Genomic DNA, 68,333 nt, shown 5'->3' on the forward strand with positions numbered 1-68,333 from the left:
GTCAGCTCCAAGCTTCACATGATCAGCACCTGAAAGCCCTCAGTGTGATGGTGATGACCCACCCTGCAAGGTGACATTACAAAGTGCTGCCTACCTGACACAACAGCCCTCCTCCACATTACATATGCTGTAGTCACAGAGTAAACCTAGAGCTGAGCAAGCTCTGTCCTGGTCCCCAAAAGTTTGGGAACAAGCTGTATATATTCCTTGTTTGCCATATCCCCCTGTGACTACAGGGGAAATTATAATGCAGACTGACCCTTGCTGTTGTTTTAACATCTTATCAGAAAGTTGTATCCAAAGGTTTTAAGAAAGTACTCAACTATTCTATCCTCACCAAAAAAAAAAAAAAGGCAAAGTATTTCCTCTAGAGAAGGAAGTATTAGAGTCACCGTATAAGACCTTGGTGAGATCTCTGAGCAAACTGTGTCCATAACCAGCCACCCAGCTTCAGGAAAGAATTCAAGTGAGCAAGTGCAGACCAAGGCTGCCAGCAAGGGTAGAGGAAGGAGGAGGCCACCAGCTAGGAGGGAAGTAGGAGAGCATGCCTTGTTTAGCCTAGCAAAATGAAAACTAAGAGGAGGTATGATGGCTTTCTATAAATACATCAGAGTAAAAACAGCAACAAGAGACAATAATTATATTAGCTAAAAGAAAATGTTGGCACAGGAACAAATGGATGCAAGCTAACCTTGAATACATTTAGGCTGGTAAAGAGGAGATGGTTTCTAACCATCAGACCATGGAGATTTTGGAAGAGCCTCCCAGTGAGCACTGGAGGGCAATGAGACTTTAAGAAAAAAGACTGATCAGTTTACAATAGAGATTGAATGACAGTGGGCCTGTAACAGCAGGGAGCAACACTTGTGACCCTGACAGCATTGCAAATGACCTGCTGTGTAAACAACTGCAACGTACAAAATGTCCTGCAACACCACCAATTTCCCCCAACACATACCACTCTGCAACGTGTGTGGGTATACAAGGTACCTTTTGTTATTCCTCACCCAGTCCCAACACCAGTGCATGTTCTTGTTGCCTCTGCCATGCCTCCAAACTTCGGGAGTCTGAAGTCCTTCCCACATGTCACCTCTTGACCATATTTTTGCAGCAGCTCCATAGATCACGGCACACCACAGTCATGAAGTTGGCATTAGCCCAGCTGGCATCCCAAGAGTTTTGCAGGCAGTACTGTCCTGTTGCCAGCCTCTGCAAACTCCACTGTCACTTTGCAGCTGTTCAGCGAACAGTGAAGTCTTCTGCTATTCCTGAAAGTTCTGCTCTCCAGATCTGTAGCCAGAAGCAGAAGCAATATGCAGGCTTGATCCACAGAAACAGCTATGACTCATCTACATTATTTGAAGAGAAATTTTAGCAATATAATAATTTCTGCAGGACAGATGCTGAAGCTGTGGTTCTGTCATAAACAGAAAACTGCAGGAATGAAGTAGCCCAGAGTTACAGGCTTTTTTGCACAGGTGAAGGATCATGTCACTCTGTCTAGAGAGAATCAGGTCAGTCTGGCCTGCACAGAAGAGGGCTGTAACAGAGAGTCAAGGTACGAAGAGGAGGAAATGAAATAAATTACCAGATCCAAGGAAAAAAGAAAAACGTAAAACAGGAATACAGATAAGGATGAATGCCTGATGTTTTATGGGACCAGGGCTGTGAAGAATCATGGTCAGCAGAGACCAGCAAGGTCCCCAGAGACAGCTGAGCACTGAAAGCAGTGGCATAGGCCTCGTATGGCTCCATGAAACCAAGATCAAACCAATTTTACCTCCCTGGCAGGTGGTGAGGAGGAGGAGATCAAAATCAGTGAAACGAGGCAAATCCAATGCTGACTAGTTGTCTGCATTTAGCCTTTTTTCTATGCATATTGCCCTGGTATCATCCCTTTCCCTTTGCCTACCCACATCCAGGAGCATGCTCTTCCTCTCCAGAACCCAATAATCCTGCAGTAATACATGGTACTGTTTCCCCACCAGATGGATGAGGACACTGCCTCCCCACCTCATCTTACCCCTGTCAGCATGTGAATACAGAGGGTGCAGCACTAGAAGCAGGGGGAGAAGGTGGGTCCCCACTGTGACAGACGCTGTGGCTCTGGGGAACATTCAGGCTGTTGTACTGACATTATAAACAAACGCACACACCTTTGTGGCTTCATTAATGACTATATTTTTAGTAAATCCCCAACACCGAAACAGTGCACATAACAAACCTTTGGAAGCTTTGCTTCTCTAAGGAAGCAAGTCCTTGTATTCAAACAGGACTCACTAGCTTTGTTTATAAATAAGACTAAGGAAATTATATGGCTGAGGTAATTGGCATGCAAAGTCCATTTCACCTAAAGTCCACTGTAACATTGTGGTCACTTCCTCAATATGCATAGCCACAAGCCTTTTAAAATATATTTATTTTTCATAGAACCTACCCAAACGTAACAAGCCATGCTTCCTTTTTAAGGGCAGCTTGGTAGCTAGTAACATACAAGTGTTGCATGCACAGAGAAGAGTAGCTCTGCCTGTGCAAAACAAAGCAGGGTTTTCATGGATAGATGGGCATCAGAGGGTTTAAGCCAGGTCACATTCCAGTTAAGGACAAATCATCTTGGAATCTAGGAAAAAAATATGGAAAAATGGGGTGGGAGTGAAAAGAGGTTTGCAAGTTGCAAACTGCAACAGGGAGAACTGATGATGGTTCGTACAGCCCTGAGTGCTGTATTTAATACTGTACATAACTTGGCTGCAGGCTTGTGCTCATGTTACTATTCATTCCACTTGAGACCCCACTGAACTAAGTACTAAAATACAATGAAACAAAAAGAGGGCTACTAAATCTAGAAACTTGCACCTTAGTGCAGGCAGGAGAAAAATGGCAGACAAAGGTTGATGGTGGACATAATGTGGGGAAAGCAAGACTATACCGGGTGGCTCAGTGGGCAGTAAGCCCTTAGCACACAACTAATCTTGCATTAAGCATAAGAAAGTATATACACGTTCTAAGACGTTCTGCACTCGCAAGTACAATACGTATCTCACTGCCAAGAAGACACCTGAGGGAATATACCATGTACCCTTTTGCAGTTTCTCTCCCTGGCATGTAGGCAAAAGAATGCAAGATGCTCTGAACAAAAGGAATAAGCAATATTCTCACAATAGTCTGAGGCTGACTGAAGCTGCGCTTTAGGTCTTAAAAACAATGGAGACTCTTCGATTTTCTGATTCCCTCGCTGTGACCTCTTATATTCAGGAGTAAAAAGAAACAATTCTGTCAGGTGTTAAGGATTTGAAGGGGTTGTGACTCTCTTAAATTTGCTGTCAGCATCCTGACATTTTCCCCACCTGACCTGTATAATCTAGGTGTACGCTCTAAAGGAATCCCTGGATTTTCTAGAAAAGAAGGGAAAAGTTAAGCTATTTGAAAGGACCCAATAAATGTCTGTGGTTTGTGCTGGTTGGTTCCCTTTATTAGCTCTGAAGAATGGGAATGATTGAGATGACTTTTTCTGAGCATTTCTTCACTGATGAAAAGTGCGGTAGGAAGGACTACATGTTGTTGTTGTTACAATTACTATTATTATTATTATCATGATTGTTATGTGGGAGGAAAGGAGCATGGATAGATCTCACCAGGGGAAGTCTGAATGATTGGTGCTTCACTGGCTTTATGTGCAATATAAATTTATCTGCTATATGCTCATTTTTGCAAATTCACCTGCAAATTCATTCTCTCCTCCACACACAATCACTGATACAATCTAATACCAGCGCTAAAAACATTAAACTGTAGGGGAGCTAGAATCCTTTCTCATTCTAGGGTCCAGAATATTAAACATACTATCCCTACACATTTACTAACTATCATTATCAAATGCTTACCATCATCAAATACCAGGCTAATGTAGGCTTTCAATTGTCAAAGCAATCTGTATCCTTGTTCCTTTAGGCTACACCTAGCCTCTCCCAACCACGCTAATGGCTTATTCTGACTTGCTCCCATTCTGCCTCCACCTGACCCGTAGGCCAAGTGGTCCCAGGAGTTAACTGATGTTTCCAAACAGTTCCTAATACAAGCAAGAAAGATGGAGACTGCAAAATCCTGGTGACAGGAGCCGTGCTTTTGTTGTACTGTGCGTTGACGAATGGGGTATGGATCCATCACCGGGACGCCTAGAAACTTCATCAATAATCTGAGGTAAAGAGCAGGTCTCCATGGGTTCAACTCTGGCAAAGTCCTGGTCATAAATTTGGAGAGGCACTTGTCCACCTCCCTGGGTTACAGGTTGCAGGGCAAGGAGTGATTTTAGAGAGAGTTTCGCCAGCAGCAGCCACAAAAATGTACATGCATGAGCACATCTGCAGAGGCTTTGTGCTCAGCCTGAGGGCTAGTGGTCTTACTCTGATGTGTTACAGCTGCTGCACTTGCAGATATCGATCTGTGTGTAGAGACTGTACCCCTCACTTTGGATCAAACTATACTTTCACACAAAGGAACGGGCATAGGCCTCTATCCTCTTCTAATTCCTCTAGGCCCTGCTGTACCACAAATAATTATTGTCATCATTACATACTTGTTAGGACAAAAAAGCATCAGCAGGACCAGAAGGTGGATCTGTAGGTGCTGGGGAACCAGCATGTCTGTGATGGGTCAGGTTTATCCTCAGGCATGGCCAGGAATTGTAGTCTGCAGACAGCATGCAACTGCGAGCAGCCTCTGAGAGAGTCATATAAGTGTTTGACAGCATCTAAATCAAAAGACTCCTACATCAGCAGAGCTGATGGGATTTAAGGTAAGAGTTAAATGAGGTTTGTTGAACAGAGACCTCCTGAGCACTCAGAGTGAAGAAAGGCTAACCTTGTGGGAAAAAAAAGAAAAAAGTTGTCTTTTGTGACCAGGCTGTTTCTTGAGCTTTTTTACCTCTGTCTTAAATCCTTCGCAGCAATGAATGAGCCTTTTAGAAGATGCTGGGGGTAATTTGCTTTTCTCTTTCCACCTTTGGACAGCTGATCAGAGAAGGTGTGAGGGTTGCACGATGCCTTCACAGGTAGTAGCCCCAAGTGTGCTGTTCAGACACGCTTATCTTGGCTTCGGGTGGTCCAGGCTCTCCACCTGTGCAGTGCAACCACTCAGTTCCTCAGGCAATCAGATAGGCTTACATGAGACGTGCCTATTCATGTGCATGCATGATTAATCTCATGAAAGTGCTGGCTCCCTTAACTGCTTGAGAACAGGGTTTCACCCTTCCCCATTGACCCACATGGCAGGGATAAGCAGCCAACAACTAAGCCACGCTGAAGCCCAGCCAGCTAAGACTCATCTCCTAAAGAAAATGATAATGGGCGGGAAGCTGTGCCACAACCACATGGGACGCACACACACAAAGAGGTTGTGCCAAAGACAGGGGAAGGTGGCCACGTGCTCTACACAAGGTGGTCGCGGGCAGAGCCGGGGCCAAGCACAGGCGCCCTGCGTGGGGCCCACTCGTGGCTCCTACACCTCTGAGGGGGCACATGGCGCCCGGGGAACCACGCTAGGGTGCCTGGGGGCACGGTGGGCGGCCCAGCCCCCAGTGCGAGCAGCAGCGCGCTACAGCCCCTCACTGGCCCCAGCACTGGGCCCGTCCGTTTGCACCAGCGGAGCACTGGGCGGGAATGGCGAGGAAGACCCAGGCCCGGCCCCGGCGCCAGGCCGCTGGGCAGGCCGCGGCGGAAGGTATTCCAAACCCCACTCGCGACAGGAGAGGCGGACCGTGGCGGGGAACGCTGAACGCGTGGCGGCTGCCGCCCCACGGCCGTACCGCCCGGGGGGGGGGGGGGGGGGGGGGGGTGGCGGCCCCGCTGAGACCCCGCGGAACCGCGCTCCCCGCCCGGGCCCGCCATCGATCCGCTCAGCAATCTCGCACCCCGCCTTCTTCCCCGCCCCGCGGGTGCCACGTTGGAGGTGCTCGGCGCTCGGCTGGCTGCACCTAGCCCCGGCGCCGGGCGGGTGTCCCTTGTCTCCCTCTGCAAGATGGCGGCCGCGGGCGGCGGCGGCGCGGCGGGAAGCGGCGGTGCAGAGTGAGGCGGCCTCACCACCCTGTGGCTGCGGCACGGCACCGGCGGGCCGGCAGGCCCTGTCGCCGTTGGGCGGCCCCGCTGCCCGGGGCACGCTCTGGCCTGCTGCAGGGGCGGAGCCGCGGGCTGGAGTGAGGCCGGAGCCCGCTCGGGTGAGAGGGCGCGCAGGCGGGAGCGGAGCGGCCGAACCCGCTTCAAACGGAGGCGGCGGGAGGGGCGCGGGCGGTGGCGGGGCCGGGGCCCTGAGGGTGTGGGCGCGCATGCGCAGGGCTGGGCCGCGTGATGCCCCGGGGGTGCGGGACGGGACCGGATTCCCGGCGGGGCCCGCTTGCCTCCGCACCTCCTCCAGGTCGCTGGGAGCGCCGGCGGGAAATGGGGCGAGAGCCGCTACCGCCCCCCCCCCCCCCGCCCCTGCTTGCACCCACCGCGGTCTGTCGCCAGTGGGATGTGCAGCCTCCCTTGGGGGACCGAAATCCGGAGATGCCCGTGGGTCCGCGGAGCTGCAGAAGAGCAGTGCTTGGCCTTGCTCCCACAAGCGTGTGCTTTAAGGAACGGGAGACGCGAAGAGAGAGCTGCTCCACTGAACCTGTGCGATTACCGCTGAAACCAAAGAACTGGAAGCAGGGGAACCTGATTAGGATTTATAGGACGAGACTAGTTAAGAATCTGTTTTGTATTTGCAGGGTTAGAGGTCCAGCTTGCAAGCCCCTTTGGGCATTATCTACCAGCCTTTATACCTGCCAAGTAGATAAGATTTAAAAAGAGGGTGAAAGGTACACATGTAGCTATAAACAAATCTTAGTTTCTCCCAGTCACCCGTTCACGAATGACTGTCCTCAGCTGAGCAGTATCTAGATTAAGCCCTTGTTCTCTTAAGCACAATGCTTTACTATCATGTGTGCGGCCACTGAAGTCCATATGACAACTGAACACCGTGAAAAGACCTGGTTCAAGACTGTGAGCCCACAAGTGGCAAGATGCTCCTGTTTTACTGCAAAGTGCAGTGCTCTAGAGTGTATCCATATGCAGTACTCCCATGTGTATACATAAATTCTGCCTACAAATTGCTGTGCTTGCTACCAACGATGTATAGTGGTCAGAATACTGACTTAGAACATTTTGTGGCAGATGGTTTCCCAAAACTTGAAGAAATAATGTGTATTCCTATGAATTTAAACAGAAATATCTCGTGGGCAAGCTTGATTTAGTTGGGACTTTGTTATTTCACCTAAGTAAACACTATAGGATGAATATGTTTTACATCCTTGGCCCCAGCCAATTATTTATAAGATTGAGGTATGTGCAGGGATGTACAAGCACAAGTTCCCTGCTCTCAAGGTACTCAAATGTAACTTCACTGTGGCAAGATTACCGTGAGAGCTAGGATGAACAAGCTGCATGGTCTTTGTGGCTGGATGCTTACACACATGTGCACGTACACACAAAATCAGTTAGGCGACATTGATTTAATAGCTTATGAGCAGAAGTTCCATCTTTTCGTGTTAAGCAGGTCGCTAACTGAAGAACAAAAGCTGTTTGCTCTGAGGGAACCAGAATGCAGCAGTTCTGTAAGAGCACTGTCCTGGTCTACGCCAGCAACGGTAGAACAGAATGACTCAGTTAGAGGAAGCTTGAAACCCCGGGGGATAACAGGGGTTGGGGTGCTGTGGAAGGCCTAGTGAAAAGGAGTACTTTCTTCCGTTCCCTCTCCCAGGCTGGCATTCAGAATGGCTGCAGTGGTAGTGTTGGGAAACATATGAGAAGGATGCACACCTTCACTACAAAATGTGCTATCCTGTAGTTAAAAAGATTTTAAATAATTATTTTGTAGTACAATGATTTCTGCTCGGTTCCTTTTCCTTCACTGCATCTGAGATTCAAGGGTTTGAAATCTCTCCTTAAACATCCCACTCTGCTACAGTGGCTCCTGACAAAACATGGCTTTGACACAAGTTTGGGTGCAGTTTTGTGTGTCATGAAAGTCAAACTCAGCTGTCTTTTTACCCTCTTTCAATTTTTGTAAATAAATTACTTCAGTGATTTGGAGATTTTACAAGAAAGAGGTGGTCTTTTATGTCTTTAAAATAATAGAAGAACAACCTCCAATTTAATTTTAAAAAAATATTCTGTCAAGCCTGAAGAGTGATTATGAACAGACCAGAAGGTAGACTCCTTTCCTTTCCCACTGTCTTCCAGAGAATCTTCACTTGGTTCAGAGGAAGTTTCCCATTTTACATCATGATTCATCTTTATGGGAGGGTTATTTTCATTCTCTGTTTCTCAGACCTTTTCCTGTAGATGGGAACGGGGGAAGGAGCCCAGACGTGGCAACACATTCTCAGGCTCCTGCAGGACCACCATGGCTTATGATGACTCCAAGAAGAGAGAAGGTATGACTGCTTCATAATCTCAGAGGGAGTTGCCAAAAAAAAAAAAAAAGGGTACCTTCTGCAGCCCTTACTAGGTCATGCAGTCAGAGTGGGAAAGGAAAGTGGAATGCTGTGGAGCCCTTAAATTTAACCTGGCCAAGTTGCTGGAGGATCCCAAGCCCTTGACTTCCAGGTGTAAAGTACTGGGATTAGAACTGGAGAGAGATGGGTGGTATTTCCCAATTCAAATACCTTGATTGGAAACTCTGCCACTGCAGCTTTTCTTCCTGCTAGGTCAATGGAACAGGAGACCAGGGATAAGGATACCTTTAGTCATGATAACATATCTAGCTCTAGTTGTCTTTAGGAAGAAATATACAAGGGTTAGAAATGAAATCTTGAGTGGTTGTGTTACAGCATTAGAGCACTGAGCCCCATCCCTGTGGTCAGAGTGCAGATTGTTATCTCTTAGCCCACTGTGCCTCCTGGGTTTTGTGCATCACTCTGTGCCGTTGTCCACTTACCTTTTGTGCATAGTCCACACGCCTATCGTTCCTTAACGGGGTGTTTCATTTCTTCCTTTTTTCCCATTTCACATAAATCTTAAGAGTTCCTAGAGCGTGACCGAAGTGTTGATGACGGGCTGGCAGCTGGCAGGATACAGCGAGAGAAAAAGCGCTCTTACAAGGATCTGCTGCAAGAGGAAGACGAGATAGCAACTCAGGTCAGGAAGCCCTCAGAGAAAAGGTTTGAAGGTGTAAGGATATGTGTAAAGCTACTAATGGAATGGGATGGATTAGTTTATTGTTCTTTTTTATATAGAAATGCATGTAGAAGGCAGCAAGAGCAGCTAATTGTATTCTGTATCATTCAGTAACTTTTCTGGGAAAAGGAGGGGGTCAGTCCCAATTATAACTGGTTCTGATTTTTCTGGCCTCAGAAAATTGGGTAGTAGAATGCTGTCCTAGTCTTGATGTAGAACCTTGCAAGTCATAAAATAGCATGAATAACTTTTTACACACACAAAAAAATAATAGAATTTATAGTTGTATAAATAGCCAGCAAAGGATGAATATAATGTTAACTGATGTGCTATTGTCTTCCTGATTCTGCAGACAGCCTGAAACGATAGCTCTTGAGAGGTATGAACTTGCCCTATTCACCTCTTTGGGGCCTTAACTCTGAAATCATGTAGTGACAAGTTTCTTTAAAACTTTCCTCTTTGAGCTAAAATTTCTGCTGTTAGCTCAAAGGTGACTATCATGTGATTTTTTTTAGTTGTTTTTTTTAAATCTGGAAAACAAGTTCTAGTTTAAAATGAAAATCTTCTAACATGCAGATGGAATTCTGTAGAGGAGCTTCATTTTCAGACCATAAATTGGTCAAGAGAGAAATAATAATTGAGTGACATGATGTATTAAGGACAATTTTCTGGCCTATCATTTTGTCACCTCTCTGTACCTCCTTTCACTTCTTTTACCTTTTCAGCATATTAAACATGAACTGCTCACCTTCATTTTGAAGGCTTGACAGCCTATGCATGCTTAGTTATTTCTTAGCTTTATTAAGGGGTAGATATCTGTCTTTTATCAACTCATCAGCTTATCTCCAAGTGCTGGCTTTCACTGCCCATTTCTTAACACTTTCAGATGTGCCTTTTAAAGTTTTCTTGCGTATTGCTCCTCTTACTTGGGGGGAGCCCCCTGTAGAGATCTATCTTTCCATTCCCTTGTAGCCCTGTTGTGCTGCAACGCCTACAGAAAGCTTGATGCCGGTTAGGTGGCTGATGTGCTGAAACCAATCCTGACTAATACCATTTTTTGTATCCTCCCACCTATCCATCCCTACCATGCTTTTTGTCTCTTGCCTTAAACCTACACTGTGGGCTCTTGGGGACAGAGTATGTTTCCTTTGCTCGTTTTAGCACCTGGAATAGTGATCCTCGTTCATAGCCAGGGTTCCTTGATGTTACGGTAGTAGAAATAACTCTTGATATCTCCTACAAATTATTATCTATGTCACTTGTCCACATGAATCTCCTGTATTATTTTCCTCTTGTTTGTCAGCAACTTTTTTCTTCTTATTCTAGGACAGTGAGCTTTTTCCAGGGACAGAACCTCACAAAAAGAAGAAAAAGCACTCCTCCGATGAGTTCTGCTACAGAGGTAAGACAGTAATCAAGCAGGGGAAAGGGCTAATAGATCATGACTTTGAGGAAAGGATGCTGTTAAACCAGTGTTGTCAAGCCTTGTGGTTAGCACTTTATGGGGGGAGAGTACACCAGCCTGTCTTGGGACAAGTAATCAGAAACCTGACGCTGATCAGCACCAGACAGTGGAAGATTATTAGGGAATGATATTTTCAGAGTCTGGCTTAACAAGGTGCCATTGTTGGGGGTGGAGATCTTCCTCCCCCTTTTCATTGAAAAGTTGTAGTTTTCTAGCCTGTGCCTTCCCTTTTGGCATTTGGGTTTCTTCTTTTTCCTATGGTATTACAGACTGTAATTTTACTTGCAGATAGTCTTAGTTTCTCTGATTTTATAAAAATAGAATGCATCAGGGTGAAAAGTAAATGCTTTTGGGTTGAGTTTAAATACAGAAACATTATTCTCACAATTAATAAGCTGGCCAGAAAATGACAGTTCTGTTCATAACAGCTTAACAGGTTTAAGATTTACTTTGGGCCCAATGAAAAGAGAAAGTGAAGCTGAAATTTCATTGAAATCTGTTTTCACAATGAAAAAGCTTGTATTTTCAGTTCCTTGGTCTCACCTTGGCTAAAAATGTCGCAGAAAACTTGCACTTGAGATGTAATTTCAGGCCCAGTAAGATACATTTTCATCAAAATACGTTACTTCACAATAGAATACAGAGTTTGACAAAACTTCAAGAACTTTCCTACTCTGTCTTCCTGCCTTAAATTATTTGACCAACTCGGGCATTACAGCTCCTGAATTGTATCAGTAAGGCTGTGCTGAGCTGGCTACAAGCTTCAGAGATCTTCTGTTTAAGCCAGGATGTAAACAGCTGTAATCATAAGTCTTGCAGGATTCCCACTTCACTTCTTTGGACTAGTGTAATGCTGTCTTTAAGGGAATAATTGATATGTGTTTCTCTTGATCTTTTTCAGGTGTTTCGCCTTTGGATCTACCATCAAAGAAGAAGAAAAAAGCAGTTTCTAGCCCATCCTCAGCTGATACAACCATGGATTTACTCAAGGCTATCACCTCACCTTTGGCCACAAGCTCAAAGTCTTCAAAGAAGACCTCTGAAAAATCTTCTTATTCTTCCTCTGGCCATTCTGAAAGCAAAAAGGAGCACCACAAGAAGAAGCTGAGTGGGAGCAGTGGGGAGCACTCAGTGGACGATGGCAGCTTCCACAAATCTAAAAAAATGAAACCTCTCTACGTGAACACAGAGACACTTACTCTTCGTGAACCTGATGGCTTGAAGATGAAGCTCATCCTTTCACCAAAAGAGAAAAGTAGTGCAGCAGATGATGATTCTTTCTCCTATTCTTCAGCACCAGCAACTGCAAAGAAATCTTCAAAGAAATCGGCTCGAGATGAGCAAGGCTCATTCCTGCTGGGTCACGAACTGCAGAGCTTCCTGAAGTCATCCCGGAAGAAGCACAAACCACCTCCAGACTCACATCCACCTTCTGAGAATTTTGGTGCTGACACCTCCCTTTTTTCAGAGGGCCATGGGAGCGAGTATGAGATTTCAGGTATGGAGGCACCACCAGAATCTGGTTCCTCCTCTGGTGGGGAGTTGGAGGCTGGAGAGCTAGTGATAGATGACTCCTACCGGGAAATCAAGAAGAAGAAGAAGTCCAAAAAAAGTAAGAAAAAAAAAGACAAGGAAAAACACAGAGAGAAGAAGCACTCTAAGTCTAAAAAGAGTTCTGGGCACACTCCTGTGGCAGTAGCAGAAGTAACAGTGTCACCACCACCTCCTTCCAGTACCCCCTATGTTCTTCCTCCACCTCCTTCTGCTGTTTTTCACTCAGATAGTCAAGGTGAGAAGAGGAGGAAAAAGGAAGACAAGGAGAAGGACAAAGCTGAGAAATGGGAAAAGGAGAAGGAAAGAGAAAAGGAGAAGGAAAGAGAAAAGGAGAAGGAAAAAGAAAAGGAAAAGGAAAGAGAAAAGGAGAAGGAAAGAGAAAAGGAAAAGGAAAGAGAAAAGGAAAAGGAAAGAGAAAAGGAAAAGGAAAAAGAAAAGGAAAGAGAAAAGGAAAAGGAAAGAGAAAAGGAAAAGGAAAAAGAAAAGGAAAGAGAAAAGGAGAAGGAAAAGGAAAGAGAAAGAGAAAAAGTAAGGAAAAATTGGAGGGGAAAACAGAAATTGGGTGGTGGGTAATGATGAATTAGGAGCTCCATTACAAAGGCATGTGAAATTGAAACGGAAGGATAACTAATACCAGGATCAGTGGTTTCACTGAAGCATGTTTGGAAAAATGTGTCAGCCACTCTGATTTCTGTTTGTAGCAAAAGGAATATATATCGTTGTGGTTTTGTGGCACAGGCAGTCTTTAGCTGATAGAGGTTCTTTGAAAAGGTTATACTTAATTTTCTTGGTACAGGCAACGTACCAAGCAAAACCGCAGCATTTTCTAAGATTCTGGCTATTGCCAGGCAGACTTTTGGACTGGTGATCTAGTCCGTCATCACAGTTCCTTTAAAAAGGAATTGAGCTCTAACCTGAAAAATGAAGATATTTACCCATATACTCCTGTATTCAAATTGAATTCTAATTCTTACAGACTACCACATTCCCTGTTTTGTCCTATATTCATAAATTCAATTTCCCATGGTTAGTGTGTAAAAATACGAGATGGAGAAATGGTAGCTAGCGTATGAATGAGTTCACAGGTAGTGTAACTGTAGCTGTGTAAGTATGTAAATGGGGAAAAGCAGTTTCTGTGTGTTGAGACAGACAAGAGTTGCTTTGTGTCAGGAAATGGGCAGATGTAGCCCAAATGTGTTCAGCCATTATTCTGTTCTATTTGTTAAGTTTTTTGATTATAGCTTGGCAACCTCTTATTAAATTCTAGTAGATCTCATCATAATTAAAAAATCTTTGTTTCCTTTACTTCTTCTGACTAGCCAAAGAAGAAGAACATGTCTGCCTATCAAGTGTTCTGTAAGGAATATCGTACAACTATTGTGTCTGAGCACCCTGGAATAGGTGAGAGAATTATCTAGCCTTCTCTTCTCTTGATTATACACCAGTCAGACTAGCTAGCAGAACGTATCATCTCTGTTTCATACCAACCTCTTAGTTTTAACAGAATGCAAAGAATCTGCCAGTTTTCTTTGAATAAGAGGTGGCAAAGGGGACAGGAGTGGATTTCATTATTATATTTCATTGCGTTTTAACCAAGCTGTGAATCTGGATAAAGAAATTACTAGCTCTTTCTGTCTTTCTTTACTTAAGAGTTACCTTCATTGTTGTCGCTTTCTTGTATATACACATGTGACTTTATATTCCCTATATCAGCTTTTTTTCATTTTAAACAGTAATGGGAATGCACACTGGCAGTCATTTTCAGGACAGTGTGGAGAAGTCCCGTTGTGGAATGGGCTGCTTCCTAAATGTGTATGCATGGGCCATTAAGTAGCCTACGTTTTCTCCATGATTTTATGACTGAATTTGTTTTAAACCTTTTTTTTAAACATTTTTCTTTTTTCCTTCTGCCAGATTTCGGAGAGCTAAGTAAAAAATTGGCAGAAGTGTGGAAGCAGCTACCTGAGAAGGATAAATTGGTAAGTGTGTGTGAGATGTTTTTGTAAAATGACTTCTGTAAACTAGGTGCTTAGGTGAGAACATGCTGGCAGCATTGCCACCATACCTTGAAAAATGCTACCTATGTCCCCAAAGTATGTAAAGATGGAAAGTAGGAAACCTTGCCCTTGTGATTATAAAAGCATCCATTTTCTTCTCATGGTATTGCTTCACCAGTTAGCTACATAACGTCATTCTGCCTCCAGGTCCTGGCGCCAGGTAATAGAATTACTTAATGTTATTATCTCTTTTCATACCATGGTAACTGCAGATCTGGAAACAGAAAGCTCAGTATCTCCAACACAAGCAGAATAAAGCAGAGGCCACCACCGTGAAGAGAAAGGCATCGTCTTCAGATGGTGCACCAAAAATAAAAGGTAATCGTTGCACTTTATTTGCTCTGGTCTTCTTTCTTGGACAGGGAAGACAATGTTGCCTGTGGAATAAGGAACAAAGGTCCTTTCCTGCTTCACACCCCTACCTGCTTTTTCACAAGTCTTGACATTTAACTCATCATATTACTCAAAAAACAATGTTTCTGTGAGAGTGAGGATGATGTCAGCATTTTTTTAAAAAAGACTTCCTTGTCTAATCTCTAGAATGGTGGTGGTTTTAGCGGTTTAGGGATTGAAATGTAAACCAGGAAGAGGCAGCAGGGAAGTTCTAGTAGGATTAGCTTGCTGTAAAAGGAAAAAGGGTGGTTCTTGGCTTGGTATCTCTGTTTACCCAATATCCCAAACCAAATCACCCACCTTCAGCTGAGGTAAATGCTTTGCACACATAGAAGGAAAGTTTTGACTCCGAAGACCATAGGACCAGTTCCACAGAGCTATTTAAGCATCTCATGCCTTTGAGATTTGAACTTTACTAAGTAAATAGGCTTGTAAGTAAAAGAATGAAAGAAGAGAATATGGAATTTTAATTTGTATGTTTCCAGCTTCTCCAACAGGAGTGGTTTCCCCTCATAAGAAGTCCCCCACCAGCACTGTTGTGGTGTCTTCCTCACCAGCCAAAGTCCCCGAGACAGATCCTATTGATGTAGCTGCACACTTACAGTTGCTGGGTGAATCTCTGAGCCTCATTGGACACAGACTGCAGGAAACAGAGGTGAGTTTCTAACCAGCAATGTCACAGTAATGTCGTGTAATCACACAGGATTGGGGGACATTGTTATTTTATTTTACTGAAAAGTTTAGCCAGTGCTTGTTAGGGAGAGAAATAGAGATGACACGTTGTGTTTCTTTGCTGCATTGCTGTTTGTCTTCAGTGAAACAAAAAGCCTTGTTTCTCAGTAAACAGTAGGCATCAGACAGGTCCTTTGCAGCCTTAGGTCTTTCAAGGCAATTCTATTCTTAGTTCAACAAACTCTTCAGGCTTTTCTCACGATATGTTCACCTTGGATCTGGTGCTTCCTTGCTATCTTTGCCAACCTCTGGTCCAGTTTCTGTAACTGGCTCAAGACTTCTTAGAAAACCACCAGAGAAGGCCTTTACCAAGATGTTTTTGTGTGTCCTGTTGTTTCCTGGTGGTATCATATTGGCAGTGCTTTGGATAGGGGCTGCTATTGTTTCAACTTATGGGTATTATATTGGTAATATAACGAGATGTTGTATTTTAATGGTTTCCTACTGTTAGATGGTAGTGATTGCATGTGGGGGCACGCGCGTGCGTGCACACACACGCATGTACACAAACACCCACTTGCTTTCAGAACTTATCCCAGCCTGTAAGGAGAACAAATATTTGGCTCAAGTAGTATCACTGAATTTTATGGCTAATGTGATCATCTCATCCCATTATCAACACTAACATAAATGTGCTTGCATTGTGTTTCTGGTATGACCAATTGAGGTCATTCTTGAGAGGAACAATCGCAGTAATATCTCCCCCTTTATGGAAGTGCACACAAAAAAAACTGCCTTTCCTGAAAGTATGTCAATAAAACAGGTGTTACAGACTTAGCATTTCTTTAGACTTCACTGATAAAAACAACTGTTGCCTTTAGGACTCATGTAGTTAACAAAATAGACGTATGAAGTACTAAAGCAATTCCTTTACAAAAATGATGGAATTAAGTGTTTTATGCAGCTGACAACTTTCTGACTTTTTCCGATGTTCCCTGCTTTTTTCCTACATAGCTGAATGTTGCCTACTGAATTCTTCAATGTTTTGAGCCGGCAGTCTCTCTGTGAAGGGCATGGCATAGTTTTGTTACTGTGTAAATAATGAAAGTGGACTTCAGGGGAGCGCAAGAGCGAAGATACTGTATCCGCATGAGAATACAGTTGTGAAGGAAACATAATTTCCACTACTCCTCCCTATTGAATTTTTTCTTTCCTTCTTACAGGGAATGGTGGCTGTTTCAGGAAGTTTGTCAGTACTTCTAGATTCAATCATCTGTGCTTTGGGCCCGTTAGCATGTCTAACCACACAGCTACCTGAGTTGAATGGCTGCCCTAAGCACGTTTTGGTGAGTTCCTTGTGGTTATTTCCGTTCTAGCACTGTTAATTTCAGTAGAGTCCAGCTAGAGTTTTCTGATGAATCAGTCTTATGATGTGCTTATAATTCCAGTGCAATGAGAAAATTGTCTGGGGCATACACTTTTATAGAGGAATATTTCTTGAAATTCTTTCAGATGTTACTGTTGTACAATATTGTGCAACTTTTTTTCTCCCAGTGGCAACTAAGGTTATTTGTAGCATTGATTGCAGCGTGTAAGTCCTGTTTTAGTGACTGAATCAATCCATCTGAATCAAATAAAAGTGCCTGTACACAAAACAGTATTTTTGAAAGTTCTAATTTTCCATAAAATGGAATGCCTTTTATATGTGGCTGTAACCTTCTCCCAGGAAAGAAAAATAGTCTCTGTTTTTTAAGGAACTGCATAACTACGGGTTCTTTTCCGCTTTAAACTACATTTGATATTGAACCCTGATTTAGCAACAGCTTGTGGCCTCTGTGTAGCATGATGTGAACATAGATTAAAATGGCAGCAGCATAAAAGGAATCAGGAGTCACACCTCCAACAGGAGACATGAATAAATCAGTGAAGGAGAGGAGCAGAAATTAAAAATATATATATAGTCTGCAAAAGTTAAGAGTTTAATAACAAATCTGGCAGAGAGCACAACAAAATTGAGATGTGAATTGGCATGTTCTACTAGGGCAGCCCAAACACTGATTCATTCTGAGAACGGACTGTTAACAACAAGAACAAAGTTGACAGCTTAGGCTGTGAGCTCCCGCAAGCTGGCTGTCTGCACAGAAGCTGAGTCAGCGGGGTGTTCCCATCCTAAGCCTTGGAAAAATATCCTATGCTTTTTTTCCTTCTTGCTTGCCAAGTGGGTTCAGAGCAATGACACCACATGACTGATGGTGCCTATATTGGAAACTTGATCAACTTACGGTTACAGGGAGCAATGGGGCTTTCGGCGGATTGAGGCACTTACCTTTCACTTCTGAAAACTGGTATTCGGACTTGATAATAAATAAATTATTCTGATTTTTGCCATCAGATACGTAATGACAGCGGTATTTCAAGACACCGATAAAATTGTCAGCGGTCATGTTGCGTGTAGAATGCACTTTATCTTGTCAGTCAGTAGGTGGCATTGTTGAAAGCTAGAATCGCAACCGGTGCCGATCCAGCTCCTCTGACTTCAGCAATTAAAAGGTGGCATTCCTAAGGCCTTCTTCAGCCATCCAGCCACAGGCTTGAGCTTACTGAAATACTGCATTTGAAGGACATACAGATAACATACTGCTGCTTCTTGTTATCTGATGAGCACGAGAAGGACTGTTACTCCCAGAATTCTATTACATTTTGCAAGGAAAACTGGAGGGCCCTTCTTTTTCCCATCTGATGCCCCATTAGTGGGCGTGTGTAAAGGTTTTTGTTTTTACTTTTACACTACAGAATTTCATAAAGGAGTTGTGAGCGTGAAGGCAGGTAATTTTTTTTTATATGCTAGGACTTTGATCAGTTTGCTCAAGTCCTGCATCACTAGTCTTTCCTGGGGGTGATGCGATATGGTCAGTGTGGCTTGTTTCAAATTCAGAGATAGAGTATGAGTTTCATAAGAAGGTCGCTTGAGGAAAGCCTCAAGCATTTTCATTGTTTCCAGGTGCTTACTAATACTGAGGCTACCTTTACGTTTAGTTAACTTACATTTCCAAAAACTTGAAAATAAGCCTAGCAGTGGTGGTGATGGCACCATGCGATACCATATGATAACTTGTAAGACAAGTGAACATGCTTAGTACTCTCATCTGGGTCATTTTTTAAGGATTTTGAGTCATTAACTGACACTAAAAAATACTGAATTTCTTTTCCCAGTCAAACACACTAGACAACATCGCCTACATCATGCCTGGACTTTGATGGGAAAGGATCCTGGGATGTACTCAACCTCTGCATAACTGACTTGTGTACATATGCGCTACGCCGGCACTCCCGAAGGGCTCCGTGTGTAGGGTTTTAAAGTTTTATATCTGTATAGCATATACATAGGATTGGAACTGTTTGACTTGTATTTTATGAAAAGTTGTGAAGTTAAGCTGAGAAAACCTTTTTGTATTGGTGTGTGAAATGTCCTCCAATCTGAAAGTGTATGAAGAATTCAGAAAGCTTGTGAGATACTCGCCTTAAATTCAGAAGCAGCCAGAAAATGGATACAAAGAAAAATACGTCACCACGAGGTGGGTCATTGAAACAGGTGGCCCAGAGAGGTTGTTGACTCTCCATCCTTGATGATATTCAAAAACTGAATGAGGAGCAGCCTGCTCTAGTTGGACTTTCTTTAAGCAGGTGGATGGACCAGATGACCTCCTTGTAGCCCTTCCAGCCTAAAGTATTCTGATATTCTATGGGCAGGTAGAGATGATAATATATTTTGGACCAAGGAATAGAACTGAACTCTTTACCAGCCCTATTTCTAGCTGGTTTTCAGTTTAAGGTCTACTGCTTGAGGGGAAAGCTGATAGCTGATCAAAGATACAGAGGTTTTTGCCTCCTGGTCACTTCTTCCAACTGCCCCTCTTCAGTCAGTAATAACTGAAAGTTGTCAGCATCATCTGGCTGGTCTGGTAGCTGGCATTTTGTAAGTGAATGAAGTAAAAAAGTGGAAGATGACAATGAATTTAATCTTTTCTTGTGGACTTGTACCCAAGTCATCATTAGCATGATGTATCAACCAACTGTATTGACTTGAGAGAATGAACCTCCTGCTGATTTTTCTAGGGCATGATCAGCCTGGTTTGATGGAGAGGAGTGTGGAAGCAGATGGGAAGAACTGGGATTGCTTCTGCCCATCTTGCACCTCTTTTGTGAACAGACAACAGCTTTGTTTTCTGAGATCGCTCATCCCCCATCCCTTTTCACCAGCAGTAGTCAAAGAGCCGTGGTGCTGCTGTGAGGCAGTGACTAATGACCAGTTTGAAGCAGTTATGGCTGAGTAAGGCACATGTGGGTTGATTGGACCGATTCCCCTTCCTTCCAGCCACCTACTTGGTGTTTGGTGTTCTGCTGCTCTAGAAGAGGAGCTGCAGGAGAGTACTTGATTCTCATATAGGCTTTTCTGTGTCTGTATGTACATGTATGTGGTGTTCATATCATATGTATTTAACTTTTACCAATATCTGTAACAGATTTTAATTTATCCTGTATATTTCTGCGTGTGTATGTATATATATACGTAATTTAAAAGCAAAGACCCCTCCCTTCACCAACAGTGTGTGGAAAATACGAATCAAGTTTGCCTCACCCCGCTTCCTGCAGGCATCAGCTGTATGCGTAGTAGTAAGCGTTGGCATTGTGTGGGGCAAAACCGGGAAGATGTTAAGCGTTTGTATAAACAGGCTGTCTTGTGAAGGTAGGTGGAACAGCTGAAATATGATGTGATTTTAGCCTTTCCAGCCTTATAACATAGAAGTTTTTAAATTACAGGAAGCACTTTTTTACTTCCAATCTGAAGTCTACCTTCTGTTTCTCGGGGCAGTTGAAAGTGAGCTGTCCTTTGTTGTGGCTGAGCCCCAAATCATGTTTAAATTAAATCCTCATGTGTGCAGGAGGGTTGTTCTCCCCATTCCTCTTTACCGTGTATTCCCCAGCTGTGCCTGTACAAGGTAATCTGTCTCCTACGGAGCTTTTCTCAGTGCAGTGTTATGTTTTCTCAGTTAGTGGAGGAGGCAGAAGGTTCTCAGACCACCGTACAAGTTCTCAACCCAAGCCTCAGACCAGAGCGGACATGTTTTAACAATATATGACTAATCCCAGTGAGCCTGGAATTGGGAAGGGCCCAGGAGGGGTGCAGCCTGATCCCGCTTCAGATCCTGGCCTGTACTAAAGCATCTGCTGTTGGGAGTGGCATGAAATCACCGGCTTTTTCCAGCCCTTGACAATTGAGAGCACCACGGTGAAAGGGTAGATCTGCTCTGCAAGGAACAGAAGGGGATCAGCTTTAGCTTTGTCATCTGTACGATGGGAAACTCGTGAAGAGTGAAAAACCCTAGTGTATTGTATTTTTATTAAAATTTGTACACTTTGTATAATCTGTATCTTGTGGTATTTGGTACTAGAGGGAAAACTTTGGCAAGACTTAGCAGTTTTTATATTTTTGTTATTGTTTGATTCAAATTACGTTACAATTATACCGAGACACTTTTTTGTACTGTACTTACAATATAATTTTTTTTTTAACATTTGGAGTATTGTCATTTATTTCTGGCACACTCTGCAGCCGTTGTTCCTGCTACTGTTTCGGGTTTGTCAGCAAAACCCCTCCAATCCCGAGTTCGCTGACCCCCCTCAGTTTGCAGGCAAGCGGCACCGTTTCCAGCAGCGCCGGTCACCCGGAACACGGCTCGAAGATGACTGACCTCCTGCGGGCCCTTCCGAAGGGAGACGGGCCACCGAGCACCACAGGTACCACCGGGGCCTTTCTCTGCCCTCGGTGCGGGCTCGTGGCGTCACGCTGAGGGCGGTGCCCGGGGCTCGAGGCGAGCCTGTTAACGCGGGTGTCGGGCGTGGCGGTGTTAGGGCGTGACGTGCGCTGCCGGGTGACGCCTCCCCGTTCCCAGCGCCCTGTATTCGGGCGTAAATCCGGGCCGCGGTTTTTCTGCACCAGCCGAAGAGCAGCGCGGTGGCAGATAGCGGCGGAGGCTCTGGGTGGCGGGAGCCCCTCCGTTCCTGCGGGTCAGGGCTACGGGCCGGCTGCAACACCGCCCTGCCCCGGCGGCTGCCGCCCCTCCCCGGCCGCGCTCGGGCCCGGCGAGCGGCTGTGTGGAGCCGGCGGGGCCCCGCCTCGCTCCGAGCCGCAGCCACACGGCGGGGCCGAGCCGGGCGCCCCTCCCGGGCGGCGACCGCTGGCGTCACAGCGGGGCCCGGGCGGGGGCCCGCCCCGGCCTGGCGCGCGGGTCACGTGAGCGGCGGCGTCAGCTGATCGCGGCGCGGCGGCGATGGACTTTCTGCTGGGGAACCCCTTCAGCTCCCCCGTGGGGCAGCGCATCGGTGAGCCCCGCGGCCGCGAGCCCCCGCGACCCTCCCTCCCCACCCGCCCGCTCGCTCTCCCTCCCCCGCGCCCCCGGGGTCGCTCACCCGCCCGCCGGACCCCTTCCTCTGGGAAGCGGCGGCCCCCGCCTCCGCGGCGGGACGGAGAGGGCGTCGACCAATGAGAAGAGACCTCCGCTCTGACTGACGGGCGCTGCCGACCAAATAGAGAACGCGGAGCCCGAGGCGGCTCCGTCTGCGGCCCCACCAGCCAATCCGGGTGCGAGGGGGTCTTGAGGTGGCGAGGTGAAGTTTCCTCGCTTAAAGGGGCCGCAGAGCGGTGGTCCGAACCACGCCCCCCGGTAGAGCCGAGGTCCGTGATTGGCTCGGGGCCATTCCCGCCCGCACCTTTTTGAGGGCTTCGCGGGAGAGGCAGGGTCCTACAGGGCGGGTGCAGCGGGAGCTGCTCATTGGCTGGGCTCCAGCTGCAGCGGCCTATTGGATTCTGGGCGGGAAGGGGCTGCACTCTCCCTGAGGTGACAGGGTGGCCGGGGGCAGCCATTGCTGCGCTGGAGGCTCCCGGGGGAGAGGGGCTTCAGGCTGGGCTGGCCTCGGAGCGTCACAGCTCACCGAGTCGGATCAGTGTTCCCCACCTGAAGAACGAGTGCTTTGGGCACCCTGGGGGTGGCCACCCGCCCTGAACGTCCCAGCAGAGGGGTCTGGGACAAGCAGGGTCTGATACGGCCATGCCGTGGCTCTGTGGAGAGCACCTCCCCTGCGCCATGCCCCTTCTCACAGGGCTGAGGACCAGCGCTGTCAGTGAAATCAGCAGCAGGAGTGTAGCATCCACTGTGACCTTGCAGGCCCACAGACACGCAGTCTCTCTTGGTCCCCGTGCTCAGGTCAACTAGATGAACGCAGGAGAAGGATGTAGTCTGAGAAAGTGGAGCAAAGGGATGCTACAGCTAGAAAGAACAAGGCCATCACTGGTCTCAGAACAGAGATGCAGTTCTCAAAGCACTTAGAATAAGGATTCTTTTCTTCCCACTTTGGATAGTCTAAATGCTTTCAAGTTGTGCTTGAAGGTTGATGTTGCCCATTTAAACTCTCCAGCTCGTGCAACGGCCATTTGTAAGTTTATGCCCTTGCTCAGTCTTGCTTTTTGTCACTTGTGCAGACCTTTGTTTTTTGCTGTGAACATCTGGGCCCTGATTCAGGAGGTTTTGGTGTGCCTGCATGAGTGAATAGGCTGCTGTGGCTGGGGTGGGAAGGGACCAAGCAGCTGCTTTTGGTAATACTTTTATAGGCACTGCTTATTTTAGAGCCTACCCAAAGCACTGTCCGAATGATGTGGGTCGGGGGCACTGTGATGTGCCGCGCTCTAGTGTTGGGTGAGCTAGGTGAGACACACTACAGGGGAAGGATCACCAGGGAAGGTTTTCTGTAACAAAAACTTGCAGATGATCTTTGATGTTTCCCCAGATGAATGTCACATGTTTCATCACGCTTTCCAGGAGAAGCCATCTCCTGCCCTTTCCGGAATGAATACTCTTTGATTCCCTCAGTGAGCGCATCAGATACGTTTTTGTGTTTGTTTGGGTAGAGGCAATCTGAAGTTATCTTTAGATGTCACAGATCACTTCTTGCCCTCTGGAACTTCTGATCAGTATAGTAGCCACATTGTAAGTGCGTTCCCGCTGGGCTTTGCTTCAATTAAAGAAGGGATTTTCAAGAGACAAACCAACAGCAAAGAGGAAAAAAGTGCTTCAAGAGTGTTGTCAAACAGGAGTTTAGAGTCCTTAGTACCAGAGGTGTGACAGTAGAGAGATCTTAATGACTGGGGTTGATTGAGGTTATGGGAGTCCAAAGGGGTGGAGGAATTGCAGCGTATGAGAAAGGAACTCAGCGTGGAGGACTTGAAAGGGCTGGTGGCTGAAAATATGAATGTTTTCTCCTTTTTAACGTTGCCTATCAACATCCTGGGGACATGGATAAATGCTATCTTCTCTCTTTAATCTGAGACGCGAACATGACTTACCCAAACTTGTTTGGTAGGTCCGTGGCAGCTGAGCCTGATCACCAAACCTGCATAGCGCTGCTGCTTCGGGCTGTCTGCAGAAGGCTAATGCTGTGTCCTTGTAAATTACTTGGGCAAAGTCATGTATGCCTGATACCGCTTACAAAGTCTAAAATAGCTTTAGGTGAAGGCTAAAGAATAAAATAAAATAAAAATCCTCTGTGGCACACTGCAGCGACATTCTCAAATTCCTTCCTTAATGTTGATCTAGTAAGTCCCAATTATTTTGCTGACAAGGAAACCAATGCTCGGATAACCTCAGTGATCTGTCACAGAATGAGTCAGTTGCCGAGGAGTAGGTTTTCTAGCTTCTTACTCCCGGTCTTGAGATTTAGTCACAAAAGTTGCCTCTGTCCTGGTTTTGGACCGTGATGTCTCTTCCCAAGTAAGATGAATACAGACTTGTTTCTTTGGGGTTTTTTTTGCTATTTTTTTTGTTGTGTGGGTTTGGGCTGTTTCGAACACAGTACTTCTGACCACTGGGAAAATTTCCAAAGACTGTTTAAGCATTGTAGTTTGGATTCCACCCTCAAAAGGGAAATCTTCTGTGCCTCCATCTAGGAGCTAAGAGAAACTTACTGAATTTCAAGGAGGTGCTCTGGGTGAGAGAATGGAGAGGAAACCGCAGGTGCTCTCTCCTGACCCTGGAAGTCTGGAATAACTAGTAATTATTGCAATACTAAAAGGGATGGAGATGGGTTATTTCAGTGAGTGAGAGCAGGCAAGGGAGAGAAGTAACAGTGTAGCACAGAGATGAAGAGGATTTTTTACACTTGGGGGTTGGTTTAAGCATGAGAACCAGGAAAAGTTGAGACTGTAAAGGGGGAGCAGGTAGGAGAGACTCATGGGTGAGGAAGAGGGGCAGACACCACACAATAAGCCAGAAAAATCCCCACAGCCATTTGGATCCCACCTTGCAGATGTCCCTGCACCCCCTCTGTGAGTTGGGAGCTGGTGGGCAGCAGTTACCAGCTGTTGTCAGTATCGCTCCCCTGCCGGAGCTCAATGGGTCCCCGCAAGGTAGTGCTTCTCAAAAAGGCGTTGCCTTCTCTTCTGTGCCCCCTCTGTCTGGAGGAGAAGCAGGCAAAGGCAGCAGCTGAAGAGTCGTTTGATCCCTAGGAGTTTGAGCTGATTCACAGGAAAGGGACAGGAGAAGTTCTGAGACCCAAATACCCACAGCACTATGTCAGCACAAGTCTGTGTCCATCACCATCCTTGAATTAGGTTTGGAGCCATATCTGTTCTCTCTAGAAAGCACGCTGTCCCCTCTGTCTTTGGAGGAGCAATACAGCTGAACGGTGGAGTCCTGCCTGAGCTGGTGCTGAAGTTTCCTCAAGGGAAGCGAAAGCATGAGGCTTAGCAAGGAGACTTTGTACAGGATGCTGCTTTGGGCCAGGGGCTTATGAATTGAAGGGAGGTTGGGAGAAACATCTGTCACATTGCTTTGTGCCGAACGTGCACTCTGTCATGCAATGAAATGCCGGTGCCCTCAAACACCTGTTGAAATGGGTGGGAAGGTGCTTGATGCTTTGCTGAGGAATTTAAAGCCAGCAAGACTGGCTGGTTAAATACTTGACTTGGAGGAGGGGCACACAGTCTCTGGTGAGCTGTGGCAGAGCATGTCACGGGCAAAGGGTTTCTGAATGGCACCTGGCTGGTTATGGGTGCTTCAGGTCTGTGATGGGGAGCAAAGGGGACAGGAGCCTCCAGCGTATCTTCTGTCCTCAGCTCCTGTACTTCCCTGTGCTGTTGACTGTAGTGCCAGTGTGCTGCTGCAGGGACGGCTGGGTGGGATCGCCAGCCCCACAGTGAGCTCTCCCCTGCCAGGAGGGCAGAGATAATGAACCTCAAAAGAAGCAAAGCTGTGAAATTTACTCATGGCACAACGCAATGTACAGCTCCGTTGTGTCAGTTATGCCAAGCTCAGAGTTCTTTCTTATCTGATGGTTCCATGTAACTTTTATAACCTAGTTGCAGACAGCAGGAGCACATCAAATGCCAGGCAGGAAAAGAGTCGATGCTCTGGTTCAACCCATACCACAGTCCCCAGCAGTCCTGGGTTGATCCGAGCAATTTGTGAGGCAGCAGGCTGGAATCAGACAAACCCCAATGCTGTCACACCCGGGAAGCCGGACTGGCTGCCAAAACAATGTGGCTTTGAAGCAGCCCCATGAAGAGCCTCCTGCACATTCAACAGCCAGTTGGTTTCAGGCTTGGAGGGAGACAGCATTCACATGCTCTCCGATAACCTCGGCCGGGGGGCGAATTCTCGGCAGCAGGTCAGGCTCAGCTCGTTAGCACGCAGAAGTAGACACTGCCTGATGAGCCTCACCAGGCAGAGTGCCGGGCGGGCGGCGGTGCCCTGCCTCCTGTGCTCACTGTTTTTAGGGACTTGTCGCTGTCCCCAGCCATCTAGAGCTCAGATTTCATGAGGGGCAGACAGCTCATGTGCTAATTACGGCTCGTGAAACTGGGCCAGCCACACTGATCCTTCATGTGACTAATGAATAGACTTTGTTTCCTTCCCTTCTGCAGGCTTTACTAAAAGGCTAAAGTTCAGGACTTCAGAGAAAACTCCAACATATCTTACTAGGCTTGGACAGTCCCTTAGTGCTTGGAAGCAAGCAAGGAGAATTAAAAGGGCATTAGCTCCAGCTGTCCCAAGGCCAGATAGGACAGGCCTTAATCTGTACTGGGTAAATTCAAACACTTTGTCCTTGGAAATGCCTCATGGTCACATTCCTGTTTTCCATATGCCCTAACACTGCTCTTCCAGCTTTGTGGGTTTTGAGCCTATTTTGCATTTATGGCAGTTTTGCTGCTTTCCTGCAGCTCTGACGGTAGCATGATGACCACAGCATGGTGGGGTAACAGCGGGGTGGTGTGTGTCATTTCTGAGGAAGCCCCGTTTTCCTGTAAGTGGCCAGTCAGGTGAAGGAGCATGTGTGGTTTGTTTGCATTCCAGTCTGAAAAACAAACCTGCTGCCTGACCTTGGTATGACTGGTGTGTTCGGAGGCAAATTGGTGGTGGTGGGGAGCCAGTTGCAGGGTGCCACCAAACTTAGGGAAGCGAGGCAATGGTGTTTGCAGACATAGTTCATGTTAATGTACAGTGAAAATGAGGATGAGGAGGGTTGGGGAGACTTGAACAGCAAGGACTTGATGGTTAAAAGCAAGTTCCGTTTCATCCTTGGTTTCTTCTGTAGCTCAGAGCTTCCCGGGAGGCTCAGCCCCTGTTCCTGTTTCAGTTGTGGGTTTTTTCCTTCCATATGCAGTGTTTTTCTTCAGGGGTGAGAAGAGTGGTTGTGGGCTTCCTTTCGGTAGAGCAACCTTTGTGTGATTGATTTGTGTGCTTCATTGCCAGAGGCAGCAAACAGGATGGAGAAACTCTCTGGCTAGGCTGGGGTTCAAACCAAGGTGTGTCATGGGCAGGGGATGCTGTAGGAGAGCACAAGTGAAGGGTGGCTTTGTGACCAAATCCATCTGACCAACCTGAGCTGCAATTTGACTGCCAGCAAGGTTGGCCCTGTGGTGTCCCAGAGCAGGAGGGAACCTGGAGCTCTACTACTGTCCTGAGTCCTGATCCCAAAGGAGCCCCAACGGAAAACATTCCCCCACGTATTAGCACAGCTTCACCCACTCATTGGTATATGCCCTGGTGCACCACACATGCTCCCCTGTAGCCCACTGCACTGGATATATTCTCTACCACATTCACCCAGTGCGATGCTATCTCCTGTGCTTCACTGAGGAAGCTTAGATCAAGAGACCAGGATTCCTATGTAAAATTAATACTCAAAGTGACAAAAGTTCACCTGAATCAAGGGGCCTTCAGGATATCGCAGTAGTAGCCAAACCTTCAGAAAGGTGAAAGAGCAACAGGAACGTTCTGCCACTCACCTTCCCTTGTTTGCCCTCTTCCATCTGGCTGTGGCCACAAGGTAATCAGCGTAATCACAGTGTAATCAATACATCGTGCAGTCAACAGAAAAGGTGGTGGCTGGATTGCGATAAGGTGTGGATAGATAGATTCACACTGTGGTGTGTCATCTGAGGGAGGGCCACGTGTGTAAGAGGCTGCATTGCGCAGTGCTGTGAATAGCTCTCTGCCCGACGCTTAAAAACAGGACATCCCAAAACATGACAGACGTGCTTACCCAGGCAGGAGTTAAAAAAATCTTCTTTTTCCTGTGTTATGGCCCTATCCCATTATGTGTGAATGGGCATTTCATTTCATTCCCGCAGAGGGATCATTAGCTGCTGGGTCAAAGGGGGTAGAGGACCCACAGCAGCAAGGACCAGCTCCAGGTTTTGCGGGGATAGCAGTTTTGAAAATGCAGGCACTTCTCTAAGTACCTTGTTGGGTCTGAGCTCTCCTGAAGAGCGCCTGGTAGGTGCTAAACCGGTCTGGCTAGTTTTAATTCTCTTGCCCCAGTGCTAAGTCAGGCATTTTACAGGTTGCAAGAGCTGGGAAGGATGGTTCTTGTTCTCTGCTTGCCATCTGCTGTGTCTCTGTGTTTCCCCATGGTCTGGAGACTGCCTGGGTCCTGCCTGTCCCGCTGGCGGTTCTCTTTCCCCCCGCCGCTGGTGGTGTCCCCGAAGGCAGCCGTCAGTCTGCTTGGCTAGGACCGAGATATGGCTGATTATAGGGTGGAGACACTGGTGCTCTCAGTAATAGCTGCTCATTTCCCAAATCTCTGCCTTGAATAACATCAAGGCTGACTGAGGAATTCCTAATTAAAGGGGACACAATCAAAGCTGAAACAATACTGCTTCAACTTCAGCCTACAACCCACTGCTGTCCATACACCCCAAAGGCCAGAAGTTCAGGGGAGAGATGTAAATGTAAAACAAGAGAGAGCCCTGCTTTGGCTGTTTATGTTTGCTTGTTTGCTTTTGTAGGGTGCATGTAAAAAGAAGGGGGTTGATTCTTTTGTCTTCTTAGTTTGGTGCAAACCACGAGTGGTTCCATTAGATCCACGTCAGTGTGAGCAGGAGAAACTCAGTTTCTGGCCTTGCAGCAACAAAGCGAATAAGCCCCCTTTTCTCCAGCTGTGGAGCTGAGGTCGTGCTGAGCCCCCTCCTTCATGTGCAGAACACCAGAGATCACACAGCGTGTGTTTGTCTGCTCGTGGCATGAGTGATGTGGGCAAAGCCAAGCAGCCACCCGTCCCAGCCATGTGCTTTGCGGTGGTGACACCTAGCGGGGAGCACTTGGTGGCCTGGGCTCTGCACCTGGATTTGCCTCCTTGCGTGTTGTGGTGGAAGCCAGGGAGAAGGTGTCTGGGCTCTGGGGTGTCCTGACAGCTGAACAGCAGCCCATGAGAGTGCCAGGGCCGCTCTTAGCCTTACTGTGTCTTGATTTCTGTTTTCCAGAGAGAGCTACCGATGGGTCCCTGCGGAGCGAGGACTGGGCTCTCAATATGGAGATCTGCGACATCATTAACGAGACGGAAGAAGGGTAAGGGAGCTGGCAAGAGTACACATCCAGCAGCAGGTCCCAGCACGCCCTGTAACACTACATCTCCAGACTGCAGTGGTAGCGTGCGCTGGTGGAGCTAATAAGCTAGGCTTCCCAACAGTCTCTTAGTCGAGACTCTGCTAGGAGACCTAGAGACACAGCAAAGCTGTCAGAGCATCTGTTACATGCTTCCCCATAATCTTTGTGAGCACTGGGAGCCATTCAAACAGGCCTTCAGTGTCCCCAGAGAAACCTTGATTCAAGCCAGGCTGCCTCCCATCTCCCAAAGGCATATTTGCAATTCTTCCACTTCGGTTTATTCCTCCTTCATACCCCTCTCTTTCTCTCCACTGGGAATGTAAAAATCTGCAGGCTGGTGACTGAGAAGAGGAAAACCTCAGGCTGCTATTCAGTCCTCTGACTGTGCAAGTCCTGCTGGGGTTTGTTGCTCAGGTATCTTCATGTACGGTCACTCAGACATGCACAATGTGGGTGGGGGAGCCTTTGTCTCCCTTTCCCTGCAGGGAGATGTTCGGAAATCTGCCAGACTTGTTAAGTTTGGACCTGGGAATCTGCCAGTGAATTCAAGGGGGACCGCTCCTTCTCACAGTGGAGATGTCAAGAGCAGCGTGTAAAAAAAAGAAGGTGCTACATGGAATTAAAAAATGTAGGTTTCACTCCTGCTGTCCTGCCCCACAGTGATGCTGACAGAGGACTAGCAAGCCCAGCTTTGAGCTTCACAATTGTATGAAAACAAAGTCAAACATCTCTACTCACAGATCTGTCACCACTTCTTTTCCATGCTATCCCCACAGTGCAAATACACCTGTCTCTGCCCACAGTTCTCAGTCCCGAGCTGTGTCCACTTGGTGTTTCAGTTCTGATAACACAGCTGTAGCCTCCTGACATGTTGGGCTCTCCCACTGCCTTGCTAATGTCCATCCATCGCAACCATCCTGCCCCATGAGCCGATCCACTCCTGCCTGCCTTGTTGCCTTGGTGTCTCCACCTCACCCTTCACCTCCAGCACTGCTGATCTTCCAGCCCAGTCTCTCTTCCCAGAGCGTGTTGGTTCATTTGTGCTCTCTCACAAGACCACAGTGGGCTGAGACCACAGTGCTTCTCCCCTCTGAGAATGGTTAAGGAGACCCTGCTGTGCCGCTGCTCGCTTGCCCACCTGCAATATAGGCCAGATTTTGCCACTGCATCTCCCCTGATGCCTTTTGGCCTCCTTTCCTCCATGGAACTGTTGTTAAACAGCTGCTCTCTGAGCAACACGGGGATTGCTGCAGCTCGCTCTCTCCTTCTTGTTTCTAACCCATGCCAAGCTTTTTTGTCATCTCCTCCTCTTCAGTCTCTCTGCCATGGTATTTTGCTCTACCCCCAAGTAGTGCATTTCTAGCATTGCTTTTACTCTGCTCTCTGTTGTATCCTGTACACCTTGACTTGTTGCAGACATCAGCACAGAGGCCTCCAATTTCAGTAACAGCACTCATTAGCAGGACCCTGCTCCTCTTGCAGAACCACAGGCAGAAGCTGCTTTACCAGTCACTGCTTCAAGCCACCCTGAAAACATGGTGGGGAAGGTCAACTGCGGAGTATGAGGCACCCAGAGGCAGTGGCTTGTTTTGCTGTGCCTCTCTATAGGTGGGTCTCAACCTTCTCATGATCTTTCTTCCTATGATTTCTCCTGCAGGCCCAAAGACGCCTTCCGAGCCATTAAGAAGAGAATTGTAGGGAATAAGAACTTCCATGAAGTTATGCTGGCTTTGACGGTGAGTGGTCAGGGCTCTTTCTCAGCTCTGTGATATCCTGCTGTAAAGCTGAGTCTCTGGCTGAAAAGACACAGGTATCTAAAGCCAACAAGGCAAACACACGTAGGCAGAGAAGGCTATAGTTAATGCTTCATTGCCTTTGAAGGTCCTGGAGACATGCGTCAAAAACTGCGGCCACCGCTTCCACGTCCTTGTGTCCAGCCAAGACTTTGTAGAAGGTGTCCTGGTGAGAACAATCCTGCCGAAGAACAATCCACCTGCCATAGTGCATGATAAGGTGCTGACCCTCATCCAGGTGAGCCAAGAAATGTGAGCACCTGTGCCAGTCCAGAGAGTGTCTTTAGGTGTTTGTACGGAAGACTACTGTGAATGATGATGTGCTGTACTGTCTCCTTCTCCCCAGTCCTGGGCGGACGCCTTCCGCAGCTCACCAGACTTGACTGGTGTCGTCGCTGTCTATGAAGACCTGAGACGGAAGGGCTTGGAGTTCCCCATGACTGATCTGGACATGCTGTCACCCATCCATACACCACAGAGGGTAAGGGAGCATTGCTGAAGGGTGTCGGACAGCTGCCGTGCTGGATCTATGAGGGGGCTTCAGGAACTCTCGCTTGCATTTAGAGGGCTTTTGGGGAGCGAGAAGCTCCAGGACAGCCTGTTTGCTGGAAGAGCTATTGAAAGCAGATGGGGAGTTGCCACCAACATTTCTCTCCTAATTGCACTGCCCTGTTAGCTATAAGTGTCTCACCACCTCTCTCTGTCACTTTTTCCACCTCTGTCTGTAGACTGTGTATAGCTCTGACCCCCAGTCTGGACAGAACTCTCCTGTGGTCAACTCCCCTCAGCAGATAGAGTCCATCCTCCACCCTGTCACGCTGCCCACTGGGAGAGGCACATCCAGCGACGCGCCTATCACACCCACACCAGAGCAGGTGAGTTGAACACAAGCTCCAGGGTGCTGCTGACTCTCCCTGCACTTGGGGGCTGTTTCACAAACACTGTTCTGGGACTGCTGTCCTGGTTCTTCCCCAGCCTCTGTCCTCAAGGAGCTGTTTCTCCAAAGCATAGTCCCTCAAGAGCTCTCCAGAACTCCATTATGGTCACGGTGATCAGCTGGGATACCACAAAGACAGAGTGGTTACTTTTTGCTAAGGCAGGGCTGCTTGCAGGCAGAGGGAAGATCTCCCAGCTATAGAGAATTGGGGAACTGAGACATAGAGGTTTTGAGCGAGGTCTTTGTAGTGCAGTACAGTAAAATCTTGCTCAGTAGATGTCTTCTTATCACCTTTGTTTATCTTGCCTCACTGCTGACTTTATATAAATCAACTCTGTCTATGTGGTTTCCAAAGGCCAAGGATTTCTCACTTGCTTCCCCATCCTCTTTTCTCCTTCTTCACCCTGACTTCATATGACACCATGTTCAGCACCAAACCTCCAGCTGTCGGTAGGTTGCATCCCCTTGCAGAACAGAAGTTAGAAATTGTTCTCAAGAGGGTTATTAGCAACTTGTGAAACCAGAGGGATAAAGTTTCAACTGCACACTTAGCCAATGCTCATCTTTTGAATGGGAATTCTTCCCCCCCCACCCCCTCTTACACCGCTTTGGAAATTGATTTGAGTGGCTGCTACACAGGAGTTGCTCGCTGGGGAGAGATTTGAACCATAACAGCAGCCTGTGCTGGCTGTTAAAAACCAAGGTTAGGCTAGTGGCCAAAGATCCTAGGTGAGGGCCTGGCATCTGCTACCAGCAAATGAACTTGACGGTAAGTAATGGAGCTTCCTTCCACTGGGAGCTGCTGAGAGCCGAACTGAGCGGTGACAAATGAGCTCACCAGTGGCTGTTCCCTTCAGCTCTGTGAACACGCACACACCTGCGGTGCACTGCCATTCAGAGCTACCTCAGCTATCTCCCCAGTCTTCCCAGGTGGAGCTGTCACTTCCCTTTGCAGATCGGGAAGCTGCGCAGTGAGCTGGAAGTGGTGAATGGGAACATGAAGGTCATGTCAGAGATGTTGACAGAACTGGTGCCGTCTCAGGCCGAGCCTTCTGACCTGGAGCTTCTGCAGGTAAGGAACCCTGGTGGGGCAGAGGGCTGGCACACAGCTCAATTTAGCAATGATTTGATGGACTGAGGCATGACGCATGCCGGGTGTGGGGAACAATTGCACTGGACAGTTTAGTTTGGGGTTTATCAGGGAGTGATGGGATAAGGGAGACATAGGGAACGTGGAATTTCAACAGCCAAAGGAAGTTGCACTATTGAGGCTGGAATCATCTCACATGAGGACGTGCAGTGCCTAATGGCCTTTCTTTCTGGGTGATGTGTTACACAAGAGGCATACAATTATTGTCTGTAAAGCTCAGACTCAGTTTACGTCTCACACGAATATTTATTGCCCATCAACCCTTACTGATAGACACCGGTAGCCTCTGGGGCCTGTCTATCCCAGTCAGACTTCCAAATCTGTGAGTGCTCAGCCTTAGCCTGACCTTGCTGTGAGCAGGAGCTGAATCGGACATGCAGAGCCATGCAGCAGCGTGTGCTGGAGCTGATTCCCCGTGTCCTCCATGAGCAACTCACCGAGGAGCTGCTCCTCATCAATGACAACCTCAACAACGTGTTTCTGCGCCATGAAAGGTACCTCTCTCCCCCCTTCTCTGCCCTGCTCTTCCACAAGAGTTTACTGCCCCTTGAAGGCTTTCTGTCCAACCCTTTTGATCTGCCCATGACTGTAATGCTTAAAATGTATCAGCCTGTATCATCCATCTTTGAGTACAAAGCCAGTTCTCAGTTTTTGCTGATTTATTCCTGTTCCTTCAAAACTGCTGTGTAAGTTACTGATGGAATATAAAGATGTTGCTGTGACGTAACCCAGAAGAAGAAGGAGGGAACTGCATGAAAAGAGCTGGTTTTCTACCTCTGAGGCAGATGGAGACAGAAAGGACATGCCGGGGTGGGGACCAGCACCTTTTTTTTTTCTTCCATTCCATCAAATTCAGCTCTTAAGCTCGGACAAAGTCTGGAGAATTTAGTCCCGGTGTCTGTATGGAGAGCTGGGTTTGAACCATTTTAGTTAGAAGTAGCTTTGGAGGATCACAATAAGCTTCCTCACACCACCCCTCAGGAGACATCAACTCCTTGGGCCTTGTTGAGGTGTTTTCGGTCTTGAGGGGGAATTGGGCCCTAAGCCATGGTCCCTCTTTCCTAGTATGTAGAAAAGGGCAGATCATGCCAAGCCTTGTAAGAAATCTCTTGGGCTGTGGGTGAATAAGCACATGCTACTGAAATGCATCCTGTTGTCCTTCTTGCAGGTTCGAGCGTCTTCGGACAGGACAACCTGTTAAGGTAACTCAGAGCACCTGCCCCTCTGTACAGCTCAGTTTGCATCCTGCAGGTCCAGGAGTGTCCTGCTGAATTGGAGAGAGGTTCAGCCTGCCCCACTTACAAGCTGTAGGCTTTGCTCTCCCAGCCCAGCTGCACCAGGCCATGCTAGTGTGCGAGACACTCCAGTTCCCACTGCTAATGTGCCAGACACTCCAGTTCCTACTGCTAGCCTCTCCCTCCCTGACAGCGGGAGCCTTCCCCTCACCCAAAGAGCAGGAGCAGACCAGCAGCAGTTACGGTTTTCTGGTATTGAACACTGAGAGGACCAAGTCCCGTATGAGCCTTCCTTTGTCCTCTGAGCACTGCCCTGTCTTCTGAACCAGCATCTACCCTCCTTACTGACATTCAGCAGAGCTGGGAGGTTGGCTACCGAGGCGTATTCTGCTCTGGGACACTATTCCCAGCCAGTTCTCTGATCGCTGTCTCCCTTCTCGCAAGCAGAGGCTTCACAACTGATACTTTTGATGGGTACAGAAGAGCTTCCCTCTCCATTGTTAATGAGCTGGGACTGAAGGGTCAGGGTTTCTGGCCTTCAAAAACTCTCCACCATCTTCCTTTTTATTTTTTTATTCCAAAGGCACCAAATGAGGCCGAGAACAGCTTGATTGACCTGGGACCCAGTACTCCTTCTGCAGTGAGACAGCCTGAAGTCACCAACAATCTCTCCTCTCAGCTGGCTGGAATGAGTACGTTGCCGTGCAGTTTTCCCCTCAGTCCTTCTCCTGTGCTGCTCTGGGAATCCTTTCATGCTCTTATATGACCTCGCAGAATTATTTAGTTACATTCATAAAGTAACCTAGAGAAATAGGGTGTATTGTCAACTAATAAACTCATGAAGAAACTTGTATCTGCCCCAAGGCATGCAAGCATCTCTCAGCAGCCACACCTCACGTTGTGCAGGAGGTAGACATGACTTAAGAAGGACCTCAGCATTAGGCTGTGGCTAAGGACTGGGCCTTCCAGCAGGGTAGGGAAAAAAGTTGCTCCCTGTGCAATACCTAGCAGCAGTGCAGTTGCCTCTCGTGCTGTGTGGTGTCAGGCTGACCGCTGAGATCTGGCAGAAGAAAAGCAGCTGAGCTGTGCTGCAAAGGCAGCCATGAGCATCTTGGGCTCAGGACCCAGGGTTTGACAGGTTGTTTACTCAGAAAGCGTGACAGGTCCCGAGGGTTCTTCAAGACATAAGAACAGCCTACATAGCACTGCCTGAAGCTCTCGCTAGCTGTGAGCACATTCAGTACAGCTTGGATGCAGCTACAGAAAATAGGCAAGGCTGTTTTCACAGACAAGGCAGTTGAGATACTTTTCAAGTCAGGGTTTTTCAGGTGATGTCTGAGTCCTGAAAATCCACTCATCTGTCTCAGAGGTGCTTGCCCAAAAGCACAGGTTATCCTTTTCCGCAGGATATGGAGCACAGGTTATGGAGGAGTTCCCTCTGAGTTGTCTTAAATGGTCAAGAACTTCTAGCCTTCAGCATTAGTGCAGTAAATTGCTGCTGCTGCCTGAGACTGAGCTAAAAATATCTGCTGAGCAGGCGAAGAAACTGCTTCTGTTACTTCACCCACGACACTGCACACACACATAGATTGTGCTGCAGCTGAGGGGCAGGATAGAGGAGCGGGCCTAGAGCAGTTTAGCCTGTTCTCATGTTAGCTTTCCACCTAGCACCCTCCAAGCCCACAGCCCTCTGTTTACAGCTCTGTGCTGCCTGCTTACCTTGCTCTCTCTCCCACAGACCTGGGCTCGAGCAGCGTAAGCGCGGGGCTGCGCTCCCTTGACACCTCTGGCAAGCTGGAAGAAGAGTTTGACATGTTTGCCCTGACCCGTGGCAGCTCGCTGGCTGAGCAGCGCAGAGAGTGAGTGTGCAAGCCCACTCTGTCCTGTCCCGCCTTCTTGCAAAGGGGGAGGGCTCAGGGCAACCGTGGCTGTGACCCCAACCAGAAGCAGTTCCTGGGAGACAGCAGGGTGCAACAGAAATGCACTCTTCTGACACACAGGTTTTGTAGGGTGACCTCTGTGTTCCCAGTCCTTCCTGCTGCTGTTATCTCCCCTTCACAGTGAGGATGGGGAGAAGGAAGTGGTCTCTGCGTGTGGGGACTGTAGTGCTGCATGTGCTGGGGAGGCTCGGTGTCTGGAGATGAAGGTGTGGAGTGGGACTGGCTGAGTTTTCTTGTCTGTCTCTGAACTCATGTGCCCTGAATGGGGTGATGTTGAATTTGGGAACTGCTGAGTTATCAATGCAGCCTAAAGTGCAGGAAGTGTGCAGTCAGTTGTGGCTTGCAAGGCAGGGCACTGCTCTGTGCCTCAACTTCCCTGTTGGTAAGTGGGACTGATGTTTCTTCCTCCATAGTGTGTTTGAGACCTCCTGGTGTAAAGCACTAACAGTTGAGTCTCCATAGTACTGGGTGAACTGAAGAGGTCTCTTCTCCACTGCAAAGAGTGGATTCTTGAATTCTTGTTCTGGGAGGAGCTGACAAGAGCTGTGCTGGCCAGATGCCTTTGACTTGAGAGACTGTGGCTGATCTCATGCTGTTTTGCCTGTCAGAGTCATCCACTGCTTTCCTTCAGTTACCAAGCAGTAGAGCCCACAGCCACATGGCTACCTCCAGCCCTCAAAGACCTGTGCTCTTGATCTCCATCCACTGGCATACCTTGTTCTGCAGCTGGGCAGGAGCAAGTTAAGGTCTCTTAAGGATGTCTCCTTTCATCCCTCTGCCTCAGGCTGCTTCTGGTAAAAGTGGTGGGGAAACCCATGGCCTGCACACAACTCCATGTGTTTTGCCCATGGGCTTCCCACCACGTTTACGGTGGGGTGTGCTGCCTGAGGACAGAGGCAATCCAGGACAAAAACAGGGGTGCGGACAGCACCCAATCTGGGGCTGAAATCCGAGCCACTGGTATGTGCTTAGTGCTGGAGGCTGGGGGAGATCTGGGCAGGGGTGGAATTGTATCCTCTCTGCTGTGGCGCAATCCTGAACAGACTGAGGCTTGTGATCGCTGCACAAGTAACGAGACATCTTCTATTTATTCCTCACTGCCCTCCATCTGCCTGCACTTGCACTCCTGCCGGGTAGCCTGCACTCCCACTGGCTCAGGCTTCACATTTCACTCACCAGCCTGTGCTCTCAGTGTCTCCCTCCGTGTGAACAGCCCCATTGCCCTGCTGCTCCCAGACAGGACGTGCTGGCAGGAGACACAGGCAGGGCTGCTGGGGTTTGTTCCTGACCCCCCAATGCTTCATGTGTGTCTCAGCGAAGCAGTGCTTGAAACACCTCAAGCCTTTCCTGCCGTTCTTCCTCATCAGCGGCATGATAGCAGCATTGTACTTCATCCTTGATGCCATTGTCCACAGCGGCCCCTTCACTGATGAGCACTTCTTCGAGAAGTTTGAGCGCCGGTGGCCCAAGCCCCTGACCCTCAACAAAAACAGCTCCACTTGATGATCTGCTGGATCTGCGAAAAGGGGCCTGGCAGGAGCTGGAGAGGAGACTGGCAGAGTTTCTGGGAGAGGCTTCATTCTCCCAGCATGGACGGACTGTTTTCCCCAATCTACATGGATCAAATGGTGACGTGCGGCATCAGCATGTGTGGTAGCAGCCCAGAGGGGACACAGAAAAGGGATGAGGGAGATTATGGGTGAGGCGTGTCTGTGTGTGGAAAGGGGTTGCTGTAATGGTGCATTTGGAGAACTTGAAGCAACACTAGGCTCTTCTGATCATCCACTCTCACTTCAGCCACCATCAGTTCTTGAGTGGTATCAGTTAAAGAGATGTTTTTGAGCTGTGTTTGTGTCTGTGAAGGTACGTGAGTATGTAGGGGCTTGTTGCTCGAATCCCTTCTAAAGTAGCTGTATTCTTCTGGTCAGTCTGTGTTAGTTATCTCTCTTCTGTAGTCAGCCCCAGAGAAGATGAGTTTCATGGTTGATGAACCTAGCTCTGTAAGTCCGTGTTTTAGTCTGTTGGATGGTTGTTTTCATATGATGCCTTGTCATCCTCCTATCATGTGCCAGGGCTGTCCTGTGGTATCCCACAGTGATGTTGCAGTGAGTAGGTTAGTCTGTTTTGTGGTGGGCTACACCTTTAGTAGGGGTTTTGCACACCTTTCTAGAAGCTCTTGGGAGCAGTATGATGAGAGATGAAAAGTTGTGCAGTCAGAAGCACTGAGTATATGTTTAGGAGTTCCTGCCCTTCACTCTCAGGCATTTCATCAGCCTGTGTGTTATCTAACTTCATGCTTTCAGGGTAAAGTACGAAGATCCCCAAGCCTCCAAAGGACTTGCTGGTGCCCTGGATGCCCGGCAGCAGAACACAGGAACGGTAAGTGACCACAGAGCTTTTAGTGCATCACTAGGAATGAAAGTATTCTCCTTGCTTACTGACGCAATAAATGCGCTGTCTGTTTGGAAAAAAATCAAGTGTTTAACGTGACTGAAGATAACTGCCAGTCTCCACCAACCTGCATTTCCTACCTGGGCTATATACCTCATTCTTTAAACCCCAGAGGTGGGGAACTATGGAAAGTCTGGAGTTGACTCGGTCAGTAACACGATGGCCTGCTTATTATATCTGCAGGGAAATTTCCATCTGGAAATGTATGTCTTATTCCTCTTCAGGAAGTTTCCAAGTCCAGTTGCCTTCTCTCTGCAATCAGAGAAGTAGGCCACCAGTACTAGTGTGTTCTTTCCCCCACCCTAAACCCACTGCCTCCCTTCTCCCTCACCCTCTGTGACAGCAGCTTTCAGTGCAGACTCTCTGTTGACCAGGGGGAGTCTGGTGCCTCCAGTGATGGAGCCCAACTGACTAAGTGGATGATGCGGCAAGGAATGGTGAGATCATGGAGTGCCAGCAGGGGGGAAGGAGGCTGGGGTTGCTAACTAGGGGTGGTGCTTGCACAGCACATGAGGATGCCCAGCAGACATCAGCAGAGACTGCAAACTGAAAGGAAGTAACCCTCGTCTGGGCCAGTAGTGGAGACCAGGGTTGGGAAAGCATGTGCCATTCTTTGAGCTAGAGGATGGCCTGTTTGGGCCGGGTGTCTGGAGCACAGGCACTAGCTGGTGGCATCACGAGGAAGGCTGCTGCCATTCATTCCCCCTGCAGCCTCTCCTGCTCAGCATGAGCTGCCCCATTTGGAGGAAAAGACATTCTGGCTTTTACCCTGTTCAAGGCCTCCTCCTCTAGCTAAAGTGTTTGAGCCTTCAGGCAGTTGAATTTAGGCTTTTGGCAGCAGGAATTCCTGCAATTACATCCCCTACTGAGGCTTTGACACACTCACCTCTCTGAAGCTCGTTAGCCTGTCTTCCTGAAATGGGCACTGCCCAAACTGATGTCTGCTCTAGGAAAGTTTCCCCACATGCTGTCCAGTTGGCTTGAATGCACTTCTACCCCAAAGAGTTCCTCTCTGGGTAGACAAAGCCAGCTTGCTTCGAAACTTCCTTTATCTCACATGTCCTCTTCCATCCCCATTCATCCATCTGCCAGCTGTGGTAACTATCTGCACTTGCTCCCTGGTTTGGGGAAATCTGCCTGTCCTCGGTGAGAAGGGGTTACTCTTTTTCTTCCTCATGCTATTTTCCTGAGAGGAAGGGACCTATACGTATTGGAAGACTAATAAATAAGTTCCCACAAATACTCTCTCATGCTTCTGCTTGTGGAGCCTCTAGCAAGGGCTGCTTCTTGCTCAGCTTTGTTCAGGAACTCGTGACTGGAGAAAAGGATCTGGGGTTTTGAATCGGACTTGGTTTCCTTCAAGGTTATCTCTGTCCACTAGGAAGATGTCTCCTTGCTGCTTAAATTGGCCAGGGACATTAAGTCTTTTGAGCTAGCCTTATCCCTACTGAAAGTAAAATTTATTTTAATTGTAGAGGACTTTCTCTTTGATGGGTCTGTTTCTGTAGTTTGGTGAGATGTTAAATCCTGCTGTGCTCCATGGTCCTACCAGGTAATCGCTTCTTGGCAGGTGTCTTTCCTGCTTAATGTGGTGCCAAACCTGGCACGTCCAATATCTTCAGCATTGCAGACTTTGACATCAGACTGTCACTAATCTGTAGAAGGGAGGACATGTGGAGAAAGGCATGTCTCTGGTTCTCTGGCTGCCTAACACAAGCAGCCAACTCCCACCCAGTGAGTCCTCACCAAAATGGAAAGCCTGGTCCAGTCCTAATACCCCAAAGCCAACCTCCAAACCCCAGATTCTTTTAATGGCACGTACCCTGGAAGCTGTGGGAGTCTGGGTGTGGACAGGGCAGAGGAAGTGGGTGAGCGGTGGCATTGGGAGCTAGGAGAGCTTTGCAGTGGCACTGGTTGGATTTGGAAGGGCCTGAGCTGACTGAACAGTAGAGCAAGAGGGTTAGGCTTCAGGTTGGCCTTTCTTTTTGCAGAGTGGGTTTCCTGGAACATCCTCTCTTCTCTTGGCCTCATCGCTCTTTTTCCTTCTGTCCTAGGTGCCGGTTCCCCAAGCCAATTTCATGGAAGACATAGAAAAGTGGCTCTCCACTGATGTGGTAAGTGAGGGTCTGCTCTCCTGGAGCCAGCAGTCCTGCCAGAGTTGCCTGCGGGGCTGGAATTTAGGCAGTGTACAACAGCGCTGGCACCGCTGAATGTGTGGCACAGGAGGAAGCAGGGGAGGAAAAGCCAAGGACACAGGGTTTGGGATACCACACCAGTATAATTAGGCTTCTGGGAGGCATAGCTAATGAACTGAGGCTCCTGGCCACTCTAACATGACTGTACTGCAGAAGTGGGGGGAGCACTACCCTGTCTCTCTCCATGCAGGCAAAGAATCACATCTGTTGAGGTGCCTTTGCCTACCTTGTTTCTAACCATACCCTCCTTGTTCTTCCCTAGGGAGAGTCAGAGGATGGAAAAGGTGTCACCAGCGAAGGTAAGACTTGCCAACCAACCCCGTTCTCCGGCTATTCCTGGCAGCACCCCGGCTCTTCCACAAACCTCCCTCCTTGCTAATGCTCTGCTCTTCTTTTGCCTCAGAGTTTGACAAGTTTCTGGAAGAGCGAGCAAAAGTCGCAGACCGCCTACCCACTTTGTCCAGCTCCTCAGCAGGGCCGTCCGTCTCCTCTCCTGCTGCCAGCCATCACCGGAAGCAAGCGAAGGAAGACGATGCTATGTTTGCCTTGTGAATGCTATGGACTGGTGTGCTGTGGAGCAAGAGGCTGTGTGTGCTGTTTTGCTTGCCTCCGACCAGGGGCCAGCAGAGGAAGGACTCTGTCCCCTTCCTCCACTCTCTTCCTGTTTTCCCTTTGAGTTGTTTTTATTTTTAAGCTGCTTTCAGATTTCCCATAATCTTTGTTGTGTTTAGGGATGTCACACAATAGACTTGTGAAGGGGGTTTTCAAAGCTGCTAGAGAATGTGGGAGTTCAGTGGGCTTTTTTTTTTTTTGGTACAGTGTGGGCAAAGTGGAAGAAGCTCCCCGTCCTCCTCTCCAGTGAGGCAGTCGGAGATCTTGCCCAAGAAACAGGAGAGGCTGCAGTCTGCTGCTGAAGTCATTCCTGCCTGCCCCTTTCCTCGCCCCATCCCTAGAATGGATCTCCAGCACTCTGCCTGCCAGTGTTAGACTGGAAAGCATGAGGATGCAAAGCATTACAGGTGGCAGAAGAGGAACACTAATGGTAGAGGGGCCCTGTTGCTCTAGTCTCTCTTGCACAAGTGCTTGTAGTATGCAACACCTTCCCACTCACAACCCCTTCTCTTCCTCTTCCTTTCCTCCCCCTCCCCATCAGTTTATCCAGAATCCTACCCACAGTCCAAATGTTTCCGTTGCATGACAGCCAGTTACCAAAGCCGCTGGCTGCACACAGGGCTTGAGCTGCAAGTGGTACCCCACGCTGAAGGGGCTATCTGCTGTGGGGTAGGACGTGCCTTCAGCAAACTCTTTGCAGTTAATTTAATTCTCCCGTTATTATATTTTTCTCCCCTCTTTCCCCGATGTGATCCCTCCTCCCTCTCTCACTTCCACTGATGACTTCCACCACATCATGCCATGGTGTGGGGAGTCTCTCTGAGCCTCTGATCAGGCCAGCGCTATAGACTCCCTCAGGGTGGCTGTGTGTGCTGGGGCCAAAGAGCTGTGTTCCCTAAAGCAGGAGGCCCTTACATCCATGCTGTTATACCAGCGAGAACATGATGTTTCTGGGGTAGCATGTTCGCTGGTGAGCACAGAGGTGAAGCAAGACATCAGTCATCTCATGCCAGCAAATCAGCCCTGCAGCAGCCAGGATTCGTAGAATCATAGAGTGGTTTGGGTTGGAAGGGACCCTAAAGACCATCTAGTTCCCACCCTCCTGCCATGGGCACGGACACCTACCACTAGACCAGGTTGCTCCAAGCCCCGTCCAACCTGGCCTTGGACACTGCTGGGGAGGGGGCAGCCACAACTTTGCTGGCCAACCTGTGCCAGTGCCTCACCACCCTCACAGTAAAGAACTTCTTCCTTGCATCTAATCTAAATTTCCCCTCTTTCAGTTTTAAACCGATACCCCTCATCCTATCACAACACTCCCTGATCAAGAGTCCCTCCCCACCTTCCCTGCAGGCCCCCTTTAAGTACTGGAAGGCCGCTATAAGGTCTCCCCAGAGCCTTCTCTTCTCCTTTGCACATGGGGAGAAAAACCCTTCTGAGCGAACCGCACATGCTGCCCAATTGTAGAAGGCAGCCAGGGAGGAGGGTGCCAAGCCCGAGGCTCCTGCTCGTGGGATTTCTTACTGAGCGTGGAAGAGTTGCCTTTTTTTAATTGCACATTAAAGGAGCAAAGTCTTGAGCCTCCCTTGAAGATATGTGTGTGCTGTCAGTGCTGGCGTGTGGGGGAGAAGAGGGGTGCAACTGTGCAGCCACATTTGCTCTCCACGAAAAGGCAGGGGCACTGTGGTGCTGAGATGAGGCACAGCATGGGGGCTGAGAATGCTGCAAGCCAAGGCAGGTGCTCGCTGCTTTTTAGCTCAGTCTCCTGGGGAGGTGACTGCAGCCCATGTCAAAACAGCAAAAGGGCGAGCTACCTCCTCTCCTTTCCCTCTCTGCCTTGTGACCAGATCCGAATACCCACCTCGAAGCCCATAAATCACTTACAGACATGCAAGAAATACAGTGGCTATGAATGGGCTCTCTGGTATCCACAGGGTGTCAGTTGTCCCCATGCCATCCCCTGGTGTCCAGCTGAGTGGGAGCTGGGAGAAGGATTCTTAAAAGGACATTGAACAGGTTGAAAGTGTCATCTGAGCCCTGGACTTGTAGGAAGGAGTTCAATTAGCTGAAGTTGTCCAAACCTCAGCACCTCCCCCTCCCAGTGCCTGAACTGCAGTCTGAGCTGTACCAAGCTCAGGCAGTGGCTGGTGGATAAGAGCTGTGAGCAAAGCTGGTCTGCAGCTGGTCTCAGCGGGGCTGGAAAAAGCAGGGTGCTAGTTTTCCTCCTCTGTAAGCAGTCGTGGGATGGGAGGAGGCTTGGCATCTTCTTTAGCTTTCCAAGATGGACAGCACATACTATCTGTGGACAGTTTGTCCCCTGGAAAAATGAACGGCCATTTCCAGTTCCATTGCATTCCCAATGCCTCTGGGAGGAACCAGGGAGATCCTCCCTACTTTCTGAACCAGGTGGTATTATATATCTAATATAACCCTCTTTGAGCAGCAGTCCTCAAACCAGGGTGTGCATGCTATCTTCTGGAGGTGGTGGGGAGGGGAAAGCCCAGCCTAATGAGTTTAAAAGCTGCCCATCCTGTCCAATCTTGCTGATGAGTCCACAAGTGGCTCTGCTGAAGGTTGCCTGAAGCTAAATGGCCACGGCTTCATCTCTGACCTACTGCCCCTCCTGCACCTAGTTCTGCAGCAGGACTTCACTGCGCCAAAGGACCCCATGCTCCTCAATTAAGAAGAGCTTGGATCGAACAAAGTGTGCAAAGCACTTTCTCTCTGAAGAGTGCAGCCTAAGAGCCGCAGGTTTCTGCCTTACCAACTGCAGGAGGGTTTCGTGTGGCAAACACTGGTGAACGCTGGGGCGTGGCACAGCTGCAGACCTCTGTCACAAGCCCATTTCTACCACACTCACAGCTTCCTAAAATATCCTTCTTCCTTTTTTTTTCTTTTTTTACTCTCCAAAACATCCTTGTCCCAGCAGATGCTATAAGTGAAACCTGGGTGGAGAGGCTGGATTTGCCCACGCAGTGCTGGCTCTGGCATCTGTTGTCACCCCTGCAGCAAGCCCAGAGCCAAACTCAGCTCCCTGGAGAGGACCTGCCCCCCCACCCCAGCCAGAGCATGAAGAGATTGCACCAAAGGCTCTGTGCTGGGAGTGTGGCCTGCAGGAGGACACTCAAAGTCAAGGGCCCATGAGGGCCTGTGAGCTACAGGCCAGCACAGCCCCCCCTCAGTGCTGCAGACCTTCAAGGGCAGGTCCCTCCTGTGAGACAGGACTCTGAGCTGAGACATGAGGGTCTGAGAGCCCCTGCAGTTTCCCTCCCCCAACAGAAAAACAGAACAAGAAGCAAAGGCAAAAGGGCCAAATGCTGAGCTTCTCCTCCTGGAGCACCTGCAGGAGAGGAAGGAAAAGCAGAGGCATGATGGAGGCCAGGCAGGTGGGTTTTGCAATTGTGGGGCCAGAAGGGGCTCCGGAGCAAGAGGGCTGATGTCCAAACCCTCTTGCCAGTGCCTGAGCTCGGGGTGCCTAGCTCTGCCGGGAAGGGAGGGTTTCTGGTGCCCAGTCAGCATTTGTGAAGGACACCAGCCTGTTCGCACTGGTGATGTTTTGAACACCGGTTTGTGCATTCGAAGCTCTCGGTGCCGCCAGCTCCCTCGGTGCATTGCCTGTGCCTTCCCCTGCAAGAGAAACGAAGCCATCCCCAAATGTATACCCTGAGCACGGGAAGTTCAAGCTCCTCCTTGCTGCCCCTGGGATGCTTTGAGCCGACCACAGAGTAAGGACCCCTTCTCCACTCTCACCTTGTTTTCTTCCATCCCAGACAGCCAGCACAGGAGCTGGCAAAGCCGAGAGGGGACCGTCCCCAAGGAAGACACGAGCGCAGGGGAATTGGCTCACTGCTATTTCCATCACGGGGCGAACAGGTGGGAAGGGTTTTTGGTGGCTGCCAAGTGGGGTCAGTTTGAAGTGATGACCAACAGGTGAAAATTCAGAGCGCTGCTTGTGGCCATCCAGGCGAGCCTGTCCCCTCCCTGCCATGCAGCCAGCCGTGCCCACGGTGCTCTTCACTGCGGGCCACCCAGCACAGAGATTTATCCTACAGGGATGACTCATCTTTTTTTCCAGCAACCGAAAATATGAAGAACGAGCACGAAGGCATGGGATCCTTCCATGCCCAAATTAGTACTGTCGTACTTGTAAAGATTATACCAGTAATAGCTTGAATTTTGCAAGGTTTCTTTTGAGGAGGAACTTGGAGAAAAACTTGCCAGGTCTGCAAGGGATTATTTTAAGCAGAGGCCGGGTGTTTTGCATTGGCAAAAAACGCTTTATGATTGCAAAAAAAAAAAAAAATTACATCACTATCAAGAATTCCTTTAAATTCCTTTGCCTTTTTAAAGCGTTTCTATTTTATAAAGAAATAACGCTGCCTGCTCACTTCTGACCACCAGATGGCTGTGGTCCCTCGCACACTCAGCCTGAGCTCCACCGACGGCAGGGGACAACCTCTCGCTTCGCAGTGAACTGCTGAGCAGGCTATGCAACCACTGGCAACAAAACAAAACAAAGTTTTTCTTTATTCTAAATATTACGCTGCAACCACTAGCCCAGCGCGGACTCACACAGCAACGCTCCAGAGCGCGCGTTCAGGCGTTGCGACTGCAGGGGGGCTGGGAAGGAGCCCTTGCCCTGTGTCTAAACATCCATTAATAACCACACTGGGAACAGGATCCTGACCTGGATGGCTATTTTGCATGACCCAGAACAGTTGTTTCTATGCAAGCTGAAGAAAGGCATAACTTCCTTGTACTGGGTCAGAGTTGCTCAACATCTCTAAACTTAAATATATGCTGAAAGTTAATGAGTATTTCCATCATGTTTGGGATGTGTGGTTCTTGGCATACCAGCATCGCATTCGCAGAGGCAAAAAAAAATACATGCTTCTCTTTTACCTACTACTAACCTCCAAATAGTATATGATTTTTTTTTTTTTAAAAAAAAAGGTCAACAGAAGTATCTCCTGATTTCCCACAACATCATCTCACACATCAGCACAGAACTGTCCCGTGCTAGTACACCGGGAAGGCTGTTCTCCATCCCACAGGACTTTCATGTTGCTCTGTCATGTCAAAACTTCCTCAAAGCTTGTTTTGGACAACAAAATTCCCCCTTCCTTCACAAAATGAGAATGAAGCCACTTCTTCTTCCCTTCAGATTACTGCTTGTGGTGCTGCTTAGATGCTGGGAAGGGAGGTATGGCGGGGACCTAGTGGGCAGCAGAGATGGGGGTTGTGAGTAAGGAAAACATTTCTGTAGGTAACTCATTTTTATCTGTGTGTGAGCATAAGCAAATGGAAGCACAAGGAGAGAGGAAAGAGATGAAACAAAAAAAAAAAGGAGGAGGATAGGAAAAGTAGGTGCCCTAACGCTCAGGAGCAAGGAAATAGAGGTCAGTGGTGCGACACAAGGAGTTGTACTGGCAGCCAGGCTGGGTTCTTTTCTGTTTCTCCTGAAGGTATTTCACAAACCACGCGGACAGAAGGGACTTCTTGCACCAGGCTGATGCCAAGGAGGTTGGTAGCCCTGAGGAGACTTCTCTTCCATTGACTTGCCTGCTCTCCCCTGGCTTTTAGGGCACCCAGAGCATCCCACACGGCGCCCTGCAGCTCTGCCACATGTTGGGCGAACAGGAGTCCCTTTTGCTTTGTGTCAGTGACCAGCGAAACCTGAGTGACGGAACGGGGACTCAGGGGCACAGGCTCACAAGCAAAAGCTTCCTCTTCCCTATCTGCCTTCGTCCTTGCAAAATCCTCTGTGTGTGAGGGTGCACGGGAACCACAGCACAAGGTTCGGACTGCACGAGCAAGCAGATTTGCTTCCACCCTCCCAGTGGGATTGCCAGTGGTTAGAGGGATGGAGACGGGTGAGGGGGGACAGGATCACTCCCCATAAGTAGAAGTTTGCTGCAGTGCTGTCTCCAGCAGTGTTTCTGCAGGCTGGATCTTGGTCCCTGCTGGGAGCCCCTGGCCAGGAGGCGCGGGGGTGATTCATCCCACCAAAGTGAGGCTGGGGGCTCAGCCTTGGCGAGGAGACCCCCCAGGAGACACGCTCTGCAGCAGGGCTTTTCTCGGGGGATCAGTAATTCCCGCCTGGCACAGAAAAGCTGCGTGTGCCGGTCTCCAGGCACCGTGTTTTCCTCACCAATCTTGGCAGAAAAGCATGGATCAGGCACAAGGTGAATTTGACAGTGGGGTGAGGCAAGGACACGGCTTTCCTGCAGCTTTAGGGGAGCTCTTTCACCAGCACAGAGCAGCAGGAAAATCTGCGTTTAGAAAAATCGCTGCGAGGCACTTCAGTGGTATTTTTAGCTCCTTGACCAAAAAAAAGGGCCTTAAATACCAGATCAGTCTCAGTGGGAGATAGGCGCCAATTTCTCTGAGCTCCTTTGCACAATTTCAGTCCAAATAGGAAAAAAAAAAAAAAAAAAAAAAAAAAAACAAAAAATCCAGGGTGTGGGTGATCTGCTGCTAGCGGTGCCTCTCTGCCCATACCCACTGCCTCCAGGCAGGGACACGTTTTGTGCAGCAACACATACCACCAACCACCACCTCCAGCAGAGCGATAATGGGGCAGCTCACCCCATGCCAAGCATCTTTGGTCCCTCCTGCCTCTGCCAGACCACACCCAGACTGCGCCCAGACCGCAAATTAAATTTGATTTAATTCAAATCCCATTTTGTCCAGGTGCTCTCATTAATGATTACTTAGCCTAAAAGCCACAGCCACGGATGGCCCTGAGGTCCCACTCTGCTAGGCACTGGGCAGGAGAAGGGGGTCTCTGCCACACGGAGCCAACAGCTCTGCCTGCCTGCTGCCCAGAATGCTAGGGAAAGCCTCCCCAAAAAGGGGGATGTTCTTGCTCTTTTGCACTAGCAGCTGCAGTCCATAAGCACCGTGGTGCATGGGGCTCTCCGACGCTGAGCCCACTCTGCCCCTAAATGAAGGGCTTTGAATACCTGCCCTTGGTAACCTTTCTTTGGCTTATTTCTTCCTGTTAGCGTGTAGCCATCACGTTTTCAAAACAGAGAGCAGCTCGGTGGAGTAAATACAGTCTTGCCTGCCTGCCCTGGAGTGATCTTTGGTAATGAGTGAAGAAAAAGGGAGGGGGAAGCGGGGGGACACAGGCTAAGGCTATGCCACAGACACCTTTATGGCCTTGGGTAGGTTGCTTAAATTTGGCACACCCTGCATGCCAGCCTCTAAATAAACCCCATGTCTTCTGGGTTTGGTGTTTTTTACCAGCACAGGCGAAGCTGGGTGCCCACCCAGCACCCCAGAGAGCAGTGTTCTCATGCCTTGATTCCCCTCGTATGGAGCGGGGACTGTCCCAGTCCCAGGGCAGATGGCCACAGCGTCTTCCATGCCCCCGGGTCAGCGAGGTGCGCAGCTTTCCCAGCCTGGGAAAGCAGGTTTTCCGACCTTTCCCGGCCCACCTGGTGCAGCTGCAGAGGGCTGGGAAGCACAGATGGAGGGGGAGGACTTTGCGGCTGCCAGCGATGCTGCACGTCCCGCTGGGACTCCCCCCTTCTTGCATGATGCCAAAAACCCCGCAGCGTGCCTCCTGCTAATGCTGACTCAGCCTTTCCCCAGCGTGGGCGTCCTGCTGAGTCAGGGTCAGGCCAGGCCACCACGTATTGCTGAGTAAAGGTTTCGGGCTGTGGCGGAGGGGCTCTTTTGCTGAGTCACGGTGGAGCAGGGCCACGTGAGGCTGTTTATTAACGGGCGGTTTCCTGAGCGCCGCCCTGAGATTGCAGCTGCTGCCTTTGGCCCTGGTCCCGCTTCTGGGGACAATTGGAGAAATCTCCAGAAACAGCCTCAGCTGCCTGCAGCCCCTCAGCTACGCTGCCCTGTGCAGGAGCAGGACACATCTCCCGTACCCCAGGGGCAGGGAACTATGCAGAGGTGGTTTGGAAACCTTGACAGGGAGTGTCTGGGTCTCACTCTCTTTGCAAAACTTGTTTTCCAGCTCCATCTCCTCTCCTCCCCTGAGAAAGGGGTGTAAGCTGTGGCACACGGTCCTCCTTGTTGCATATGTGTGATTTTTCAAATCCAGATTTTCAGAGTTTGTCCTGTCTCGCAGTCAGGGCACACTTTGTTTTACATGGTTGCAGCACTGAAACAAAGGAGGTGGCACGGACTGAAACATTTGCACAAATGGGATTTTTATTTGCTAACTCTGCCCTGCTCCCTTCCACACCTCCCTTTTGCTCCCAAAGCAAATCCCCAGCAGGGCACGGGGTCGATCCCCACCAGCACCGACACTCTAAGGAGCATGGTGGGGCTCTATGCACCCTCCCACAAAATTTCAGCCCAGCGTACCGTAACCTAGAGACCTGCTTCAGGCTTTAGGTCAGTGCCTGACCCTGGGTCTCTGGTCACAAAGCAGCCACATGCCTTGCAGGGTGCTTGCTCTGTTCTCCCTCTTCTTCCCTGCTCTGTTCCCAGCCAGCCCAGAGCTCTCTCCTTGCTCGTAGCCATGTGCTGGAGACACCCATGCACAGCAGCACGTGTATATTCAAACATCTATAAAAATAAGTACTGTAATCTGCATTTCCTATTTTTGTCATGCTATCACATTCATTTCTGTCTGAGAAATCCGCCTGCACCTCAGTCTCCCATCACACCGGTCTCTGGGGTTCCCATGCCTGTGGTTTGCCCAGCTATAGGACCCTCTCAAGCGCACCAGCAACGCCAGTCCAGCAGACAGCTGCAGTGCCTGGGCTCCCTGTGGGTATTTCCAGTGCATTGTACTCCTGACTTCCCTTTTTCCACCTGTATCTTTGATCTAGACTTGAATTGATCCCTGCTGACATCAGCAAGCACAGTCAGTTCTGCCAGGGCCGGGCTGGGCAATGGTAAACATGAACTAACCCACAGAGTATGCCCATATACTGCATCACTGACTCCCTTCTTCAGCAAGTCATTTTAAGCGGTTATTACAACTTCTTTTTTTTTTTTTTTTTTCCCCTGCCATTACACAGCAAGTCCTGGTTACTGAGTCAGCTTTCTGGGTGCAAACCAGGCAGCTGCGTTTTGCTGTGTCATGGTCCGAGAAAGCCCATTAACCTCTCCAAGCCAGCAAAGGCTGTTTTGCCCTGGCTGCTGCCTTCCCCACCCAGCAGAGCCAAGCCGAGCTGCCAGGAGCTTCCTGCCAGAGCCCAGTGTAGAACAGAGCTTCCCACTCAAGTTCAGGAGAGCTGACTTCACAGGTCGTGTGGACTGCCTGTGTAATTAGTAATTTCTGACCATAAATCTCCTGCCAGAACAGGCTGCTAAGTGTATAAAGAGGAGAAAATCACCCACTTCCCTATCCCTGATGAAAACACTGTCCCCTCAATAGCTTTCTGTTGCTGTTAACCATTCATCTAACCCATCTCTTGACTAAGCATTTTCTCAGGGGCTGGGCTGTACAGACAGAGGCTTTTCCCAGCACAAACTATTACAAATATCTTGCCTGAGGCTACTTGATTCATCTTTGCTCGAAATCTCCTGGGCAGTTTCACTGGTGCCCATGCACATCGCTCTCACAGCAAGCAGCTCTGGCACCATCCAGACGCTGCTTTCTGGAAGAGCAGGAAGCGACAGGACTTCTGGCAGGCACACTGGAGACCACAGGTCTGACACTTCCATGAGGTCCAAGAAAAATCTCCTAGTGACCAGGATGCGGGCTGGCCTCTGCTTTCCTGTGGCCCACTATGCCCAGAGTGAGTTGCTCTGGGAGGCAGTTTGTTCTTTCTGCTAAAAGCACGCACCTCCTTCCCCGTGCATCGCTCTCAAGTGTTGACTTCCCAAGTTCTCTTCTAGGAAGAGATGGTCCCTCGCAGATCCCTGCCAGCACACTGGCACGCTCAGTGTCATTAACCTCCTCACACTGCATAGCAACAGCACAGCAGAAGCAATACAAGTCCTCGATGCAGAGCACTGGATGGGGCCAGAAATGCCCCAGGCCAGCAACTGCAAAGATGATGACTCTCCACTTTCAGTTCTCCTTCAATCTTGCTGAGGAGCACTTAGGCCTTTCCGGAGAGCTGGGCCCAGTCTCACAGCTGCTCCATCCCAAGTAACCCTGAGCAGCTCGAGACCAGACGGCATTAATCAGTTACGGGGCGCAGCTTGCTTGCCTGCACCTATGGAAAAGCTCACAGTGGAGGTGAGCTGCAGTAGGGACCTTATCTCTTCTGGTCAGCCCAGGAGAAGGTCAAGCCCCAAGATCCAGAAGGAGGTACATTGGCTCCGCGTTCTGGGGCAGTGTGGTTATGAGCCAGAACTTCTTCCTGGGAAGAAGTATCCCACCTGGAATGGCAGTGACATGACTAGACACCCTCTCTCTTCTCCCCAAGTCTCACATCTACATCTACCTCAACCTGGATGAACAGGAAGGAGGAGAGCCTTTTTGATACATCCTTTTGAGTGCCTCCAAGCATGCAACCTCTTGGAAGAAGGCAGGCAGGCAGGGGACAAAACCACTGACCAGACAGCAATCAGAAAGTCCCTGGGGAGAAACTGCATGCATTACCAGAGCTGCAGAACCAAGGTGAATGGAGGGACAAGGCTTGGGGATTTGAGGAATTTTTTCGTATTATTTCATATTCATAAAATGAATACTATTATTCATGTTCATATTCTCATATATTTCCTACTTCCCTCCACCAGAACTACATGTTCAATCTGTGCTCCAGCTTCCCGTGCCAGAACCTCACTCATTGAAAAGGACAGAAAACTTCACATGAGCTTTAAGGAGCATTGCCAGAGGGAAATGCTCATTTTACAGCCATGTCTGTGGCAAAATGGCATCAAAGTCTTCAGGGCAGACTGGCCATGCAGCCCTAGGCTCCCATGGGCTTCACACAGGAGCCATCTCTAAGGGATGTTTGGGGCTTTGTCACACTTGCTTCAAAGATTCAGACAGCCTGACACATTTATTTCACCTTACAGAAAAACAAGCAAGCCAGCAGTAAATTGACTGCAATGGCATGGGGGTAAGAGTGGAACGTGACAGCTTTTCCTAGCGTTCACTGTTGCTTTAAAAGACAAAAGCAAGACAGGAAAAGTCTGGCTGAGTCATGCTGGAAGCGCTGAGTAATCTTTCCTGAGTGCACCACACACCAGATGTCTGTCCCGAGTCAAAAAACAAGCATGGAAGCATAATTCCTCCAGGACAGCTTTCTAACCTACAGCACCAAACCCAGCTGTGGGCAGGTATAGGTGCAGTCACAGAGAGACATGGAAGGCGCTCAGCTTGGACAGCAGCATCCACCAACAAAGCTGCAGAATGGACTTGCTGGAGCGGACAGACGGACACAAGATGCCACCGTCCTTCTCCCTCCTCCCCAGGCTCTGTCTCCCTACCACCCCCAGCACGACTGCAGCATGGGGCTTTCTCACACCCACAGCAGCAGGTGAATGGTGGCTTTAAGTTCCCTGCTCTTTGTTTGGGTTGAGCACACAACGTGTGCTTTTCCAAACTACAGCTGGCCAATGCATCGTCCGTCCTGGCTAGCCCTGCTCCCAGCAGTGGAAGGGCCCCGCTTCGTTTGTTGGCTGCCTCATTGACCACTTCACCAGACAAAACAGCAGAGCAGCCAGCTAATGGCAGAAGCACCTTGTCCAACTCTCTTTTCCCAAACCAGAGAACTTATTTGTCTTTGAAAGTCTCTGCGGACTTCCTCAGTTTCCCCCAAATCTTGCATGACATCTTTTCAGTCCACCAGCTACCCCAGCCTTCTGGGTGTCTAGGAGATGGAGTGCTCTTCTCCTAAATTGCCCTGCACACAGCTGTGATAACAGCAGGGGCCGGTTGCCACACAAATCAGACGGTATTTTTTCCACGCACAAGCAAGCATGGAAAGGATTTCGCTGTGCATCAGTGCAGGCACACCCGTGCTGGCTCTGTGCAAAGCGACAGGGTTTATTCCTCAGTGCCCAGCACTGTGCACTGGTGCTTGCAGACCAGCGCTGGTGCATTCTGTGCCACAGCAGCTGGATTACCACAGGGTGCCCACGACTGGTTCATACCCCAGGGTCCCTGCTGTGCTCCCTGCCAAGAAGGGGGTACGCTCCTAACCTGTAGTGCTGAGCTCCCCATCCCATGGCCCACAACTACCGTGTTACCTGAAAGACTCTCTGAAGACGAGTGCAGTTATGGGAAATATGACATTTCCAGATGAGGGTGGGTGCTGTATTAGCTCCCTAGGCAGGGTGCAGCCGGGACACAGACTAGAGCGAGGAAGAGGAGGCTGCTCACCCTGCCCCAGGCACTAGCCCTGTAAATCCACCCCTCTTTGTCCAACCCTGTTGCCCCCAGCACAATGAGCGTCTCTTGCAGGGCCTGGGCTCTGCCTGCCACGGGCACTGCGCTGAAAGGGTTACGGAAGGAACCAGGCACCACTGAAGGAGAAGTTGCTGGACATCCTCATGTTTGTGCTTAGTTATCAAGACGCATCAGGTGACTTCCTTCTGGCCCCTTGGGGCTGCCGGCGAGGAGAGGGTGACAGCCAGGCTGGGAAGGGAAGTGCGGTTGTGTTGCAAGAAGTTTGTGCTCACACTGAGGTCAGTGGGTTGGCTGCTCACGTGGCCTGGCAGTATAAAGAGCTGGATGCGGGAGCCGGGCAGTCCAGCTCAGAGCCTCACTGTCCTGGGAGCAGAAAGGGAAGGAGGAAAGCACGAGCAAGAAAAAACAACAGGGAAGCAGAGGAGTGAAACGACGTGGAGAAACATGGAAACTTCCCAGACACACAGCTCCAAAAGGTGAGAGCGGGACGGGAACGACAGAGAAATTTTTTTGCCAGCAGAGTATCGTGTTTCTCCCCTTGCTTTTAGGCATGCTGTTCCTGTTTCTGCCCTGCAGGGAATGCATGCTCCTGCTTTCACCTCCGGATGGAGTCTGTCAGTCTTCCTCGCTCGGGACAGCATTTGAGATGCTGGTGCTCCCCAGTTCCCATCCGCGGCTCTGCTCCTTTTCCTGCCACCCCACGCTCCCCCTTTTTTCCCAGAGAGCTAAGATCCATTTTGCCAGAGGAGAGTCACAGCACTGACATCTGTTTTGCCGCTCTTCCCCAGCATGTCCAAGGACCTGTCAGAACTGATGAAGGAAGCCACCAAGGAGGTGCACGAGCGGGCGGAGAACACGCCGTTCATGAAGAATTTCCAGAAGGGGCAGGTGTCGCTCCACGAGTTTAAGGTACTTCATAGCAGCTTTGCTTGGGGATGGGATTTCCTTGCCAGGAGATACACTGTTAGAGCAGGCAGGCTACATGTGGACTGAAGCGGGAAGGAGGGGGATGGCATAAGGAAGGAGGTCCTTTGCATTACAGCTGCCTGGTATCACCCCCTCCTGTGCAAAACATGCTCTTCGTCAAACTCCAGCACCCTAAGATCTTAGCAGCTCCTCTTGCAGAAGGCAGGGCAGGACTGTGCCTATCAGGATGGGCAGCCAAGATGAAACAGGATAAAAAGACAAAGAGGTTGAAGGGATTAATGCAGTTGTTTTTCTTCATAAACGCCTGCACGTTAATTACTCGTAATGACAGTTAATGGAAATACAACTATGTCCAGACACTTGAGTGGCTGAAATGCCAAAGAGAGGGAGAATACTAAATTTACAACACTCTAAGCAGCTACAGCTAGAAATAACAATGGAATAGTGAGAAAGCGAGGATGCTGGATCATTTCTGGCACTGAACTTTGCAGTGTTTCAATTGTCACTTGCGTTGTACCAGAGCTGAGAACATGAACAATAATTACTCAAAGGCACACTGAGTTTGAGCAAGCCATGCCTGCCGCTAACAGGTAGGAGCCTGTTGCTTTTCTTAAGATAAAAGAGAAACGTTTGCAAATATTAGTCTGCACCTAACCTTGCTAGATACGTGATTCCTGGGATCTGAGCCACGTAACAAAGCCATGAGCAAAAACAAAGCACACACCTGGGCCAGAAATTCCTGGGAGGCTATAGGATGTGACGCATGGGCTTGCAAATAACAGATAGTGATCCAACCTGTGGTTTAATCACTTTGTTGTTGAATTGTTCCTTGGCAAATAAAGCCAAAAGGACAGGAAAAAGACTACTTATTTCTGACAGGTCGCATTCAGGATACTTAGTCAAGCATAAATTTACTCTCAGGTGCTGACTTCCTGCTGTTAGAAATGCGGCATTGGTTAGGCAGTGAACTTTGAGACAGGCTGGCAATAACATAAAAACTCAGGCCTTCAGGAATACAGCTCAGTTTCTTAGTAGATATTTACATGCTGTCAGGGGGAGTGAGACGTCATGTGGGTTTTGAAAAGTAATGACAGTTTTTTTCAAAAGCCACATTTTCCATTAAACATTAAACCACTACCTGCCTCTGAAAACAAGCAGTCAAGTTATATTTTCTAAATTTGTTAGGCAATGTTCCTGTATTTTGTTTCTTTTCCAGTAAGCTGGGTAACAAGTTATTGTTTAAAAACCTCTATTTTTGTTTACTCTCTTGGCAAACCTATATATCTGCCCTGACACATGAATCTGAGCATTTGTTTCCACAACCAAGTCACTGCCTGTGTGCTTATCAAAGTCCTATTTGCTGGCACCGTGGGCAAAAGTTGAAACAGCAACTCTTTTACTGCAGAACTGATTGCTTTGTGGGAGAGTAAACCGCTTTCTCTCCTGTCCTCAGCATAATCTCCCTCCTCCTCAACCTGGCTACCTGTACTGCAATACCTTCATGTTTTACCCTTTGCTGCTAGTAAGGGATTCCAGTGTAAGGAAGGGGCGGTGTAGGTGTAAATATGAATACAGCCTCTGAACACAGAATGCCCGGGGAAGGAAAGAACACAGCTAGATTGTCTTATGCCACGTGGAAAAGCTGGCAGATAGAAGAAAGTATCGCGTAAGCTGGGAAAAACAACAATAACAATGGTTTCAAAATAGAGAGGAGAACACACAGCCTCGCAGCGCTCCTTCACAAAGGCATCTTTCAGAGGCAGGCTGTGCTTCCAGCCCCCTTTCATCTTGTCTCCTCGGGGCAACCAAGGAGGCAACCCCACTTGCAATTCTGAATGAGGACAGCAGTGGTGCCTCAGTTCCCAGCATGGTGGGATGCCAACAGGATGAGTATGTTGAAAAATAAACAGGGTGTGTCATTGTCCTACAATATCCCACAAAGGGAAGCCACATCTTGAAGCATTCAGAATTGAATAATGCACTAGAAAATATACCTTTGGGAATACCCCCTCTATTGGCCGAGGGAATGAGGAGAATAGACCAGGCATGATTTAACAGGGCTCCAGTTTCCATTGCATCAAGCTGCAAGACCTTTAACTTGAAGGTGAAGGCAGCAGCTTTTAAGGGCAGGTAAGACCAATATCTGCTGGAAGGGGCTTAGGTCTTACCTGATGCTGCCTGAAGCAGAAGGGGAAGGGCTAAACAATGTCTCAGTGCACCTTGCAACTCTCGTTTTCCGCATGGGAAACCTGCCACATCACAGATGTGTATGGCTCATACTGGGTGTGCCATAACTTTCGAGTTAGTAGGATTTGTCCCCAAAACCTGAAGCAGACGGACAGATGCACCTGTAGCTCATCCTATTCCTTCTCTTTCAGCTGGTTACGGCATCCTTGTACTTCATCTACTCTGCTCTGGAGGAAGAGATTGAACGTAACAAGGACAACCCAGTTTTTGCCCCTGTGTATTTTCCGGCGGAGCTGCACCGGAAAGCTGCCCTGGAGGAAGACTTGGAGTACTTCTACGGCAGCAACTGGAAGGAAGAGATCCCATGTCCCGAGGCTACTCAGAAATACGTTGAGAGGCTCCACTACGTAGGCAAGAACCACCCAGAGCTCCTGGTGGCCCATGCCTACACTCGCTATTTGGGAGACCTGTCTGGGGGGCAGGTGCTGAAGAAAATTGCCCAAAAGGCCCTCCAGCTGCCCAGCACTGGAGAAGGGCTGGCTTTCTTCACCTTCAACGGAGTCTCCAATGCCACCACGTTCAAGCAGCTTTATCGCTCCCGCATGAATGCCCTCGAGATGGATCTTGCCACTAAGAAAAGAGTCTTGGAGGAGGCCAAGAAGGCATTCCTGCTAAATATACAGGTGAGTAACAATCGGTCAGCCCTGCCTGCCCACACCCTCTCTGAAACAAGGTAATAGCTACAAGGGAAAGGCAGAGCTGGCATTTCTGCTGTGGAGCTTACGGGAAGTTGTGGATTAGGGCAAGCTAGTCAGAGTAGGATGGGCTACACTTGTCCAACCTGGGAGCCCAGTAAAAGGCTGGTCTCTGAAAAGCTCTTCTCCCTCTCCTAGGGTTTGAATTCAGTCTCTTCCATGTGCAGTTATGAATGAGGACCTACACTGGGAGCGGGGATCACCACCTATCTGTCCTACCTTTATAGTACAGGTCCACAGGTCCTTTGTGGATACTGACTAGATGCACAGGTACCTTGCTCTCCTCCCCATCAGAAGATGGGCAATAGCCTTCTCCTGAGCTGGAAGCTTCAGGGAGAAACTGTCAGGTGAACAAGGAGTTTGAAAGGCATGCTGTTGACCCCACAGGCAGATTACATTCTGTGCAAAAAGTGCCAGGAGATTTGAACTGAAGGCTTGTGTCTTCCTCTAGTTCCTAAAGTGCCTGGGGCAGGGGCAAAGGGGTGCAGTGAAAGAAGAAGAGTAGGCCACATAATGAGACATGTTCCCTCTTCTCAGGTGTTCGAGGCGCTGCAGGAGCTGGTGTCTAAGGGTCAGCAGAATGGTCACCCTGTGCAGCCAAAGGCAGAGCTTCGCACAAGGAACACTAACAAATCCTATGAGCACGGTAAGACACTTCTAAGGGCAGGTGTTTTAACATTGCCCCTTGTGGTTTTGTTCTCCTCCCTTCCTCTATCCTTGTTTGGAAAAGCCACTGAGAAATGAGCGTGAAGTGCTTGCTCCATCCCTTCTCCAGCCATCAGCAGGTGGTGCAAGGAGAGACACTGGTGTGTGCAAAGCTTCTGCCAGACGTGACAGAGCAAGGATGACACATGTAGACTCTCCAGAAATAGTGTCAATGAGGGAGCTTTACAAGAAAGAGGTTCCCCTCTCCTCCTCTAACATTTTAACAAGTGTAAGGTTCATTTGCCACACGAGTTTTGACCACAGGGAAAACTGGCCTTGAGTTTACAGAAGCAAAGGCCACAATTTTGAGCCCAGCAGATCAGCTGTGGTGCCGCGATGCTAACAGAAGGTTCTTCCAGACACACAGCCCTATCCAATGGCTTGTCCTTTTGGACTAAATCTCCCTCTGGTCATTTTCCTGCCTTCCAGAAGTGTTTACTGAAAACAGTACTGAAAGTGTGCTGGGTTTATAGTGAGCATTGTTCTGGTCAGTGAAATGAAACCAGCTGGGAAGTGGGGATGTACAGGCTGCCCATCAGTTTTGCACAACTGAAAAAGCTCCACTACGGGCAAGCGCTGATCCCAAACTGGGCAACACCCAAGCCGTGGCTGCAAGCAGAGCAATCCTTTTTCATGGGTTCAGGCTTGTAACTGAGTGAGGAATGGGCTCAGATGTTCACAGAAAACAGTGGTTTCCCTGATAATGTGTGGTTCAAATAAAAAAAAAAAAAAACCTATGACCTACCCATTCTAAAACTAAAAGGGAGATTTGTTGGTGCATACTGAATTGAACAACAGTTTTCCTGTGGCAAAGAAGGAAAAGCAAACCTCATCTTGCACATGTCTAGACAATGAAGCTTAAAGAAACTTCTTTGAGAAAGGCAGTAAAAGTTCTCTGTGAAACTTTGCTGCTCCTTTCTCGATACACTCATAAAAGCAGGATTTTTAGAAGAGTTTGGTGTTGGATGAGGTTGTACTGGGAATATTATTTGTCTGGAGTGCTAAGGACTACCTGTTTAAGGTCATTAGATGCCTAACCAATTAAATCAATGAGAATTGGAAGACAAAATGCCTTTTAAAATTCCAGCTTAAGTATTTGGCTGTCTTCTGCACACATCAGGGGTCTGATGGATCTCGGCAGTGCATTTGTAAGCCTGTAAGGAGACAAGGGAAGAGGCCAGTATGCACGGGCAGAGGGGTTGTGAGCCTTTGTGATTCCCAAGTCAAGTCCGCTGCTTCCCTTCTTCACCTACCCCTGAACCTGCTGCCGCGGTTCCCCCCAGCCCAGCTGGGCTCTGGGCTTCCTCCTTCTCCCCTTGACAACTCCAGCAGGGTCTGCTCTGGGGAGAGCAAGCGTGGCATACTGGCAGCTTCTTGCCTCAACCTCTTCTCACCTGCCTTTTTTTCTTTTTTTCCTCCCTACTTGATCCAGGTCCAGCACCTGGGAAAGAGAGGACAAACAAGAAACACACAGACGTGATACCCATCACTCCCCTGGTGCGGTGGATCCTGGCACTCGGCTTCCTAGTCACGACAGTTGCCGTGGGCTTATTCGCCATGTGAAAGAGCAGGACTTTCACTTTTTCTTCGTGCCTTCCCTCATCCTGAACTAATTCACCTTCCCTTCTCCTTGTTGAGAGAAATTCCTGCTGACTGGGTACTGTGATCTCGGCTCTGCCACTAATACTAGGAGACTTTTCTCCCCAGAAATCAAAGAGAATGCAGTAAGGGGATTCAGGCAAAGTCTCTCCCGTGCTTGGCGTGAGCTCTTCTCAGAGACTAACTTTATCACCAAAAACTAAGGGTAGAAAAGGCTAAAAACAATGGCCAAGACTTGTTGCTTTACAGAGTGCCTCCAAAAATCCTACAGGATCAGAAACACAGCTTTGACATCTATTTCTCCTCAGAAATACAAAGATCCCCGGAGCTCTGTTTGATCAATTTTTTATACTGCTAGATAATACTGTGATCACTTTTTTCTGTGAAGCCACATGGCTCCTGCAGGTTATAGACTGTTTTATATGACACTAGTTGGTCTTTGTCAATTCTTTTCCAATCAAGCAGAAGACGGTTGTTGAAGATACATTCTCTCGTCTGGTTATATAATTTATACACATAATAAACTTCAATGTAAAGTCTCCGGGTCTGGTGTTTCCTACTATTAAAGCCTTACCTGGGGAGAATAAGGTGCGTTTCTTCCTCCCAGTTTTATGTCTTTTGGAGCTGCTGCCTCCAAAGACATGACAATAGACAAAAGTGGGAGCGATCATCAGAGCCAGACTCTGCTCCCACTCAGTGCTAACAATAGCCTGTTACAAATTGGGGCAGGTTTCTTCAGCTCCTACACACTGGTCTCTATTTCTAGAAATGGCACGAAATCCTGTGAACGTACAAAGTATTTTTAAGGGGTGGAAGCCACACAAAAGAGCTGGTTGCTATTCTATTAAAAGCAAAAGGCGATGGGACCCTCAGCTGGTCAAAACCAGGACAGCTCTCCCTGACCACTGCCAGCTAAGGGCTCCATTACCAGACTGCCCATGCAAGAACTTCAGCATGGATCAGAAAACCACGTATGTTTTCACCACCCAGAAATGAAACGTATGCTAGGTTTTGATCCTACGAGGCAGCTAAATGTGAGACATCAAGCACGGAACTGCACACCCTCACCTAGGCCAAAAACCAACCCAACTTACTCCCGGGACTCGGCACACACGTGGCATTGCTAAAGACACCCCAAACACACAGCACTGCTGGAGCAGCCCATGCACACAGCTTTCCTTCCTCCCCTTTTGTTGAGGCAGACTTGGAGGTCTGGCTTTGTGACCAGCCACTGTTATGGCCACAGGCCCTACCTGCTTCGGAGGGTCTTCTAACACAGGAGTCACTGCAGGAGAGGCTGCAGTCCAGGTATGGCACAGCAGGTACAAGGGCATTATCTATTGCCTCAGAGTCCTTTCCTCTCTTTCTACCAGAAAGCCTCTGTGATCAACCTGTCTCCATGATGCCGCCTGTTCTGGCTGTGACCTTAATCCCAAAGACTTGCCTTCCTACTGATCTGTTTTAACGACCAGCACTGAACCTGCTTCAAGAGCAAGAATCAGATGGCAGGTCCTGCTGAGAATAAGCAGTGGGAAAGAGGGACTGTCATTATTCTCAGGCTCTTATCTACCCCATATCCCTTCTGAAATCCCCTTTAATACTTCTCTGTTTGGACCCATTTGCCAACCCCTGGCAGAAAAAAAGGAGTTAATTCTTAAAAAAGATAGTCAGATGTTTGAAAAGCAGGGATATGAGGCCTGATAGATATTCAAATACAGAACTTATTCATTCATTCAAATTTAGATTAAGTTCTAACTATTCAGTCTCTCTAACCCACTCCAACTAAATCATTATGCTCATTCGACCGTGCTGAATAAATAAACTTCCCAAACATGCACACAAACGCCCATGAGCTCAGAAATGCACTCTACCACACTCAGCCCCTCTCTGCTGCCCAAAGAGACAACAGTGACCTCAAAACTAGGAAATCTGGATTCAGACTAACATCCCATTGCCCCCGCTCCCCCATGGCAACAGGGGTACGGTGCTTTAAGTACCTCACAGCCATTGTGTTATTGCACACTGAAGGACTCCAGACTGAGCCTGAAGAAGTCTTCAGAGGATGATGACTAAAGTTTTGCATGAGCCCATCTAGGATCTTTATTTTCCACATGCTGCAGTTAAACCTCCCTTGCAACACACTATGCTTCCCAGCTTTGTTTTTATTTAGGATGTGCACTACCACATTTCTGAAGGGCCAAACTGTTTAGTCAACAACCTGTCAACCTTCCCCCAAAATTCAATACTTGGCAAGAGAAAATCATCCCAGAGAACACATATCCTGAGGCAGCAGCCTGTTCGCAGGCCATCAGGCTGCCAGCACAGCCACTGCCATCCCTGTGGGGCCCTGGCCACACCACCTGCCTGCCATTTTCCCTACCATGTCCAGCAGGTTTCTCCTCTCCCCTGCCCTCCGTGGCCATGGGCCTGCTACACCACAGCCAGCCAGCCAGACCAGGCCCAGTTCCAGACCCAGGCCCAGGCTGGGGCCCAGGCCCCTCCCACCCACAGGAACACCGAGCTCCGGCCCTGCCACCCCACCGAGCCCTGAAGCAACAGGCTCCAGCTGCCCTACACCAGTAAGTATTTTATTCTCGGTAACTAACGCCTCCGCCCCCGCCCCGGTCTCCGGCAGCCACGCTTCTCCGGCCGCCGCTGGGCCGCTCCCCCGCCGCCTGAGGGCAGCCAACGCCCCCGCCGCCCGCAATGGTTTCACCTGCCCCTCTCCCGCCCCCCGCGCACCGCCACAATGGTCACGCCCGACCGCCATTTCGTTTCCCCCCCCCGCCCTTCTCTCCCAGATTTCGCGCCAAACTGCGCCCGGCCGGCAGGGGGCGGAGCGCCTTCGCCAATCGGCGGCAGAAGCGGGGCCGCGCGCTTCCTCTTGGGGCGGGGCGGGAGGGCGGCCGGGGTCCAATCCGCGGCGGCGCGCTGCGGGCGGGCCAATCGGAGTGCGCGGCGGCGGCGCGCCCCGTGCCGCCGTTTGGTTTCCGCCGCGCGCCGCTTTTGCCGCGAAAAAGTTTGGCGGCGGCTTCCCGCGGGCAGCGAGGTGCGGAGCGGAGCGGGATGGGGGGCGGGGGGCCGCAGGGGGACACCCGTGGGGCACTTGGGGGGTGGGGGAGGGACACGGGGGCAGCGCCTGGGGGGCAGCGCAGCGCGGGGTGGGGGGGGGGGCAAGATCCCGTGGGGCATTTGGGTTGGGGGAGGGGGGCGAGGGGAGGAGGTGGTCGGGGCCGACCGTGCGCTCTCGCCCCCGCAGCGGAGCAGCAGTCGCCATGTCCGGCTTCGATGACCCCGGCATTTACTACAGCGACAGTTTTGGGGGCGATGCGTCGGTGGACGAGGGGCAGGTTCGGAAATCGCAGCTGCAGAAGCGATTCAAGGAGTTTCTGCGGCAGTACCGGGTGGGCACGGACCGGACGGGCTTCACCTTCAAATACAGGTGCTGCTGCGCCCCCTTTCCCCTCCTGTGCCTTACCCGCTCCTCCTTGCACGTCCAACCTGCCGTCAACCTCCCTCCTGCTGTGCGCGCCCCAGATCTACGCCAGCACGTCTCAGCGTTTCTCTTCCCGTGAAGAGCTCTTTGTCAGTGTAGGAAATGTTGCTGTTCCCCTTTGACCTTGTAAGAGAACTGAGGTCTGGTGTTTTCCCAAATTTTTAGGCAGCCAGCCGGCGGCAGAGGTAGCAATAGAGGGATCCACACTGCCAAGCTGGCACGTAGTTCTGAAAGCGAAGGGCTGTCTTCAAGTTCTAGTGCTTGTTGGTCTGGAGTTTTGTCTGTATTCCTTAAGATCGGCACAGCACCGTCCACGTGTGCCTTCAGAGGCTGAGAAGGTCCCTTGGCCATCGCTTTGCCCTTGCAGCTTGGGGACACAACTGTGAGAGAATGTCATGTGGAGATGTATCATGCAAGGGCTGGGACAATATTTCATCACTGAATTTCATGCACCCTGGCTTTTTTAGGAGAACATTGCCTGCTACGCTATTACTTCTTTTTTAAAAATAATATTTTAGGTATAATAGGTATTGTCCTGTGTAGAAGTTTTCTAATTGCCTATCCAGCCACATAACTCTAGTAAACAATTAGTGCAATACTTTACATTGTCACTGTAAGCACTGGTGTCTCTGGTCTTTCGCATTTCACGGTGGTTTTGGGAGAAAGATTTGCCCAGGTCCCCTACGCTTTTCTTGGCACTCTCCTGATTTTCCCCATTTGCTTTCCAAACCAAGGACTCCCTGCAGAACCTGCCTTCTCTGCTCCCTGCTTGTCATAAGGTCGCTGTGGGGGACTGCTGCTTTCTGCCCTGCCAACATTTATCGCTTACTCTTCCAGGGATGAGCTCAAACGACACTATAACCTCAGTCAGTACTGGGTGGAGGTGGAGATGGAAGACTTGGCCAGCTTTGATGAAGATCTCGCTGACTATTTGTACAAGCAACCAGCGGAACACCTGCAGCTGGTAAGGATGGAGGAGGCAGGCAACCTGGCACACTGACATTGTCACAGCCTGAGAGCAGCCCTGACGATATACTGTAATCTACCCATAATAGCCTAGTTGTTCCCTTTGTAGTTGGAAGAAGCAGCAAAAGAAGTCGCAGATGAGGTCACCCGTCCTCGTCCTTCCGGGGAGGAAACTCTCCAAGACATCCAGGTGATGCTGAGATCGGACGCCAACGCAGCCAGCATCCGCAGCCTGAAGGTGAGGTGAATCTGCTGCCACGCTGAGCAGTGAGTGGCAGGGCTTGCTTGTGGGTGGGTGTGATTGCAAGGAAGCTTCCAGTACTTGATCCCGTAGTTCAGGACATGGGTTGTACGCTCATTTACAAGCAGGGATACTCTGCAACTTAAGTCTGACTGCAAAGGACTTATTGCTGTTTCATGGTGCGGGGACATTATTGCCGTTAGTGATGTTGTTTCTGCATAGAGTGTTTTGTCCTTTTCTCTCTTGCTTTGAAACGAGCATGGCTGAAGTCATGCAGCATTCCTCTACTACTGTAGAGCAAAAGACTGCCTGTGCAGGCTCTTTTGTTCTGGTATCTAAGTCCTATAAATGTGGGAACTGTAGCTGAGAAAGAACTACCTTGTCACTGAGTCTATGCTGTTACCTTCTGTGTTTCTTTAACTTCTTTAGTTTCCCATCCATCCTCCAACAATGGCTTTCTCACCTGCCCTTTACCTCTTCCCTTTCAGTCTGACCAGATGTCCCACCTTGTGAAGATCCCTGGGATCGTAATTGCGGCAACCCCTGTGAGAGCCAAAGCCACCAGAATAGCCATTCAGTGCCGCAGCTGCCGCAACACCATCAACAACATTGCGGTGCGCCCAGGCCTGGAGGGTTATGCTCTCCCCAGGAAATGCAACACGTAAGGACTGACATGGGGGATGCATGCTGCAGGCTGGTGGGGAAAAAAAGGCTGCGTCTCCTCCTCCTGCTCCCCCACCATCCCGTGTGCGCTCCATAGAGTCAGCTCCCTCTTGCACAAGACAGAAGCATCTGCACTGCTTTCTGTCTTCTGCCTTCGTGTTGCCCTTGTGCTCGCATGCACCCATGGCCGGCAGGTTTTAGCTCAGTCTGTCTGTGGTCACGCTGGTCGTGACGCTGCACGACCAGTGCTGCACGCAGCGTTGAGCAGCCATGTCTGGGGAGTTAGTTATACCTATAGGGCGCTTTAGGTACCTAAAGGTTCATTCCTGGCTCCAGCTGTCCCATAATGCTGCGTTAAGCTGCTGTCCTAACTTCCCATTAAGTTATCTTTTTCGAACAAACTTATTTCCCCCTCCCCGGGGGGCTGTTTTGTGTTACCTTCTGTAGGGATGCTTTGCTACTAACTTTCCAATCACGCCTTACAGCTCTTGAAGCGTACGGTGAGCATTAGACTTCTGCTGTGCTACATCTCTCGTGCCAACTGATCCTGGGGTGGCTTGTGTCTTTGAGCTCGTGCCTGCCAGTATTTATTTTCCGCATCTTCTCTCTAATGCAGCTTGAAAGGTCTTTGGGGTAGGGATCGTTGTTGTGTGTGGCCTGTACAGTGCCTGGCTGCTGATCCTTGGCTGCACGAGTGCATCTGCACTTTCCTGTTACCCTCCCTGAAAGCCCTGTCCCTGCCTGCGTGGAGTCGGGCGTCAGTAGTGATGTACTGAGACGGCAGCAGGACGTGGAGGTGCTCCTTGTCTCAGAGAGCTTGTAGCCTAGCAAGGCAGATGCGTCTCGAGAGACTGGGAGGTTGACGGCAGCCTTGTCATATTGCTAATTGCTTTCTCACCAGAAACCACTTAACATTTGCTTCGTGCGTGAGGTTGTAAAGAAAAATGCCCTACCTTGTCACTGAGTCTATGCTGTTACCTTCTGTGTAATTAATGAATTACCTTCCTGCCTGCTCTTAGCTAGCAGGGTAGAGGGGGCAGGCAGGGAGAGTATTCAGGCAAGTATCACCCTGTCTTTGGCTTGTTCTCATGCCTGCTTTTGGCAGCTGTTGAAGGCAAGACAGAAGGTTTGTTGAGCCTTTGGTTCGGCCCTGTGTGACTGCCCTTATTACCTGGTGGGCACCGCTCGAAGGGGTGGCTGCTCTGGGCTCTGTCACTGCTGTCCCCTCTACAGGGACGGCTCCTGAGTGCCAGCAGCCTTCCCTGATTGTTCTCTCTGCACAGAGAACAAGCCGGTCGCCCGAAGTGCCCACTGGACCCCTATTTCATCATGCCAGATAAGTGCAAGTGTGTGGACTTCCAGGTCCTGAAGCTGCAGGAGTCCCCAGACGCTGTGCCGCATGGAGAGATGCCCCGGCACTTGCAGCTGTATTGTGACAGGTACCAGCGTGGTCTCCCCATACTTACCCCGCAGGACTAGTGAGTGTGGCTGGTGCCATCCTTTCCCCTGCTGCCATCCGCTTCTTTCCCCTTCCTCCTCTTAGGTACCTGTGTGATAAAGTTGTCCCAGGGAACAGAGTCACCATCATGGGTATCTACTCCATCAAGAAGTCTGCCCAGAGCAAGAACAGAAGCCGTGACAATGTGGGCGTGGGCATCCGAAGCGCTTACATCCGCGTGGTGGGCATCCAGGTGGACTTGGAGGGCTCAGGTGACGGCTGCTTTTGGTGCCTGTCTGGTCTGTGTTGGTAGCCTGGTGTTGGGAGATCCCCCTTCCTGAGTAAGGTGTCCCTCAGCAAGGACTGTACGAAATCACAGCCTGAGTCCTTCTCTGCTACTTATATAGCAGAAGGTTCAAGCCAGTCCAGGGGTCTAACTTGCCCTGGATGCTCTGTTGTCATGTCCTGTATTAGTTTTTCTCGGTGATATTAAGTGAGGAGGCTTCAGCCTGAGTCCTCAAGGGTATATAAGTGCTTTTATCTTATTGATCTTAGTGGGAATCTGCTAAGCCATCCCTGAGGATCCGGGCTGACGTCAGTGGTTAAAATTGAGCTATGTATTTAAACCGCGGTCCTGACTATAATTCTCCCTCTGGTTCCTCCAGAGCTGCCTTGCCCGAGATCCTTGCTTTTTCCTACCAGCCTCTAAGGACACAGCCTGCCTTGCTGGGATAGCAGCTCCTGCCCTCTCCACGCTTCCCACTTGGTGGCACTTGGCATGACCTTCAAGAAGGGATTTTGGTGCTCATGGGTGTGGGAGGATTAGTGTCATTTACTTTAAAACATCTGGGTTTTTGCTCTTGCATCATTCTCCTCATCCCTGTACAGGACACAGCTTTGCTGGCTCGGTGACCCCTCAAGAAGAGGAAGAGCTTCGTCGCCTTGCTGCCATGCCCAACATCTACGAGACCATCGCCAAGAGCATCGCGCCCTCCATCTACGGCAGCACCGACATCAAGAAGGCCATTGCCTGCCTCTTATTTGGAGGCTCTCGCAAGAGGTGAGGGAAAAGCCTGGTGGAGAGAGAGAGTGGTGGCAGGGTTGTCATTCATGGCACAAAGCCCTTGTACAATCTTCTGGCAGTGCTGCCAGCTGCCTGCCACATGTCAGTAATGCTTGGTTATTAAAATAAAGGCTCACCATCTCTCCTCCCTCTTTTCCCACCCCGTAATTCCAGACTCCCGGATGGGCTGACACGCAGAGGAGACATCAACTTACTGATGCTGGGTGATCCCGGCACGGCCAAATCCCAGCTGCTGAAGTTCGTTGAAAAGTGTTCGCCCATTGGGGTAGGTGTTTTGAGGAGCCTGCTTGTAGTGCAGCTTGTTTCTTCCTTCTGCTCCTTGCATACCACCGACGAACAGACCACGGTCACAGCAGATACCTGTCCGTGCATGCACAGCTAGACTGGCTGGCAGAGGTGCGAACTGC

General features: G+C 49.3%; 4 protein-coding genes across 9 annotated transcripts in view; all 4 read left to right on the forward strand.

Annotated features, from left to right (window-relative positions):
• Nucleotides 1-6,203: 6,203 nt before the first annotated feature.
• HMGXB4 (HMG-box containing 4) lies at nucleotides 6,204-18,931 on the forward strand. 4 transcript variants are annotated; one of them, XM_009949319.2, is made up of 11 exons: nucleotides 8,419-8,449; nucleotides 9,037-9,185; nucleotides 10,518-10,593; nucleotides 11,558-12,486; nucleotides 12,721-12,738; nucleotides 13,530-13,611; nucleotides 14,125-14,189; nucleotides 14,480-14,585; nucleotides 15,146-15,315; nucleotides 16,556-16,678; nucleotides 18,546-18,931. In XM_009949319.2, the coding sequence occupies exons 1-11, from the start codon at nucleotides 8,419-8,421 to the stop codon at nucleotides 18,588-18,590; spliced, it is 1,794 nt and encodes a 597-aa protein (XP_009947621.2). In that variant the 3' UTR covers nucleotides 18,591-18,931. The 4 variants fall into 4 exon arrangements, with proteins under 4 accessions (XP_086324751.1, XP_009947621.2, XP_086324739.1 ...); XM_086468625.1 differs by lacking the exon at nucleotides 8,419-8,449 and adding an exon at nucleotides 6,204-6,211 and having other exon boundaries at nucleotides 9,037-9,152; nucleotides 11,558-12,738; XM_086468613.1 differs by having other exon boundaries at nucleotides 9,037-9,152; nucleotides 11,558-12,738.
• A 2,733-nt stretch (nucleotides 18,932-21,664) lies between these two features.
• TOM1 (target of myb1 membrane trafficking protein) lies at nucleotides 21,665-43,164 on the forward strand. Of its 3 annotated transcripts, none has more exons than XM_086468646.1 (16): nucleotides 21,665-21,716; nucleotides 29,149-29,233; nucleotides 30,930-31,008; nucleotides 31,154-31,303; nucleotides 31,412-31,546; nucleotides 31,794-31,940; nucleotides 32,958-33,074; nucleotides 33,513-33,646; nucleotides 34,321-34,354; nucleotides 34,971-35,079; nucleotides 36,126-36,246; nucleotides 38,631-38,706; nucleotides 39,132-39,215; nucleotides 40,833-40,892; nucleotides 41,236-41,272; nucleotides 41,377-43,164. In XM_086468646.1, exons 1-16 carry the CDS (start codon nucleotides 21,665-21,667, stop codon nucleotides 41,523-41,525), a joined length of 1,569 nt encoding a protein of 522 aa, XP_086324772.1. In that variant the 3' UTR covers nucleotides 41,526-43,164. The 3 variants fall into 3 exon arrangements, with proteins under 3 accessions (XP_086324772.1, XP_086324781.1, XP_086324787.1); XM_086468655.1 differs by having other exon boundaries at nucleotides 39,153-39,215; XM_086468661.1 differs by lacking the exon at nucleotides 39,132-39,215.
• Nucleotides 43,165-54,242: 11,078 nt separating this feature from the next.
• HMOX1 (heme oxygenase 1) lies at nucleotides 54,243-60,442 on the forward strand. The gene is made up of 5 exons (XM_009946430.2): nucleotides 54,243-54,341; nucleotides 54,654-54,774; nucleotides 57,171-57,662; nucleotides 58,272-58,380; nucleotides 59,872-60,442. The coding sequence occupies exons 1-5, from the start codon at nucleotides 54,310-54,312 to the stop codon at nucleotides 60,000-60,002; spliced, it is 885 nt and encodes a 294-aa protein (XP_009944732.2). The 5' UTR covers nucleotides 54,243-54,309; the 3' UTR covers nucleotides 60,003-60,442.
• A 2,871-nt stretch (nucleotides 60,443-63,313) lies between these two features.
• The window catches only part of MCM5 (minichromosome maintenance complex component 5), a 9,635-nt gene continuing 4,615 nt past the window's right edge, over nucleotides 63,314-68,333 (forward strand). Inside the window, exons 1-8 of the mRNA XM_009959397.2 lie at nucleotides 63,314-63,480; nucleotides 64,372-64,498; nucleotides 64,610-64,738; nucleotides 65,230-65,402; nucleotides 66,688-66,843; nucleotides 66,948-67,114; nucleotides 67,731-67,902; nucleotides 68,080-68,191. Coding sequence (XP_009957699.1) covers nucleotides 63,314-63,480; nucleotides 64,372-64,498; nucleotides 64,610-64,738; nucleotides 65,230-65,402; nucleotides 66,688-66,843; nucleotides 66,948-67,114; nucleotides 67,731-67,902; nucleotides 68,080-68,191 — 1,203 coding nt within the window. The remainder of the gene's footprint in view (nucleotides 63,481-64,371; nucleotides 64,499-64,609; nucleotides 64,739-65,229; nucleotides 65,403-66,687; nucleotides 66,844-66,947; nucleotides 67,115-67,730; nucleotides 67,903-68,079; nucleotides 68,192-68,333) is intronic.

Source organism: Leptosomus discolor, chromosome 1 (assembly GCF_034619465.1).
Source record: "Leptosomus discolor isolate bLepDis1 chromosome 1, bLepDis1.hap2, whole genome shotgun sequence".
Taxonomy (NCBI): Eukaryota; Metazoa; Chordata; class Aves; order Leptosomiformes; family Leptosomidae; genus Leptosomus; species Leptosomus discolor.

Excerpts from the sequence above, each read along its gene's own strand:
- HMGXB4 (XM_086468613.1), top strand. The coding sequence starts at position 8,419 with ATGGCTTATGATGACTCCAAGAAGAGAGAAG. Across the intron at positions 10,594-11,557 it reads CGATGAGTTCTGCTACAGAG|GTGTTTCGCCTTTGGATCTA; the intron begins GTAAGACAGTAA and ends GATCTTTTTCAG. Across the intron at positions 12,739-13,529 it reads AGGAAAGAGAAAGAGAAAAA|CCAAAGAAGAAGAACATGTC; the intron begins GTAAGGAAAAAT and ends TCTTCTGACTAG.
- TOM1 (XM_086468646.1), top strand. The coding sequence starts at position 21,665 with ATGGACTTTCTGCTGGGGAACCCCTTCAGCTCCCCCGTGGGGCAGCGC. Across the intron at positions 33,647-34,320 it reads GTGTTTCTGCGCCATGAAAG|GTTCGAGCGTCTTCGGACAG; the intron begins GTACCTCTCTCC and ends TCCTTCTTGCAG. Across the intron at positions 34,355-34,970 it reads GGACAGGACAACCTGTTAAG|GCACCAAATGAGGCCGAGAA; the intron begins GTAACTCAGAGC and ends TTTATTCCAAAG.
- HMOX1 (XM_009946430.2), top strand. The coding sequence starts at position 54,310 with ATGGAAACTTCCCAGACACACAGCTCCAAAAG. Across the intron at positions 54,775-57,170 it reads TGTCGCTCCACGAGTTTAAG|CTGGTTACGGCATCCTTGTA; the intron begins GTACTTCATAGC and ends CTTCTCTTTCAG. Across the intron at positions 57,663-58,271 it reads CATTCCTGCTAAATATACAG|GTGTTCGAGGCGCTGCAGGA; the intron begins GTGAGTAACAAT and ends CCCTCTTCTCAG.